Raw genomic sequence first — 70626 nt, forward strand, 5'->3', positions numbered from 1 at the left:
GCCTATTAGAACCCTGCCTCCCATGTTGATCCTTCCTTCCCATCCCCCTCCTCAGAGCCCACTCCAGTGATCTTCAAATAGTATCCCCTGTAAATACTTCAAATGCCTCAAATACTCGGCATGCATAATTTTTTTGTGCCAAGCAACAGAAAATTTTAAATCCAGAGATTTTAATCACTAGATACATTAGGAGCTGGGCAAGGGACTGGTGTTGTGGCATAGAGGGTTAAGCCACAGCCTGGGACTCCCACATCCCACACCAAAGTGCCTAGTTCAAGTCCCAAATACTCCACCCTTCTGATCCAGCTTTCTAATAATGTACACCCGGGGAGACAGTTGGCAATGGCCCAAGTACTTGGGTTCCTGCCATCCATGTGGGAGATCCTGATAAAGTTCCTGACTCCTGACTCCACCCACAGCAAGCGCTAATGCCGAGACCTATGACCCCAGCCAGACCTCAGCTTCCAGAGCCAAAAAAAGAGATAAGCCTGCAGGAAAAGTTGTAGTGGGGAGATATTTTGGGAGATAGGAAATATTTCAACACATTTTTCATACCTGTGTGCCTTGGCTTTTTTTTTTTTTTTTTTTTTTTTTTTTTTTGACAGGCAGAGTGGACAGTGAGAGAGAGAGAGAGAGAAAGGTCTTCCTTTGCTGTTGGTTCACCCTCCAATGGCCGCTGCAACCAGCGTACTGCTGCCGATCCGAAGCCAGGAGCCAGGTGCTTCTCCTGGTCTCCCATGCGGGTGCAGGGCCCAAACACTTGGGCCATCCTCCACTGCACTCCCTGGCCACAGCAGAGAGCTGGCCTGGAAGAGGGGCAACCGGGACAGAATCCGGTGCCCCAACTGGGACTAGAACCCGGTGTGCCGGCGCCACAGGCAGAGGATTAGCCTATTGAGCCACGGCGCTGGCCACCTTGGCTTTTCTTGTTGGATGTCTTGATGAGAGTTAGAGGGAAGCTAAGGAGCCCACTCCATGAAACTCAATGATCTACTGTGGTCAGGGAGCCATGGGAAATGAATGAAGTGGGTCAGTTATGGGAAACATAGGGAATGGTGGTATTGGGTAGTAGATTGGAAGCCACCAGAATCCAGCTCCACCCAAGCATGGTCATGAGGTAGCATGGATCTCTATAGTTAGTTCTTTTTTTTTTTTTTTCTCCCAGAACCAAAGTAGCCAGAATTTAAATGAACTCTCTGATTTTTACATTTGTGTTATTGGTTTGCTAATTTGAGCTCCCTGGCATGGTGACTGAGAGTACTGGACAAGGTATCATACTCATCACATGTCGCATGTGTGTCTCTCCAAGTAGCCCATAGCTTTTTTTTTTTTTAAAGATATATTTATTCATTTGAGGTAGAGTTAGAGAGAGAGAGAGAGGTCTTCCATCTACTGGCTCATGCCCCAGATGGCCACAACAGCCAGACTCAAAGCCAGGAGCCAGGAACGTCTTCCAGGTCTCCCAAGCACTTGGGTCATCTTCCACTGCCTTCCCAGGTTATTAGCACAGAGCTAGATCATAAGTAGAGCACCTGGGACTCAAACTGGCGCCCATATAGGATGCCAGCACCACAGGTGGAGGTTTAATCTACTACACCATAGTGCCAGCCCTGTAGTCTGTGGTTTTTGAAAATGAAATTTGGTCTCTGTGCTTTCCAGAAAAGTCCAATTAGGTATGCTTGAAGTTGTAAGTGCTGGTGAAGATGTGGAGGCACTGGAGCTTGTACACGGCTCGTGGGTGTGTTGATTGGTACGATCACTTTGGGGACCTGTTTGGCAATAACTATTAAGGCTGAACATACATGTGCCATAGCACTAGAACCCCAACATAATGCCAAGGTTTGGAGAGGATCCAGCATTGTGGTGCAATGAGTTAGTCTCTTGAGGTGCTGACATCCATATCAAAGCATCAGTGTGAGTCTTCAACTGCTCAGCTTCCAATCCAGCTCTCTAAGCACATGGGAAGGCAGTGGATGATGGTCCAAGTGCTTGGACCCCTGCCATCCATGTGGGAGACCTAGATGGAGTTCTAGGTCCCTGCCTGGCCTGGACGAGCCCCAGCTATTGCAGCCATTTGGAGAGTGAACCACTGGATGGAAGGTATCTCTGTCTCTCCCTGTCACTCTATCTGTTCAGTAACTAATAAATAAATCTTTTTAAAAAGGGAGATTGGTGGGGCTGGCGCTATGGCTAAGCCTCCGCCTGTGGCTTGGCATCCCATATGGGTGCTAGTTCTAGCCCCAGCTGCTTCTCTTCCAATCCAGCTCTCTGCTACAGCCTGGGAGAGCAGTAGAGGATGGCCCAACTCCTTGGGCCCCTGCACCCATGTGAGAGACCTGGAAGAAGCTCCTGGCTCCTGGCTTCGGATCAGCCCAGCTCCACCATTGCAGCCATTTGAGGAGTGAACCAGCAAATGAAATATCTTTCTCTCTGTCTCTCTCTCTCTCTCTGTAACTCTACTTCTCAAGTAAATAAATAAAATCTTTATTAACAAAAGGGGGGAGGAGGCTGGCGAATGTACACCTGCTACACAAATGCAATTATATATTCATCAGAAGACATGTGTTAGAATGTTCATAGAAGCACCATTAGTAATAGTCAAATACATCAACCAAATGCTGGCTGTTCACAGTGGAATGGATAAAGAAAGCATCAGTTACTGGAATATTACATGGCAATGTGAAACTTGACAGTGCAAGAACTTAGATAAAACTCACGAATGGGTCAGCGTTGTGGTGCAGCGAGTTAAGCCACCATTTCTGACACCAGCATCCCGTATCAGAGTGTCAGTGCAAGCTCTAAGTGTTCCACTTCTGATCCAGCTCCCTGATAATGTGCTTGAGAAAGCAACAGATAACGACCTAAGTCCTTGGGCCCCTGCCGCCCACATGGGAGACCCAGATGGGGTTCCAGGCTCCTAGCTTCAGCCTGGTTCAGCCCCAGTCATTGTGGCTATTTGGAAGTAAACCAGTGGAAGGATGATCTCTGTCTCTCTCTCTCTCCCTTTCAAATAAATAAATCATTTAAAGATCCTTTATTTTTTCTTTATTTGAGAAGCAGAGTTACACAGGGGGTGGGGTGGAGAGAAAGATTTCCATCCACTGGTTCACCTCCCAAGTGGCCACAATGGCCAGGGCTGGGCCAGGCTGAAGCCAGGAGCCAGGAACTTCATCTGGGTCTCCCACATGGGTGCAGGGACCCAAGGACTTGGACAATCTTCCACTGCTTTCCCAGATGCATTAACAGGGATCAGAAGTAGAGCAGCAGGGACTTGAAGCAGTGCCCATATGGGATGCCGACATCCCAGACAGCAGCATAACCCGCTATGCCACAATGCCAGCCCCTAAATACATTTTTTTTAAAAAGTACAAACTGCTGAGTGAAAATCAGACATAGAATAATTCATATAGAATATATAAAAAGTTCATGGAAAATGGAATTAAAAGATGATTATTTTGGTGCAAAGATTTTTGAAATTCATGCATCCAAAGATTCTTCAAAATCTCATGAAAATGTATATCATGCAAGAACTATGTCTGGATCTCATTTTTTTGCAGCAAAATAAGCTTAACTTTAATTCCATTTTCCATGAACTCTTTCAAGTCCCCTCATACCGTGTGTGAGAAGTCTGGTTGTCCCACATCATCACTAGCATTTGGAAAATAAAATTCAAAATACACAAAACCAACCTGTGGTTTAAGCATGAGGGTGATTACCCTTGACAAGGGAGGGGGACTGGGGAGGGGACAACTGGCCTTCTGGTGCAATAAGCCCATTCTGGGTCTTGTTTGCATTGCTTACATGGCTGTGTTCACTTTATGAAAAGCCAGTGAATTGTACACACATTTGATCTGTGCGCTTTTCTTCCTTTTGTTGTATTTCAATAGAACATTTTCAAGAGGCAGTGGGCATTTGGCACAGCAGTTAAGACACTGATTGAGACACCCACATCCATATCAGAGTGCCTGGGGTCAAGTCCTGATTCACCTCCTACTAATGTGCACCCTGGGAGACAGCAGGTGATGGCTCAGGTAGTTGGGCCCCTGCCACTCATGTGGGAGACAAGACTGAGTGCCCAGCTCCTAGATTACAGGTATTTGGGGAATGAACCAGAAAATGGGAGCTCTTCCTGCCGCTCAAGTGAATTAGTAAAATAAAAGTAAATAAATAAATAAAAGCAATGGGGTGACTTCTTGTTTAAACAAAGCAAAGTTGGAAAAATGTAGCACTCGCTCATCCAGCTTGGGGCCTGCAGTGCTGACAACAGCAACCTGGAGCAAGCCTCTAGCTTGCCTGGGATGAATAGGAAACACCAGCACCAGGAGAACTCAGTGTTGTTTTCTGAAGTCACCAGAAAACAATGGCTGAGCCTGCAGGTTGTCGCCTCCTCCCCTCCCTCTCAGTCTGCTCTCAACCCCCTGCAGCCTAACAAGAAGTTGCATTTCCCAGACTTAACACTTGGCCAATGAGTAGTAGCCAGAAAGGCATGGTACCAAGGTGTACCTGGGGCATCTCCACCTTACCAGAACCCACCCATAGACTTTTGCTTTTACCCCTTCTCAGGTTCCTGAGTGTGGAGATGACAAGGACCCGTCTTTGAACATGCAGACAAGAACAGCATCCCAGGGGGGTGGCAGAGCCACAAAATGCAAAGAATCCAGGTCTCTGAGTGACCCCTGTTACTGTGACTCAGAATTAGCCTTACATCCTGGCTACATTGACACCAGGAGGGACTGTCTTCTTGCTTATTTAAGCGGCTAGATCTGGAGGCTGTTTGTTCCAACAGACAATGTCTGGTCTTTTCCAAGCATTTCAGGATGCAGCTTCTGCCATATACCCTCAAGAAGCAGGGTCTGGGGGATTGCCCAGCGGGCCAAGGTTGGGCTGGCTCACCTCGTAGTCTGGAGCCTCAGCAGCCATAACTGTGAAGTTCCATTCCAGATTGATCTTGTCAGGTTACCCAGTGCTTCTCAAAGTGTGGTCCCAGAGCAGCAGCAGTAAAGGAGATCTTTGGAAATGAACTGGAGACCCCAGGTGTGAGGTGCAGCCATTCGCATGAACAAGCTCTCCAGGGGCTTCTGATGCACTCTCAAGCTTGAGAACCACTGGCTCAGAGGAATCTGCAAACCTGCCCTGTAAAGGGCCATGTAGCAAACATTTCAGACTTTGCAGGTCGCACGGTCTCCTTGGCAACTACTCAGTTGTATCATTGTGGTGCAAAAGAAGCCAGAGATCATAGGTGAATAGACGGGCACAGCCAGATCTGGCCTACGGTGGGCCTTAGAGACGGAGGCAAGGGCTTAGAGTGTAAGGTAAATGCCAGGCAAAACAAATTTCTTATTTTTGAGAAATAGAACATCCCTTGAGTCTCCCTCTCTCCTTCTATCACTCCTTTGAAAAAAAGATTTATTTTATTTATTTGAAAGACACACGCACAGAGAGAGAGAGAGAGAGAGAGAGAGAGAGAGAGAGAGAGAGGAGAGAGAGAGAGAGAAAAAAAAAAAAAAAAAGGAGAGCTCTTCCATCCATTGGTTTACTCCCCAAATACCTGAGATAACCAGGGCTGGACCAGGCCAAGCCAATAGGCTGGAACTCCATCTGTGTCTCCTAGTGAGTAGTAGGGAACCAAGCACTTGCACCATGGGCTTGCTGCCTCCCAGGATGCCCTAGCAGGAAGCAGAGGAGCCAGGACTCAACTCAGGCCCTCTAATATAAAATGAGGGCATTCCCAAGTGGTGGCCTCGCCCACTGTGCCACAACACTTGTCCCATCCCTTTTTTAAAGTCTCCTCTGGACACCTGGGGGCCCCCAGTTCTTAATCTGTCTTCTGTGGCTGAGCCTCTTCCTCCAAGGTTCTTACCTCACACACACCCCTTATAAAATCTGCTCTCTGTGAAATTCTGTAACAAATATACTCTCTGGGGGCTGGCGCTGTGGCACAGTAACTTAACGCCCTCGCCTGCAGTGCCAGCATCCCATATGGGTGCCAGTTCGAGACCCAGCTGCTCTACTTCAATCCAGCTCTCTGCTATGGCCTGGGAAAACAGTAGAAGATGGCCCACGTCCTTGGGCCCCTGCACCCATGTAGGAGATGCAGAGGAAGCTCCTTGCTCCCGGCTTCAGATCGGTGCAGCTCCGGCCATTGCGGCCAATTGGGGAATAAACCATCAGATGGAAGACCTCTCTCTCTCTCTCTCTCTCTCTCTCTCTCTCTTTCTCTGTGTGTGTGTGTGTGTAACTCTGACTTTCAAATAAATAAATAAATAAATATTTTTTAAAAATACTCTCTTTAGGCATTAAAGCCAGACAGCAGCTAGCAGTGCCACTTGGAGCAGCACCGGGTTGGGGCAGCACATTGTGTCCCAACACTGGTGTGAGTCAATTGGTAAACGGGCCCCTGTGGAACAGGGGAAGGTGTCTAGTTTCCAGGAAGTCGCCTTCCATGTAAATCCTGACCTGTGTATTTGGGGATCAGATTTTTCTAAAAGAAAAGCAGGGATCTGCTGCCTTTCCATCTTGCCTGTTTCCGCTGCAGTTTGTTCTGTTCCTGCTCCAGAGTTCCTGAGGGGAGTGCCAGCTCCTTCTTCCCCAAGCCTGACCCCATGAGCGGGGAGGTGCCTGGGCCTCAGGGCTCAGAGCAGCCCCTGTGGGTTTTCCGTCCTCTGTAAGCAGAGATCAATTCCCGCCATGCCCCTCCACATGCACCTGCTTTGTCACAGAGCCAAGGCAGGAAAATGTCTCTCTCCTACACACATACACACACATGAGGGAGACCTGGGGGAGCGCCCCTTTCTCTCTCCCATCTTGTAGCCATTAGGAATCTTAGTCACAACTCACATTGGGTTTCAACTAAATAGGGAATTTCCTGGCTTCATTAACTAAAAACTCCAGGGATGATTCTGGCTTGAAACACAGTTTGCTGCGGAGACTCAAACACTGGCACAGGGCTGAGTTTCTCACTTGGCATCAAGCCCCCCTCTCTGTTGGTTCCATTATTCAGGCAGGCTGGCAGGATGGAGGCTCACAGCGAGAAGGGTCACTGGCTTCTCTCCCAACAAAAGCCTCGAGCTATCTCATTGGCTCTGCATGGACCACATGCTACCCCTGAGCCACTCCCTACGACCTGTGAAAGATCGGTGCTGATTGACTAGGTCTGCTGCACGTGTTCTATCCTGGAGCTGGGAGGAAGTTACTATGGAAACATATAGCAGGCGAGTGTTTCAAGGAAATAAAAACCCAGATGCTGTTACTCCTGAGAGGCTGGGACTGGCTGTGTCTCAATATGAGATTCCCCCAGAATCTGACCCTGAGTTAAGTATAGTCCTGCATCACCTAACAATGGGAATATACTCTGAGCAATGTTTCATGAGGCAAACCTCGGCGACTCAGCTCCCTGCACAGCTAGACTATGTGATATATGTGTGTATATATATGTGTATACACACACACACACACACATATATATATATATATCACTGGATATATTGCATATATAAAATATAGCACTCCCAGGGCCATGATGAGCAAAACATGAGATTAAATGGGGCACAAAGAGAAAATGATTCAGTCAAGAGAGAAAGAGAGATGGCAAGCATAAGATGTAGGAGGTTATTACTGTGTAATACGCCACACTTTTTTTTTTTAAGATTTATTTATTTGAAAGTCAGAGTTACACAGAGAGAGAAGGAGAGAAGAGAGAGAGAGGTCTGTCTTCCATCTGCTGGTTCACTCCCCAGTTAGCCGCAACCGCTGGAGCTATACCGATCCGAAGCCAGGAGCCAGGAGCTTTTTCCGGGTCTCCCACAAGGGTGCATGGGCCCAAGCACTTGGGCCATCTTCTACTGCTTTCCCAGGCCATAGCAGAGAGCTGGATGGGAAGTGGAGCAGCAGGGACTCGAATCAGCACCCATATGGGACACCGGTGCTGCAGACTGGGGCTTTAACCCGCTGTGGCACAGCGCTGGCCCCTACATGCCACACTTTTAAGGTTAACTTACTTTTTATAGGTAGAAGGTATGCACTCTAAAATAATGATAAGATACAGTCAATACATAAACCAGTAGCCATTACCATTTTCAAGTATCATGGACTGCTTAAGTCTCACATAACTGGCAGTGCAGTAGGTTTGTTTACACCAGGATCATCCAAATCCGTGACTAATGTATGGGCTATGATGTTACAAAGCTGTGACACCACTGGGTGACAGGAATGTCTCAGCTCCTTTATAATCCTCAGGGGCCAGCACTGCAGACTCTGGGTGTTGCTGTCTGGGACATTGTAATGCGGTGCATAACTGCATTCAAATAGAAGGAGCTCATTTCAAAGATGATCTCAAGGGAGAAAGGAAGCAAAATAAGAAAGAGAGGTGAGGCAATAAATAAAGGCTAAGCAAGCTTCCTCTGGGGGCCCCTGGAGCCCAATCGCACTGGGCAAGCCTGGGAGACAGGAAGAGGCTTCCGAGATATCCCTTCAGAGGCTTGGGGAAGCCAGAGTTTTCCACCAACTCCTCCTCTATCATTCATGGGGAGCTGCTTCTAGGGACATTCGTTAATTATCCAGAACTTTCAGCTTATCCCATTTTCCAGCCAAATTTGCTCTCATGCCCTGCCCCAAACCAAAAACCAAACACACACAAAAAGACTCCCCAGGCAGAGGACCTGGAGGCATTGGAGGTGAAAGCTGAGTGAGTGGATGTGTGCGTCTGCCACAGGGTACCCTCCCCATGCCGTGCATCAGGAGAATATGAAGCCCATAAACACAGAAATAAAATAGTAGCACGAGCTCCCCTGAGCATTAAACAAACCCTAATTCACAGGCACTGCCCCTGGGAAAGTGAGACAGGTTTTGCAGGTGCTGAATCCCAGACCGCAGGCTCTAAAGCTCTGGGAACGACATGGTTGACTTACTTGGCAGGAACATGTAAGCTGGGTTAGAGGCAACACCATTGGGACAGCGCTGGGAAGGGGCAGTTGTCCAAACAGAACTTGGAACAGTTACTGGAAGTGGAGTGGTTGGGAGCTGCATCACCAAAAATCCCCACAGTTGTTGGCTGCAATGGTAACTCTTTTACTTATTTAAATGTTATATATTTGAAAGAAGGGAGATAGGAAGAGAGAGAACTCCCACCTGCTGATTCACTACCCACAGTAGCCGGAGCTGGGCCAAGGTTGAAGCCAGGAGCCAAGAACTCAATCCAGATCTCCCACGTGGATAACAGGAGTCCGATCACTTGAGCCATCACAGCTGGCTCCCAGGGTCTGCATTACTAGAAAGCTTGAGTCAGGAGCCTGAGTCGGGTGTAGAACTCCAATGTGGGACAGGGGCATCTTTGCCACTGGGCTAAACACCCACTCCCCTTGTCTACATGTTGATGTACTAAACATGGGCAATGGTTACCAGTTTCCCAACATGAATACGTCACTCAAGCAACTTCCTTTACTTCTTCCCTCTCTTTCTCCTAGTATTTTGTTCTTATATTCTTATTTATTCATTATCTTTGTAGCTTTAAAAAGAAGACATTCTTTGTTTTCTTAATTCATTAGCTGTAACTTTTTAAAGCATTTAAAAAATACTTATTTATTTATTTTTTTTGAAAGGCAAAGTTACAGAGAGGGAGAGATAGAGAGAGAGGTCTTTTGTCTACTGATTTACTCCAAAAATGGCCGCAATGGCTGGAGCTGCACCAATCCGAAGCCAGGAGCCAGGAGCTTCTTCCGGGTCTCCCACGTAGGTGCAGGGGCCCAAGCACTTTAGCCCCTCTACCGCTTTCCCAGGCCGTAGCAGAGTGCTGGCTCAGAAGTGGAGCAGCTGGGACTCGAGCCAGTGCCTATATGGGATACTGGTACCGCTGGAGGATGCTTAACCAACTACGCCACAGCGCCAGCCCCAGCATCTCATTTTTTTAAAATATTTTATGGGGGGCCGGCGCTGTGGCGTAAGCGGGTAAAGCCGCTACCTACAGTGCTGGCATTCCATATGGGCGTTGGTTCGAGTCCCTGATGCTCCTCTTCCAATCCACCTCTCTGCTATGGCCTGGGAAAGCAGTAGAGGATGACCCAAGTCCTTGGGCCCCTGCACCCACGTGGAAGACCCAGAGGAGGCTCCTGGCTCCTGGCTTCGGATCGGCATAGCTCCGGCCATTGCGGCCATCTGGGGAGTGAACCAGCAGATGGAATACCTCTCTCTCTCTCTCTCTGCCTCTCCTCTCTGTGTAACTCTTTCAGATAAATAAATAATTCTTTTTTAAAAATTAATATTTTATGATCTGCTTTGCCTTAGTGTCTGGCTCTTCTGATTTTTTCTCTCAGAAAATGTTTTTCAAAAGCTTTTCATTCTTATGCAGAGGGAAAGATATATATTACACAGGAATTAGTTGATCTTTAAGTTAGACACTTCAGGCCGGCGCTGTGGCTTAACAGGCTAATCCTCTGCCTTGCGGTGCCGGCACGCCGGGTTCTAGTCCTGGTTGGGGTGCCGGATTCTATCCCGGTGGCCCCTCTTCCAGGCCAGCTCTCTGCTATGGCCCGGGAAGGCAGTGGAGGATGGCCCAAGTGCTTGGGCCCTGCACCTGCATGGGAGACCAGGAGAAGCACCTGGCTCCTGGCTTCGGATCAGCGCGATGCACCGGCCTCAGCGGCCAGTGGAGGGTGAACAACAGCAAAAAGGAAAACCTTTTTCTTTGTCTCTCTCTCTCACTATCTACTCTGCCTGTCAAAAAAAAAAAAAAAAAAAAAAAAAAAAAGTTAGACACTTCAAGGATTTCATTGGTAAACTGATCTGAAGTCATTCTGCTTTTTTAAAAAAATACATATATTTGTTTGAAAGGCAAAGTGACCAGGTGTCGGGGGGGAGATCTATCTGTCTGCTGGTTCACTCCCCAAATGGCTACAACAGTCAGGGCTGGGTCAGGCTGAAGCCATGAGTCTGGAATTCCATCCAGATCTCCCACATGGGTGACAGGGTTTGAAAATACTTGGAGGGCTGGTGCCATGGTGCAGCAGGTTAATGCCCTGGCCTGTAGTGCCAGCCTCCCATATGGGGTCAAGACACAACTGCTCTACTTCCGATCCAGCTCTCTGCTGTGACCTGGGAAAGCAGTAGAAGATGGCCCAAGACCTTGGGCCCCTGCACCGACATGGGAGATCCAGAGGAAGCTCCTGGCTCCTGGCTTTGGATCAGCACAGCTCCAGCCATTGCGGCCAATTGGGGAGTGAACCATTGGATAGAAGACCTCTCTTTCTCTCTCTCTCTCTCTCTCTCTCTCTCTCTCTCTGCCTCTCCTCTCTCTGTGTAACTCTGACTTTCAAATAAGTAAATAAATCTTAAAAAAAAAAAAGAAAAGAAAAGAAAAGAAAATACTTGGGCCATCTTCTGCTCTCCCAGGTGCACCAGCAGGGTGCTGGATCAGAAGCAGAATAGCCAGGACTGGAGCAGGTGTTCTTTCCAATATGGGATGCCGACATCGTGGGTGTTGACTTAACCCACTGCGCCATATTGCTGACCTCCCTAAACCAGTCATTTTTAAAAATTTTCTCTTTGGCATCTGTTTTATTTATTTAATTATTTTTAAAGATTTATTTCTTTCTTTGAAAGGCAGAGTGCCAGAGAGACGGATAGATCGTCTGTCCGCTGGCTCACTCCTGGGATGTCCAGGTGGGCAGGATATATTCACGAGGGAACCTAAAAGTGGAAGAGGGAGGCAGAAGAGGAGGTCAGAGTGAGTTGCAGCTTTCTGCTGCCGGCTTTGATGATGGTGGAGGAGCCTGAGCCAAGGAGAGTGGGCAGCCCCCAGCCGCTGGGCAAGGCAAGGGATCTGTCTTCCCTGGCAAAGGGACTCGGGCTGCCAGCACCTGGCTTTAGCCTGATGAGACCTGTGACAGCCTACTGACCTCCAGACCTGCGAGACAGCACGTTTAAGTTGATTTATGCCACTACGTTTGTGGAAATTTTGGTACAGCAGGGTGGAAAACTAATACAGCTCATATTTGGGATACCTTCTGCATAAGGAAGCTGTCTTTTCTCATTTATTTCTTCTGGTATTTAGGAAAGCTTGGCTTTATTCTGGTTAAAATATATAACCTGGGGCAGGCGCTGTGGCTTGGCAGATAAAGCCACTGCCTGCAGTGCCGGCATCCCATATGGGCGCTAGTTTGAGTTCCTGCTGTCTCACTTTGATCCAGCTCCCTGCTAATGTGCCTGAGAAAGTAGTGGAAGATAATTCAAGTGTTTAGGCTCCTGCCATCCATGTGGGAGACTAGGATGAAGCTCTTGGCTCTTGGCTTCAGCCTGACCCAGCCCTGGCTGTTGCTGCCATTTGGAAAGTGAACCAGCAGATGGGAGATTCTCTCTCTCTCTCTCTCTCTCTCTCTCTCTCTCTCTTTCTTTTTCTTTCTCTCTTTCTGCCTTCGGCTCTCCCTCTTGGTACCCCTGCCTTTCAAATAAATAAAAAAGTCTTTTTTTACGGCCGGCGCCGTGGCTTAACAGGCTAATCCTCCGCCTTGCGGCGCCGGCACCCCGGGTTCTAGTCCCGGTCAGGGTGCCGGATTCTATCCCGGTTGCCCCTCTTCCAGGCCAGCTCTCTGCTATGGCCCGGGAAGGCAGTGGAGGATGGCCCAAGTCCTTGGGGCCTGCACCCGCATGGGAGACCGGGAGAAGCGCCTGGCTCCTGGCTTCAGATCAGCGTGATGTGCTGGCCGCAGCGGCCATTGGAGGGTGAACCAACGGCAAAGAGGAAGACCTTTCTCTCTGTCTCTCTCTCTCACTATCCACTCTGCCTGTCAAAAAATAGGAAAAAATAAATAGATAAATAAAATAAACATACAAATATCTTTCTGTGCAAGCCCCTGTCCTCTTTAAAAAAAAAAAGTCTTTTTTTTAAAAATTATGGGAGCCGGCATTGTGGCGTAGTGGGTAAAGCTGCTGCCTGCAGTGTCGGCATCTTGTATGGGCACCGGTTCGACTCCTAGCTGCTCGACTTCTGATCCAGCTCTCTGCTATGGCCTGGGAAAGCTGTGGAAGATGACCCAAGTCCTTGGACCCCTGCACCCACATGGGAGACCTGGAAGAAGCTCCTAGCTCTTGGCTTCAGATTGGTGCAGCCCTGGCCATTGCGGCCATCTAGAGAGTGAACCAGTGGATGGAAGACCTCTCTCTCTCTCTCTCTGCCTCTGCCTCTCTGTAACTCTGCCTTTCAAATAAAATAAATAAATCTTTAAAAAAAGATGAAAACATAGCATGTAAAAATTATGTAAATTTACACAACATACTTAGGCTCAATTCTTTATTCCTTTGGACATTAGATGTTACTTTCTTCCTAGGAACAAAGATGAAGTTGCTATGCTTTTCTTCCTGTCCTTTAATGTGTAATGTGAGTCTATAGAATTATCTTTCCTAATTATGATTTCACACTATAAAATGTGCCATGTTGGCTTCAACTTATGCACCTTCCCTAATCAACTCGGCCGTGTGTTCCCAGGCCCATTCTTAAGAGCCACAGCCAGTGGTTCTAGAATGTCCTAGCCTTCACCTGTGTAGTAGATTATTGGGACAGCAGCTGTCCTGAGTCAATAGAAGCCCCAGGCCTCACCATCAGGCCAGGCTTCCATCAGAGTGCGTGAAAGCCTCGCTGCTCTGGCCCCTCCCCTTGTAATGGACTCAGTTGAAACAGAGCTTGCTGGGAAGCTCCAGATGGAAGTTTTGCAGTCTAAGCTAACTAAATGATAATGTCAAGGACTTATTATTATTATTATTTGAAAGGCAGAGTGACAGAGAGAGCAAGAACAAGAGCGAGAGAGGGAGAGATCTGCTGGTTTACTCCCCAAATACCCACAACAGCCCTGGGCTGGGCCAGGCTTGACGCTAGGAGTGAAAAACTCTATCTTGGTTTCCCACATGAGACCAGGGTGTGTATTAGCAAGAAGCTGTATCAGAAGCAGAGCTGGGATTGGCATTGGCACTCTGAATAGGATGGGGTTGTCCCATGTGGTTTCTCAACCAGCTGTATCACACCCAATGCAATAGCTTTTGACAATGAACTGTTTTGAAAACCTGAAACACCAGAGGCTGAACCACATATGGACTCCCAAATGAGTTCTCTACGCTGAAGGAAAAAATAGTATGGGCAAAGAGCTGTTAGACCAGAAAGTAAGATGAGGTTATATTAAGCCATCGTGGATCACATGATGGATGAGAAAGACATCCAAGTATTTATAGGTGATTTTAGTTGTTTTTATTTTTAAAGCTTTATATATTTGTTCTTTGAAAAAGAGAAAGAGAGAGAGAGAAACTGCAACAGTCAGGGCTGCACCAGGCCCAAGCCAGGAGCCAGAAACTGCTTCCAGGTCTCCCTTGTGGGTAGCAGGGACTCAAGCCCTTGAGTCATCCTCTTACTGTTGCCAGGAACATTAGCAGGCAGCTGGCATGGAAGTGGAGGAGCCAGGATTTGAACCAGCACTCTGACATGGAATGCAGGTCGGCTTAACCTGCTGCGCCAGTTGCCCACCCCGGTTTGGGTTCCTTATAATTTTCTCCATTATATAATTATCATTGCTTAGATCTCATGAGCAATGGTAGGAATTGTTCTGTTTCTAAACCCTTTTGTATGGAATCATTGGATACCACTCAATAGGGATTTTTTCTTGTGCTTTGTTCTACTTTATTTTTTGTTTGCTTCTTTTTAGAGAGAATAAGGAAATAAGGCACTGGGTTTTGACTGACCTGTGTCACCACTGACAGTCGGTAAAAAACAAAATTTAAATAACTATGCTCAAAGCCTTTGGAAAGCGGCAGAAGCGCTTAGCACGAGAGGGAGCAGGGAAACACAGAAAGTGGGTGGACATCCTGAAGAAATCATTTCCCTGAAGCCATTGTTTTATTGGGAACCCAGGATGATTGGCTGAGACTTGGAGCCTGCATGGACACAGGCCCTCTGCTAGGGATCAGAGCAGAACTTCAATCCTCCGGATACCCAGATTCTGATAAAAACAAAGGTGTAGAGGGTTGAGCCTGACACATGGCCAGTTTTTCCCTCAAAACTTTCTCCAAATTACAGTATTGTTTGGGGATGAAAGAACGAGTAGATTCTGGCCAAGCTTCCAGCAAAGAGGAGACAAAGTACAAGGCTTGCCAGAGAGTAGGGCTTAACAAATACACTAGGCTTATAGTTGAGAGCAGTGGAGGATTGTGGTTTTGAAACAGAGATTAAACCAAGGGTGATGTGTGGGAGACCAGGAAGAAGCACCTGGCTCCTGGCTTAGGACCGGCGTAGTTCTGGCCGCAGCGGCCAGAACTTGGGGGTGAACTAATGGAAGGAAGACCTTTCTCTCTGTCTCTCTCCCTCACTGTGTAACTCTTATCTGTCAAATAAATAAATTTTAAAAATTAAAAAAAAAACAAGAGTGAATTTGGGTGGGCGTTGTGGTACAGAGGGCTAAGCTATCTCTGCGATGTGGGCATCCCCTATTAGAGTGCCCTACTGAGTCCCAGCTACTTCAGTTCTGATCCAGCGTCCTGCTAATGCAACCTGGGAGGTAGCAGATAATGGCTCAAATGCTTGGGTCTCTGACTACCATGTGGAAGACCCGGATGGAATTCCAGACTCCTTCTTTAAGCCTGGCTCAGCCTAGCTGTTGCGAAAACTTGGAGAGTGAACCACAATGGGAATTAAGTTTCAACATGAATTTTGGAGAGGCCATTGCCGTCTTGTTCTGCCCTTCATTCTATTACAGAATTATCTTTTTGTTGTTGTTGTTAAGATTTATTTATTTTACTTGAAAGTCAGAGTTACACAGAGAGAGAAGGAGAGGCAGAGAGAGAGAGAGAGAGGTCTTCCATCTACTGGTTCACTCCACAACTGGCCACAACAGCCAGAGCTGTGCTGATCCAAAGCCAGGAGACAGGAGCTTCTTCCGGGTCTCCCATGTGGGTGCAGGGGCCCAAAGACTTGGGCCATCTTTTCCTGCTTTCCCAAGCCATAGCAGAGAGCTGGATCAGAAGTGGGGCAGCCAGGGCTTGAACCGGCGCCCATATGGGATGCCAACCCTGCAGGTGGCAGCTTTACCCATTATACCACAGCACTGCCCCGAGAATTATCTTTATGTTACAGACTTGACCAGCTACCCTCTAGCTCAGTTTTTGCTGCCATCTATAGAATCAAGTTTGAATTCTTCAAACTCTTACCTCACCTACCTTTCCAGCTGTTACTTCCTGTCCCCTCATTGTCTCTGCAGCTGTCAGAGATGACTGCTCATCCTCCAAATATTTGTGCTGCCCATTCTTTAGTATGGAATTGTCTCCTGATGTGGCTTTCCATCCAGGCATGCCATTTCCTAGCCCTCCTTGTATCTACGTGTGGCCAGATGACTAATTCTACACAATGGACTGAAACAAAGAATAAGAAGTTGCCTGGGTTCCTGAGTCACTAACATGAAATAAAATTTCTTTGCTGGCTTCTGAGTTGGCTTCATGTTCAGCAATGTGTTTGTTTGTATGTTTGTTGTCCATGCAAAAAAAAAAAATATATATTGAGGGGCCAGCACTGTGGCACAGCGGGTTAATGCCTTGGCCTGAAGTGCCAGCATCCCATATGGGCACGAGTTCGAGACCCAATTGCTCTACTTCCAATCCAGCTCTCTGCTATGGTCTGGGAAAGCAGTAGAAGATGGCCCAAGTCCTTGGGCCCCAGCACCCACATGGGAGACCCAGAGAAAGCTCCTGGCTCCTGGCTTTGGATTGGCATAGCTCTGGCCGTTGCAGCCAATTGGGAAGTGAACCATCGGATGGAAGACCTCTCTCTCTCTCTCTCTGTATATATATAGACAGTGTGTGTGTGTGTATATATATATATATATATATATAGAGAGAGAGAGAGAGAGGGGCAGACCCAGCCTTACCTATACCAGATTATTAACTCCAGCAGAAAGAGAACTCCCATTCACAATTACTGCTAGCAAAAATCATGGGTTCGACTTTCCCTGAGATACCTTGGGCCACATGATAATCCCTGAGCCCATCACCATGTCTGAGGTTCTTTGGCCCAGCTCTACACTTTATGTTGTCACTTGCCTCATGTAGTTACAGTCAGATGGTGCCAGAGGTGTGGGTCATCTTCCCTAACAGGCCCTAGACAAGGTGTGACTGGAGCAGCTAGAGCTGATCAGGAATATATGTTATGTATGTATGTTTGTAGGTAGGTAGGTAGGTAGGTATCTATCTATCCATCCATCTATTTCTCATCTGCCTACCTATCATCTACCTAGCTATCATCTCTCATTTATCTATCTCATCTATTATCTCTCATATATCTCCATCATACATTCTCTTTCAGGAGCTGGTGCTGTGGCGTAGTGGGCTAAGCCTCCTCCTGTGGCACCGGCATCCCATATGGGCACCAATTTGTGTCCCAGCTGCTCCTCTTCTGATCCAGCTCTCTGCTTATGGCCTGGGAAAAGCATTGGAAAATGGCTTCTGCACCCACGTGGGAGACCTGGAAGAAGCTCTTGGCTTCGGATCGGCCCAGCTCCGGCCATTGCAGCCAGCTGGAGGGTGAACCAGTGAATGAAAGACTTATCTCTCTCTGCCTCTGCCTCTCTCTGTGTGTCAAACTCTGATTTTTAAATAAATAAATAAATCTTAAAAAAAAAAAAAAGATACTTCCTTGCCTCTCACTCTGCAAAGGAATTAACAACTATTCCCTCTGACCAACAACACTCAGCTCACCCTTTTGTCATGGCACTGGGGGCAGTCATTTAGCCTAGGGGTTAAGATGCCTGGTGTTGTGGTGTGGTGGGAAAAGCTACCGCCTGAGATGCTGGCATCCCACATGGGCACCAGTTTAGTCCCGACTGCTCCACTTCCCATCCAGCTCCCTGCTAATTCGTCTGGAAAGTCAGCAGAAGATAACTTAAGTAATTGGGCCCCTGCCACCCATATGGGAGACTTGGATGGAGTTTCTGGCTCCTGGCTTCAGCCAGGCCCAGCCCTGGCTGTTGCTGCCATCTCGGAAGCAAACCATTGGATGGAAGATATCTCTCTCTGTGTGTGTGTCTCTGTCTCTCTCTTTGTAGCTCTGATTTTCAAATAAATAAATAAATAATTCTTTTTTTTTTTTTTTAAATGCCTGTGTCCTCTGTCAGGGTATCTTGTCTTCAGTTCCCTGCTCCAGCTCCTGACTCCCAGCTTCCTGCTAATGTGAACCCTCAGAGGCAGCACTGATGACCCAAATAATTATCTTTCTCTCTCCCCAGGGCCCTGTTGTCAGCCCTCAATTCCCGTTTGCTTGTTCTCAAACTGCTCCTGGCTGCCTCTCCATCGCTCTCACAGACACTCGCCCACTACATTTCTTGCACATTTAATGCCTTCATTCTGTTTTTCATTTTATTCTCAAGAATAAACTTATTTGGAGCTGGCGCTATGGTGTCATGGGTAAAGTTGCTGTCTGCAACACTGGTATCCCATGTTTGCAGAGGTTCAAGTCCTGACTGCTCCACTTCCCATCCAACTCTGCTAATGAGCCTTTCTCTCTCTCTCTCTGCCTTTCTTTTCTTTATTTTTTTTTAAGATTTATTTATTTATTTGCAAATCAGAGTCACACAGAAAGAGGAGAGGCAGAGAGAGAGAGAGAGTGAGAGAGAGTGAGCGAGAGAGAGTCTTCCATCACAATTGGCCACAATGGCCAGAGCTGTGCCAATCCAAAGCCAGGAGCCAGGAGCTTCCTCTGGGTCTCCCATGTGGGTGCAGGGGCCCAAGGACTTGGGCCATCTTCTACTGCTTTCCCAGGCCATAGCAGAGAGCTGGATGGGAAATGGAACAGCCAGGTCTCGAACTGGTGCCCATATGGGTTGCCGGCGCTTCAGGCCAGGGTGTTAACCCGCTGCACCACAGCGCTGACCCCTCTCTCTGCCTTTCAAATAAATAATTATTTAGAGAGAGAGAGAGAGAGAGAAGTAATAAACATATCTCTTAATTCCCACTTTTGGCAAGCTTCCTTCCATCCTTTTTTGTTTCTTTGAAAGACAGAGTGATGGGATGGGGAAGGGAGAGAGAATCTTCCGTCTGCTGGTTTACTCCCCAAATGGCCGTAAAGGCTATGACTGGGCCAGGCCAAAGCCAGAAACCCGGAGTACTCTCTGGACCTCCTGCTTGGTTGGTAGAGGCTCATGAACTTGGGCCATTTTCCACTGCTTTCCCAGGGGCAGAAGCAGGAAGCCAGATTAGAAGTAGAGCGTGGGGCCGGTGCTGTGGCCGTGCCGGCATCCCATACGGGTGCCACTTTGAGTCCTGGCTGCTCCACTTCCCATCCAGCTCTCTGCTATGGTCTTGGAAAGCAGTGGAAGATGGCCCAAGTGCTTGGGCCCCTGCACCCAGATGGGAGACCCAGAAGAAACTCCTGGTTCCTGGCTCCTGGCTCCTGGCTTCGGAGCAGCATGGCTTCAGCCAATGTGGCCAACTGGGGAGAGAACCACCAGATGGAAGACCTCTCTCTCTCTCTCTGCCTCTCCTTTTCTCTGTGTATCTCTGACTTTCAAGTAAGTAAAATAAATATTTTTAAAAAGATTTATTTAAAAAAATATCTTTTAAAAAATATTTATTTATATTTTATTCGAAAGGCAGAGTTACAGAGAGAGAGAGAGAGAGAGAGATGGAGAGGAAGATCTGCCACCCTTTAATTGGTCTACTCCTCACATGTCGTGGATAGTCAGGGCTGAGCCAGGCTGAGGCCAGGAGCCTGAAACTCCATCCGGGTCTCTCATGTGGGTGACAGAGGTCCGAAAATTTGGGCATCTTCTGGTGCCTTCCCAGCCACATTAGCAGAGCACTGGATGGGGAACAGAGCAGCAGAGACTGAAACCAATGCTCATAAGGGATCTCAAGTCACAGGCATCAGCTTAACCCGTGTGCCACAGCGCCAGCCCTAGAGCAAGGTCTTTTGAAGGCACCTCTCTGGCAGCCTTTAAAGAAAGCAAGAGTCACAAGTGCTGAAGACAGGTGTGGACAGGGGACTGGAGAGAGTGCAGGGAGGTTGCCCTGTACTGGGGGAGGGCTGGGGAGAGGGACAGAGGCTCAGGATCTGGAGAGAAGTGAGGAATTCATGCTTTTCCCTGGGGACTGGATAGAGGGAATGGGGAGAGGGTAGATGCTATAGGACAGGCCCCCTAGGAGGGCTGGGATCTGGGAGTCACTTAAATAAAACCTTAGTGTTGCTCTCTGCACATCTGTGTTTGTGGGTCTGGATTGAAGCACATGTATAAGCATCCTGTGCCTATTAAATCAGTCATTATTTTTATAAATTATTTAAAAAATATTTTTATTTATTTATTTATTTGAGAGGTAGAGTTACAGACAGTGAGAGGGAGAGACAGAGAGAAAGGTCTTCCTTCTGTTGACTCACTCCCCAGATGGCAGCAATGGCCAGAGCTATGCCAATCCCAAGACAGCAGCCAGGAGCTTCCTCCGGGTCTCCCACGCGGGTGCAGGGGCCCAAGCGCTTGGGCCATCTTATACTGCTTTCCCAGGCCACAGCAGAGAGCTGAATCGGAAGAGGAGCAGCCAGGACTAGAACCTGTGCCCATATGGGATGCTGGCACTGCAGCCAGAGGATTAACCTACTGTGCCATGGTGCTGGCCCCTAAATCAGTCATTCTTAAGGTGATTGTCAACTCCCTCAGAAGCTACCCACCCATTTACGTTTGTATTTTTATGGCACTCCAAATGGTAGAGATTTGTCGTTCCACACATGTACACTTCTTGCACAGAACCTTACCCTCTGTCTCTCAAGATTAAGCCAAAAAGGTACCATGGCCAGATGGCCTTGGAGAACCAGCTCAGAGTTCACTGGGAAAGGATACACTTTCCATGAGTCACTGGGAGAGCAAGGGTCATTTTAATAGACATGCAGTAGAAATTCTTGGTGTCAAGTGAGAAAGTACAACTCCAAGTGGATTAAGCAAGGGAGGAGAGAAGGCGAGGGAGAGGGGTGGACGCAGCTTCAGGCAGGGCTGGATCCAGCACTGTCTTGAGGACCTAGTGTTACCCCCTCCATCTCCTAGCTTTGCTTTCCTCTATTAGAAATCATTCTTAGCAGCTGCTGGTAGCCAAAGTGGCTGCCTGCCCCAGACTGGTACCTCTGCCCTCCAGGGGCAGGGGAGTGGTGACAGTAGCTCATCTACATAGCTGGTTCTGTTTGGGTCTCACATCTGCCCATGAAGCAATCGCTGTGGCCAGGTTAGTCAAAGGTGCTAATTAGCTAGGTTAAATGCCCACCTCTCCCAGGGCTGTGGAGACAGCCTGTCTAGAACTGCTCGGACTGAGAGGGGAGCTAAGGAAGAATCAGTTTCCCCAGAAAATGAGAATGCAGTAACTGAGTGATGGGGGGATGATGACGTCAGGTGTCTTCCTCAGGCAGACTCCTCCCCACCCCCCTTCTCCACACACAGGTGCACCCAGGAGCAGGCAGAGCACCTGGAGGAGACGCTGAGACCTTGTTCTTGGACATCTAGTGTGTCTGCTGCCCGAGTAAATCCCGGGCCAGTGTGTGGCGCGTCTCAGGCAGACAGGGGGCTCTGATGGACTGGCTGCGAGTTCCTTCTGAGCTCAGCACACAGTGCTGGTGTTTTGGTGCCTCCTACGTGAGGGGTTCTCGACACCAAGCCCCCCTCCCTTCACTTCCTTTTGTTTCTGAAAAATCTCCCCTCCACACCTACCCCTTCCTCATAGTCTTTGACTCTTCCTGCAGATCATTTTAAAAAAAGACTTATTTATTTATTTGAAAGTCAAAATTACAGAGAGAAAGAAATCTTCCATCTGTTGTTACTCTCCAAATGGCTGCAAGGGCCAGAGATGTGCCGGTCTGAAGCCAGGAGCCAGGAGTTTCTTCTGGGTCTCCTTTGTGGGTGCAGGGAACCAAGGACTTGGGTCATCTTTGGATGCTTTCCCAGGTGCATTAGCAGGGAGCTGGATGGAAGTAGAGCAGCCAGGACTTGAACTGGCACCCACATGGGATTCCAGCACCTCAGGTGGCAGCTTTACCCACTATGCCACAGCACCAGCCCCCTTCAGATCAATTTTACAACATGCTTTCAGGTCCCACAAGAAACACCTTTTCCTCAAATATTTTTAACAATTACATTAAATCTGCACATAAATTTGTGGATTTGGTGACCTGTTATGGATGCATTTTCCAATTCATTAGCAAGGTAAATCTTTCCTTTCATAAATGTCTTCTTTACTGCTTTTCGATAAAGCATTTTATCCACAAAAATCTTGCACAGTTTTTTATCTTTTAAAAAGATGTATTAATGGGGGCTGACTGGCTTTGTGGCACAGCGGGTTAAGCTATTGCCTCTAATGTCAGCATCCCATGTCAGAGGACTGACTGGGGCCCCAGCTGCTCCCTGCTAATGCACCTGTAAAAGCAGCAGAAGATGGCCCAAGTACCTGAACCCTTGCCATCCACGTGGGAGACCCAGAAGGAGTTCCAGGCTCCTGACTTTTATCTGGCTCAGCCTTGGCCATTGCAGCTATTTGGGGAGTAGACCAGCAGATGGAAGATCTCTCTCTCTCTCTCTCTCTCTCTCTCTCTCTCTGTTTCTCTCCCCCCTGTGACTCTGCCTTTCAGTAAAATAAATCTTTTTATAATTAATAAATTATTTAATTAGTTATTTGAAAGAGCGACACAGAGAGAGAGAAAAACAGAATATCTTCCATTTGCTGGTTCACTCCCCAAATGCCTGCAACAGTCAGTTGTAGGCCAAGCTGAAGCCAGGAGCCAGAAATTCCATCCAAGTCTCCCACATGGGTGGCAGGAGCCAAAGTCCTTGGATCATCTTCCTCTGCTTTCCTAGGCATATTAGCAGGAAGCTAGATTGGAAGTGGAACAATCAAGACTTGAACTGGCACTCCAATATGGGATGCTGATGTCACAAGTGGTGGCTTAACCCAGTGTACCACAATACCAGCCCCATATCTAAAAACAAAACAAAACAAAACAAACAAACAAAAACTTCAAATAGGGAAAAACCAGCAAACAAAAGGAAAAAATTTTAATAAATTAAAAATATATTTCAAGATCCTTTTTCCTTATTGCTGCTGTCATTTTGTTTATTTGACTTTTTCTGACTTGTTGGCAAAATGAAATGTAATTGACACACATCCCCACTCACGCACAGATTTTCTGTACAGTAACTTTGTCTACTTGTCTTATTCTTTTTAAAAATTATTTATTTGAAAGGCAGAATTACAGAAGGGGGGGGGGGCAGGGGGAGAAAGAGAGTGAGAGAGGACAAAGATCCATCTGCCATCTGCTGGTTCACTTCCCAAATAGTTGCAATGACCAGGACTGGACCAAGCCAGGAGCCTGGGCCTCCATCAGGGTCTCCCATGTGGGTTGCAAGGGTCTAAGCACTTGGGCCATCTTCTGCTGCCTTCCCAGTTGTGTTAGCAATGAGCTAAGTCAGAAGTGTAGCAACCAGGCTCAAATGGGTGCTCATGTGAGATGCCAGCATTGTAGGTGGTGGCTTATTGATCCTAATAATTTGTAGATTCTTTGATATTTTCTACATAGACAATCATACTGACTACAAATAATACTAGTTTTGCTTTATTTCCCTTTATAATCCTTTTATCTTTATTTCTTCTTTTTTTGTCTTATTGCACCTGCAAGGAGTCTGACAGGCAGCCTCCTGTTGTTGAGTTTGTAAAAATATACCAAGCTGTGTACTACTGATTTGTCCTTCAGTACTGTTGTCTACTTCAATTAAAATTTTAAAAGCTGTTTGAAAGACTTATTTTTTAAGACAGAGTGGTAGAGAGAGAAAAAGATCTTCCATCCACTGGTTCTCTCTTCAGATGGCTACAACAGCAAAGGCTGGGTCAGGTCAAAGCCAGGGGGCTGGAACTCCATCCGAGTCTCCCATGTGGGTGGCAGGAACTCAAACACTTGGGCCATCTTCCACTACTTTCCTAGGTGCATTAGCAGGGAGCTGGTGCAGAAACAAAGCAGCCAAGACTCAATCCGGAGCTCTAATGGGCGAGGTCGGCATCGCAGGAAGTAGCTTAGCTCATTGCCACAATGCCTGTCCCTAAATAAATGTTTTTAGGAATATTTTTCCAGCCCCCTAACCTTTCCTTATACCTGGATGCTCTAAGGATGTCACAGAGCAGGTTTGTACCTATCTGCTTGCAACCTGACTGTCTATTACGGGAGAAAAGACGTCTGGCGTTGGAACACAGCTGGCTGTTTTCAGGATTTTAAATACATCTCTTGGGGGAGGGGAGCAGGGATGGTCTCAGCATCCCCCCCAGAACAGGATGCAAGCTCAGTGACACAGATTTCCACAGAGCAGAAGGAAAAGCTTCCAACAATTCTATTGTCTAAATAAAGAACAGGTTACTTCTTAAGAGAGTGAGCTTTGTAGCACTGGGCATATTCAGGCTGGATCTGCACCCACCCAGGATTCTATACATGCCCCTCACACCAGCATTGGGTGGGATGGAAACCATATCACGTCTCTTGTCTCTTCCAGCTGCAAGCTTGAGATTTTGAAGAATTGGGTTCATTTTTTTTTTTAATTATTTATTTATTTGAAATGCAGAGTTACAGAAAGAGATGGAGAGAGAAAGAGAGACAAAGAATATCTCCCACCCGCTGGTTCACTCCCCAAATGGCTGTATAATGACTGGCATTGGGCCAGGCCTGGAACTTCATCTGGGTCTCCCACATGGGTAGCAGGGGCCCATGCACTTGGGCCATCTTCTGCTGCTTTTCCCCAGGCCATTAGCAAGGAGCTGAATGGGAAGTGGAGAAGCTGAGGCAGGCACCTGTGCCCTGTGGGCTCCTGGCATTTCAGGCAGCTGCTTAACCCACTGTGCCATAACCCCAGCCGCTGAGTTCATTCCTTAGCCTGCTTTGCAAGATGTTCTATCAACCCCTCTCACAGTACTTAGAAAACGTTAGAGAAAGCTTGGCCAAGACAAAAGCTGGTTCTTTGTGTATGTTAATAATAATTAACCCCTATCAAGTCTGATCAAGAGAAAACAAAAAGAGACAGAAAGAAAACACACTAGAATTGCTGTTTCCCGTAGAAACACCTAGCAAATGTCCTAACTCTGTGCACCCAACAATCCCACAGCAAGGTGTAGTTGTGTACTGTCAATCTCTAATTTCTAAAGGGTGCATTGGTTTTTGAGGTTTCTGGCTGGGAACCCCAGCATCTGTAATCTTTTCAGTAACAAATAGACAAAGTGGCCTAGACACTCATTGATTTGAAATACAGTAAAAGGGGTGGGGGGGAGCTTTACCAATGGGATCGATTCTCCTTTTCGTAAAATAAGGACTCTTGAATGAAGCGCTGAGATTTTTTTTTTTAGCGACGGGGGATAATTCTGTAATTTCACAGTTTTTCTTTATTTTTACTCTTTCACTCAACCGAGCTACTGCTTGCTGCCTGTTAAAAATTCAAACGCGGAGCTCCCAGGAGCTGCGCCATCAGCCTCACAGATAAGAAAGCGGCCGCGGTTTCTAGAGCCGCTACAGAAATGTCTTCCCTCTCCGCTGGCTCACCGGGATCAAAGTCTTGTGCATTCCTGGTCGGTTTTACTCAGTCGGGACAGGGTGGGTTACTCCCTGTGGGCAGCCTCGGAGACAAGGTGCGCCGGTCCCCTCCGCAGCCTGGGAGAGCGGCGCCCCCTCGGCCGCGCGGCCACAGCAAGCAGCCAAGCCCACAAATCCGCTACCAGGCCGCCGTGTCCCCAAGGGCCATTCCTGGGCGGAAGAGGCCCGGGAAAACCGCTGTGCGGACTCCCGGGGCCATGTGGGCTGGGCGCGCAGCGGGTCAAGTTACCGACAGGTGAGGCTGGCGCGGGGGTGACCCGCGGCCGCCCGCAGTAGGCGCTCGAGTGACTGCCCCCGGGAAGGCTCTGCGAGTCGTGCTGGGCGCACGGGCGTCGTGCGTGGAGAGGGGCGGCGCGCTCCCCAACGTGGGCATGGCCGGCCTCGGAAACTTAGCATCTTTCTTTTCCCAACTCCCCTTCCTTCTCTCCCAACCCCCATCCCGGTATGAAGGTAGATCGGGAAAGCAAACAAACACATAAATACAAAGTTCTCCAGCGGGGCGGTGAAACGGTGTAGCCTATCTTTTCCTCGCCGGTTTCCTGGAAACGCGTTTGCTAGCCTCAGAATTGGGGGATAAGGCGAGAGCGGAGTGGGCGAGGGTCGGAGCCCGGCTTTGAAGCCGCATTTGCACAACCCGCCGCTGGCTTCTCTCCATTGTGTGTTAATTTGGGGTTGGGGGGGGTGGCCTGGGGGCGCAAGCTGCTTTGGCCGCAGGCTTTGTTTTTCCCGATTCTATAGCACAGATCGGTAAAATAACAGGTTCTAAAGATGCTGAGTTCCAGAATTTATTATTCCTGTGTGTGGCGGTGGAGGATGGGGCGCTCGAGCCCCCAGTGTGAGTCGGAGGAGGCTCCATGCCGCCTCCCCGCTTCCAACCTCCCCGGGGACCGGCCACAGGGTCCAGGGGACTGTAGCCACTTTGCGGCTGGCTCGGGGGAGACACGTCCACTCGGGGGGGGGGGGCGGCAGCTCGTGGGAGGGGGCCGTGGGCAGTGGATCCGGGGGACTACTTCGAAGAGTTCGCCCCGAGGTGCGAGTGATGATGGGCGAATGGGGCGGGGGCTTGATGGGAAAAAAAAAAAAAGTGCTTCCTTTTTTTTAAAAGGGGAGGGGGAAGAATCAGACGTTAAATTCTTTTGCAAACATTCATGCCTAAGGAAGGGCTGGAACAGGCAGCCCCGGCCGCCGGAACCGGTCGGACAGGTAGCGAGCTTGTTGACACCGTTATGTTGCAGGGCGCATGCTCACTCCCAAGTTTCCTGGTGCCTTTTCTATTCCACCTTATGAAACTTTTTCCCCGGCGTGGTCTCACCCGCGATTTCAGGCATAGGTGTCGCCGAGCCGGGCGGCTGGGAGTCGCCGGGCGTGCGGGGGCGAGGCCTGGGCCGCGCCGCCGCGGGGCTGGAGAGGGCGGGCGAGGCGGGAAGGTGGGCTCCGGGGACCGCGCCGCCGCTGCCCCTAGCGGGGAGCAGCCGGGAGGGGAGACCCCACCATGCCCAAAGTCTTCTTGGTGAAGAGGAGAAGCCCGGGGGTCTCGGTGCGCAGCTGGGATGAGCTCCCGGATGAGGAAAGAGCAGACACCTACATCCCAGGTGAGCGCCGCGCGGGGGGCCGGGCCTGAGCGCGGGGCTCCCGGGGTGGGTGGGGGAAGGGTCTGCTTGTGGCTGGGGCTCCACTCCCATCTCCTCCCCGTCCTCCCGAGGGTGGGGACGCGTGGGTCTCTCGGGCGGAGGGAGGCTGGGAAGCTTGGGACGCCCCGCGGTCCCTTCCCCCTAGCTGGAGCCTCTAATTGCCCGGCGGCGGGACCGTTGGCTGCAGCGCGGGCCACGGTGGCCCGGGAAGGGGCTTGGAAGGCAGCCGGGGCTCCCCTTAACCCCAAGTCCTACTGGGAGTGCACAGAGGTCCTCCTCCCTCTGGGGACTGGGAGGGGAGCGGGCTGGCCCGCCCGAGCTCCCTTCCCTGCCCAAGAGGGAACTTGGCGCGCGGGGTCCTCCGCGGCGTACGGCCCTGCCTGTTCGCGGGCGCCGCGGCTGGGGCGGGGGATCGACCCCCCAGCACCCAGAGCCCGATGGAGGAGGGGCGTCGGGGGCTCGCTCGCCCGCCCACCCACCCCTGCGACGTCGCCCACTTGGCGGGGTGCCCAGGTCCGGGGCGGGGCGGGCGGCGGCGGCACCGCCCGCAGGTCAAACTGCTGCGGGCGCCGGGGCCTGACGCCGCGTGTGTCGGGGCGCGGCCCCTCCCTCCGCAGTGGGCCTGGGCCGCCTACTCTGCGACCCCCCCGAGGACTGCCGTAGCGACGGCGGCAGCAGCAGCAGCGGCAGCGGCGGCGGGAGTAGCAGCGCCGGGGAGCCCGGAGGCGCCGAGAGCAGCTCGTCCCCGCGCGCCCCCGAGCCCGGCGACGCCGAGGGCCCCGATGGACACCTGGCGGCGAAGCAGCTCCCGGTTGCCAGGTCGAAAATCAAGGTAGGGTGTCGACTCTGCCCCCGCCGCCACCTGCACCACGCCCTGGCGTCGGGCTGCTGGGGCCGGCGCCCCTCCCTGCCGCGCCCGCCCGCCCGCGCACCCCGGCACCCGCGCCCCGAGCGCGCCCGCCTCGCGGTTCCTGCACCTGCCCCTGGGCGGCAGCCAGGGCGCCTCGCGCGTCCTGCCGCCAGCTGGGTTTCCTCCCGCTCCCGCGCCCGCGCCCGCTTTGCTCAGGCCACCCCGGCGGCCCCGCCTGACACCGACGGTGGCCGCTGGATCTGGCAGAAACGACTGGGCTAAGCCCGCTCCGTTGGGCAGCCCTATCCGGTGCTCCGAGCCTGATGTATGACGGGGCCGTCTGGGTGCCCGGGGTCGGAAAGAAAGGATCCCACCCTCTGGGACGCACGCAGGTCCTTGCTCCCCGTGAGTCTGAGAGTTTCATAGCCTCTTGTGTCCTGCAGACAGCAGCGGTAGTTTCTGGGCACACAGTGGGCGTCTCACAACAGCAGTTTATCCCAGCCCCAGTTTTGGGGTGCCCGTTAGACTGCGGCCGGTGCTGTGCACTTTAGATTTCGCTCACATCTGCTTGCATTACGTTGGTGGCCAAGCAGGGAGGGTTTCAGTTGCTGACTTCTGTGGCGGTCCTACCTCCTCTGGACTGGAGTGCCTGGTCTCCTCTGTTGTGCTTCGGACTTTCGAGTGTTCCAGAATTGTAGAAAACATCGGGAACACTCCTCTGCGCTTTGCAGGGTAGAACCTGCGTGATCACCTGCGCAGAAGTATCAGCTCCCTCCCAAGATTACAGAAATCCCATTGCACTGGAGCTGGGGGTGGTGATAGTGTTTTATAAGTGGCGTGACCCCAGATCCTAACCTGCTGGTCCACAGAGCTGCCTGTACCCAGAGCAATAAATTAAGGGTTCTCCCGCTGGCTGGGAGCTTGAGTGCCGTGGGGAGGGAGGGAGAAGTGGGCGGTTGTGGTGTGGTGGATTGACAATGCCCGTTACTTTCCTGGGAGAAGCCTTCTCTCCCGGTCCCAGGCAGGTGGGCTGGGGCGTATTTGGTTATGATAGAGTCCAAAGGCGAGACCTCTGTAAAAGGTGCTGGCTGGAGGGTCTGTGTGGGCATCCACGTAGCCAACCAGAGCGCTGCAGAGATTCAAAGCCAACTGGCCCCAGGCGGTTCTGGGCCAGGTGGGGTTAAGTGGGAGGGAACAAGTTGCCTGGGGCTGATAGCTGTAGACCTCGGGAAATTCTGTGAGGTGTCCCACTTGCATATTTATCACCAGGCTGGAAGGACAATTGCAACGTTGTTTAGGGAGTGACAGTAGCCAGCTTGCCCCCCATTGCTCAGATTCCGCTGCTGAGAAAGTGGCAGAGGAGAACCATCCCATCCCCTAACCGACATTGTGGGGCATCTCTCTCTCCTGCCCCAGGCAAACAGAACTCTGCCTTAAGGGAATATACCAGCCCACCTTATTCCCCAAAGCAATTGCCTCTGGGCAGGGGAGGGGACTAAGCAGCTTTGCTCTTTCACTGTTATCCTGGAGCTAGTTTCCCCAGGAGTTTTTAAACATTTTTGTTATTATTATTATTATTATTAATTTTTACTGAGGATGTTTCAACTCCTTCTGCCTGTCTCTCTGGAAAAAGGAGCTGTCTGGGTGTCACTGTGCTCCAGGCCTCCAGAATTAACAGTCATGGTATCTGCAGTTTTCAAATGACTGAATGCCCTGTGACTTAGCACACTGTGGAGCTCATATTTGTTGCATGGTGTGCTCAATTCAGAATTTGCCTAAGAATTCAGTTTTTAAGTGGTAGAGGAAGAAAGCCACGCAAGGATGAGGCCCATACATGATGGTTTTTTTTAAAGGATTTACTTATTTATTTATTTGAAAGGCAGAGTGACAGAGAAGGGAGAGACAGAGAAAGATCTTCCATCCTCTGGTTCACTCCCCAAATGCCCCCCAAACAGCCAGGGTTGGGTGAGGTTGAAGCCCAAAGCTGGAACTCCATCCAAGTCTCCCATGTGGGTGACAGGAACCAAAGTATTAGGGCCATCTGCCACTTCCCAGGTGCAATAGCAGGAAGCTGGCTAGGAAGATCAGAGTAGCTGGAACTCCAACCAGCACCCTGATATGGGATGTGGGTACCAAGCGGTGTCACAACGCCCGCCCCATCATGGTTCCAATAACTTGAAGACCCAGTGGACTCTTGGGACCACAGAAAGAACAGGTTTGTGCCAGTGTCCTGCACAGAGAGATGGCACCCTGTCTAAAGTTATGGGAAGGTTGCTGGGAGATTAAAAAGGTACCCCTTTGGCATTCCTTATAGAATTGTCTGGCAATAGTGATTAAGCACCTGAGCTCTGGCCTTGTGGCTTGTTAGCTGTGTGACAGTGAGCAATTTGCTCGTGTAAAATGGGGACAATGATGATACATGCCTCAGAGTTGTGAAGATAAATGATTTACTGGTAGAACATGGAGGGTGGCCAAGAACTAGGTTTATGTGTGCTGTGGGAAGACGCAAATATTAACTCTGTTACAGGAAAGTGAGTGCTAAGCCAGAAGCACAAGCAAAACTCTTAGTGGGGATTTCACTTTTTAACTTTTTTTTTTTTGTTTTTATATATTTTATTTAAGAAGCAGAGAGAAAGAACCAGGGAGCTCCCATCTGCTGGTTCGCTCTCCAGATGCCCACACAAATCTGAGCTGGGCCGGAGCCAAAGCCGGGAACCAGGAACATAATCTAGGTCTCCCGTGTGTGTACATGGCAAGGGATCCAAGTAACTTGAGTCATCGTTGTTGCCCTCTAGGGTCTGCAATAGCAGGAAGCTAGAGTTAGGAGCCTGAGCCAGGAATCAAACCCAGATACTCCAATATAGGACACAAGCATTTCAACCTGTGTCTCAACCACCAAGCCCAGTGCCCACCCTGGGAAGTTTTCTTGCTGAGGATCTGAAGGCTGGGGAGAAGGGAGAGGGATAGACTGTAGGATGATGTGGGTGAGTCCCACTGTTAAGTAAGAAAGAGACTCAGCTGGGGGACAGGAAAGGGGTCCACGAGATCAGGGAGAGGGTTGGAGGCCAGGAGCTGCACATGCAGCGGGAACAGGGTGAAAAGATAAAGGGGCCAAGATCGAGAAGTGTGAATGCTGCATGGGCAGACGGGAAGCCCGAGATGGCTTTTGAGAAGGAATAGCTCAGTTGGCCATGGGTACGTTATCTCCCTGCAAGCCTCAGTCCCCTGGTCTGTAAAATGGGGAAATAAGAGAATTGACCCCTCAGAAGCATCGGGTAGGTTGAGTGAGGCCTTGGGTGTATAAACCACCCTACAGGGAGTCAGCTGACAGTGATTACAGCAAGCTTTCTCAGGGTCCAACATCTGGTTTCCTTCAGCAGGAACATGGGATTCACCACCCCAGTATTGGCCAGTGGCTCTGGAAAGGAGTCCCGGATTAGAGAATGTGGCCTTTGCCAGCCTTGCATACCTCCCTGCAGGCTGAGTGACCAGCTCTTCACTACTGAGATTCTGTAATGTACAAAGTAGATGGGGCTGGGGAGAGCACATGCCGGTCCCTTGAGTCTGTTTTGTGCCATACCCCCATTGCAGGTCTCCAGCTCTGGGACAGAGAAACACAGGAAGTAGGATCATTCTTCAGACTGGGATCCTCCTCAGTGCACGTCAGAATCTGCAGATGCCCAGGTTCCTTATTTGAATGGTGGAGCATTTGTGTATCACTGCTGTGCTCCCTCCCCTGTGCTTTAACTCATCTCTGGATTACTACTACAACGGACATGCTCAGTGACCCATGGTTAGACAATGTGGTTTAGGAAAGATGACGAGAAAAAAGTCTGCACATTCAGTACAGATGCAAATTTTCTGTTCTTTAAACTATTTTTTTTAAGGTTTATTGATTTATTTGAAAGTCAGAGTTACACAGAGAGAGGAGAGGCAGAGAGAGGTCTTCCATCCTCTGGTTCTCTCCCCAGATGGCTGCAATGGCTGGAGCTGCGCCAATCTGAAGCCAGGAGTCAGGAGCTTCCTCCAAGTCTCCCACACAGGTGCAGGGACCCAAGGACTTTTGCCGTCTTCTACTGCTTTTCCAGGTCACTGCAGAGAGCTGGATTGAAAGTGGAGCAGCCAGGACTCGAACCAGTGCCCATATGGGATGCTGACACTGCAGGCAGCAGCCTCACTGCTATGCCACAGCGCCGGCCCCTAAACTATTTTTGATTGGAGAATGTGGAACCCAAGGGTGTAGAAGACTGTATGGATCCCTATTGTCATTTGGGGATTTTTCCCCTAAGATTTATTTATTTGAGAGGCAGAGAGAGAGAGAGATCTTCCATCCATTGGTTCACTCCCCAAAATGGCCTCAACGGCCAGAGCTGGGCCGATCCGAAGCCAGGAGCCTGGAGTTTCTTCTGCATCTCCCACGTGGATGCAGGGGCCCAAGGACTCGGGCCATCCTCTACTGTTTTCCCAGGCCATAGCAGAGAGCTGGATCAGAAGTGGAACAGCCAGGAGTCGAACCAGATGCCAGCAAATGCAGACGGCGGCTTTACCCGCTATGCCACAGCGCCAGCCCCTGGGAGGTTTATCAGAGACAAAGTCCCTCTGTTATAGCTCAACTGGTGTTCGCTCAGCTGGTCACTCCGTGTGGCTGCTGGCTCCCAGGTACAAGCACAAACTAGCAAGTGAATTTGTCCTATTCTGTTTTCTTCCTTGGGCTCCTCTAGGAATTCTTTAAAAGAAACAGTTGGACTCCTTTAACAGTGTTCTCACCCTTTTACTTGAGTCTCTCAGTGATAACAAATGTGAGAGTGTGAAGTCTTTTTAGCCTATCACTGTTTGTACCAGAGAGTTCCAAAGGCAGAGCAGTATGTATCAGTCACCCACTCCCGGTAACCGTCACCCATGGCCCTGCCTGCCAATTCACACCCCATTCCTCCTCCCAGACATATGCTTTTGAAGTAAATCTCAGACATATTATTTCAACCATAAATAATTTAGGATGTGCCCCTAGGGCCTGGCGCTGTGGTATAGTAGGCTAACCTCTGCCTATGGCGCCAGCAACCTATGTAGGTGCTGGTTCGTGTCCTGACTGCTCCACTTCTGATCCATCTCTGCTAATGGCCTGGGAAAGCAGGATGGTCCAAGTGCTTGGAACCCTGTACCTGTGTGGGAGACCCAGAAAAACTCCTAGCAACTGGCTTTGGATTGGCTCAGCTCTGGCCATTGCGGCCATTTGGGGAGTGAACCTGCAGAACTCTGTCTCTCCCTGTCTCCGTCTGTAATTCTACCTCAAATAAATAAATAAAATCTATAAACAAAGCCAAACAAAAACCCAACCATTTAATATTTGGAAGGGAATAGAAGCTCTGTCCTAAGGCAGAATTGAATGCCCTTCATTCCAACCCCCAGAGTAGCTTAGTGATCATCTTTCTGGTTGCACTTTTGGCCAGACCCCTCTTTCCAATTCTGAACCCATCAGGGCCAGGGAACACTTCTTCCCGGCCTTGTGTCCCCTGCACCCAGTGCATCCGAGCCTGACTCTTAGGACACAGTCAGCAAGCAGTCAAGAACAGTCCCTAATTGTGAGTGACACAGCATTTGAAGCCACCGTCGCCATGGGGCTTTGATGCTTGACAGTCTGACATTAAAGAATCTGAAGCTGGGGTCAGCACTGTGGTTCAGCAGATTAAATCCCTGGCCTGCAGCGCTGACATCCCATATGGGTGCTGGTTCAAGTCCCGGCTGCTCCACTTCTGATCCAGCTCCCTGTTAATGCACCTGTGAAAGCAACAGAAGGTGGCCCAAGTCCTTGGGCCCCTGCACCCATGTGGGGGACCTTGAAGAAGCTACTAGCTCCTGGTTTAGGCCTGGCCCAGTCCAGGTTGTTGTGGCCATTTGGGGAGTGAACCAGTGGATGCAAGACCTCTCTCTCTATCTTTCTGTAATTCTGTCTTTCAAATAAATAAAGTAAATCTTTAAAAAAAAAAAAAAAAGAATCTGAAGCTATGTCTTCTCTATGGTATGAGACAGACGACAAAGTTCACTCTCCCTGCTCCCCTACATCATGCGCCCAGACCCAGAGACCTACCCTGAGAGAACGGTAGGTTTATAGACAACAGACCACATTCCCAGTGTGAATGTGGGCACCTGTAAGTAGTGTGGCCACAGGCGGCTTCCATCTCTTTGAGCCTCGCTTTCTGCTTAGGGGTTGTAAAAGTATATACTCTTCCTGTTCTGTTCTGCCATAGGGGAGATGTTAAGCCTAAGGAAATGGTACATAGGATCAGGAGGGGAATCTGAATCCCAGGGAAACTGAGGAGATGCGCTTAACATTTTTAAAAAGATTTCTTGATTTATTTGAGAGATAAGAGTTATAGACAGTTTTGTGTCCACTGAGGATCCTCTGAATCTTGGTACATCCAGATCAGGCAGAGTGCGTAAAATGACAGAAAAAGCCAGGGTTAGCCATCTCATGGGATGGAATTATTAACAGTTAATAAATTTAGAATAATTTTAAAAATTCAATGGCCTTCTACTGCAGGGAATCTACCAGGAAATCTACAAAGCAAGTTGTGTGGGGACTTCTGCTTCCTTTCACATTGGTGCTTTTCCACTATGCCAGTATATATTTGTTTCAAGACTTTTAATCTCCACACTTCATTTGTTCAAACAAGCCTTACTCATTAGGCCTTAAATTAAAGGAAATTCTTCCCACGTACACATACATGCACATGCCCGTGTCTGCACGTGCACATGGGTGTGCATGCACACACACACACACCACAGACACACTACAGATTTACTACATTAAAGGAGCATTCAGCTTCTTAAGAGTAGCATGATGTTTTTATCTCAATGGAATATCCCTCTCTTTGCTTTTATATCACAGAAGTATAGCACCTTCTTACAGAGTTTTATATAGTTTGTTTTTGCCATTTTGATTCCTATACCCAGTAATAATAACTTTTGCACAATACACCAATCCTAAAGGCAGCTATTAAATGTTTACAGTTTCTATATTGTAAAAAAAAAAAAAAAAAAAAAAAAAAAAAAAAGTTATAGACAGTGAGAGGGAGAGGCAGAGAGAAAGGTCTTCCATCCTCTGGTTCACTCCCCAAATGGCCACAATGGCCAGAGCTGAGCCAATCCAAAGCCACTTGCCAGGAGCTTCTTCCAGGTCTCCCACACGGGTGCAGGAACCCAAGTACTTGGGGCCATCCTCTACTGCTTTCCCAGCCATCAGCAGAGAACTGGATTGGAAGAGGAGCAGCTGGGACTTGAACCGGCACCCACATGGGATGCCAGCTCTGCAGGTGGAGGCTTAACTTCTATGCCACAGCACTGGCCCCATCCTAACATGTTTTTAAGCATTCAAGCGTATCAAATGGGTCAATGGAAATCTTGTCCAAATGGCCACCAGAAGGTAGCATTGACCCAAGAGAACAGGAAATGGGACTATTGATTTATTATTTTTGTTTGTTTGAAAAGCAGAGAGACAAGGATATCCCTTTCACTGGTTCATTCCCCCCCACATGCCTGCACCCACTGGGGCTGGGCCAGGCTGAAGCCAGGAGAGAGGAGCTCAATTCTGGTCTCCACATAGTTGCCATGGACCCAACTACTTGAGCCATTACCTGGTGCCTCCCAGGGTGCACATTAGCGGGGAGCAGGGTTCAGGAGTGGAGCAGGGACTTGAACCCAGGCCCTCCAATGTGGATTGCTGGCCTCCCCAGCTGGCCCCGAGGTTTGATAATTGGATGAAGTTGGCTGGTGGCAGCATCAACAGAGAATGAAGGGTTGTTCTGTGTTTCTTTGCAAGTCGCACAGGTAGATGATCACAGCCTGCTCTGTGATCCTCTCTGGTCAAAGAGCCAGCCGAGGTCCCCGCCTCCCCAGGTCTTGCCGAAGTTCTCAGCAGCCCTGATACAATGACCGGTTTGTTTGTGCTGCAGAGGCCTGTTTCTTAGCACTTCAGAGTGATTTTGCATGTTTTTAAAAATGAAAGCTGAGACCCTACAGAAAGCAGGGCAGTGAGCAGAAAAGCATCGAGTTGGGGGCTTGAAGACCCACTTCCCGCCCTGAAATCATTCCAGACGGGCGTCACTTACCACCCACTCTGGTAGTTTCCCTACTTCACGGAAAGCATTTTTGCAGATGTGTTCATGTGGGATTAAGAAGGGTGAGACTTTTAAGCTTTCTCAGGAGGTAGCCTGGTGTAAATGCCACCAGGCAGGTCTGGAGCAGTCTCCCATCATTAAATCCATTAATGTTTTCTGTATGAAAACACATGGGTGGTGACACTAAATGAGATAAAGCCGGTGCATATTTTCACATCAGCCCAGGTCAGATTCCACAGCCAAGGAAGAGAGGAGAGGATGTTGGCTTCCAGAGCTTTTTTTTTTTGGGTGGTAGGGTTATGGATGAAGGTCTGGGGAGGGGAGCCTGTGACCCACCCTGAACATTAGTTCCCTTTTTCTTCCATCAGAGCAAAACTTTTGACCAATTTTTATTTAGAATTACAAATTTTTGGAGCTGGTCTCACTGTAATAGATCTTACTAAGCACCAGGTTCTTTTTAAGTAATTTTCTCCTTTAATTCCTTAATGTATTTTCAGGAGGCAGATATCATTTTTGTCTACTTTTTTAAAAAGATTTATTTATTTACTTGAAAGTCAGAGTTATACAGAGAGAAAAGGAGAGGCAGAGAGAGAGAGGTCTTCCATCCGCTGGTTCATTCTCCAGTTGGCCGCAATGGCAAGAGCTGTGCTGATCCGAAGCCAGGAGCTTCTCCCGGGTCTCCCATGCAGGTACAGGGGCCTAAGGACTTGGGCCATCTTCTACTGCTATCCCAGGCCATATCAGAGAGCTGGATTGGAAGTGGAGCAGCTGGGGCTTGAACCGGTGCCCATATGGGATGCTGGCACTGCAGGCGGTGGCTTTACCTGCTAAGCCACAGAGCCGACCCCTTGTCTACATTTTAAGGTGATGAAATTAAGGCTTGGAGTAATTTGGTAACTCATCTACATCCCACAGACTCTGCTCTTAGATTTTTGAACTGCTGAAGAAATAGATCACGAATACAGTTTTATTCTTTTTTTACATGTGAGGACGCACACATCACATGACCAGCTAGGTCTAGGTTTTCATTCAATCCTTGAGCATTTCTTGTCTCTCCATTCCATAGTCATTCTTTAACTGACATGCCTAAGATGTAACTATTAGCAGCAGGTGTGAAGTTGCTACTTGGGATGCCCACATCCCACATCAGAGGGCCTCAATGGAGTCCCAGCTACTGAACTTTTGTCCCAGCTTCCTGCTAATGCACACCTGGGAGGCAGCAGATGAAGGCTCAAGTTGGATCTCTGCCACCATGTGGGAGACCCAGATGGAGTTCCAGCCAGGCTCCTAGGTTTGGCCCAGCCTTGGCTAATGCGGACATTTGGAGAATGGACAGGCAGATAGAAGACCTGTCTTGCTGCATCTTTCTGCCTTCCAAATACAAATGGAAATCAAATAAATAAATGAAAGAAAGAACATGTAATTATGAGAACACTTGAAAACAGTTCATGGAAAATGGAATTCAAAGATGAGTTTATTTTAGTACAAAGAAACTTTTTAAAAATATTTATTTATTTGAAAGGCAGAGTTACAGAGAGGCAGAGAGAGAAAGAGAGATCTTCCATCCGCTGGTTCACTCCCTAGATGGCCGCAATGGCTGGAGCTGTGCCGATCCGAAGCCAGGAGCCAGGAGCTTCTTCCTGGTCTCCCATGTGGGTACAGAGGCCCAAGGACTTGGGTCATCTTCTACTGCTTTCCCAGGCCATAGCAGAGAGCTGGATCAGAAGTGGAGCAGCCAGGACTCGAAGCAGGGGCCATGTGGGATGCCTGCACTGCAGGCAGTGGCTTGACCTGCCTACACTATAGCACTGACCCTCAAATATTTTTTGAAATCCAGGCATAAAAGAATTCTTCAGAAAGTTCATGCAAAATGCATATTATGAAAAAACTATGCATGGATTTCAGGATTTTTTTTAGCACCAAAATAAACTTACCCTTGAATTCCATTTCTCCTGGAATATTTGAGGTACCCTTGTTGGTTTGGTCTAGTGTTTGTGGGGTGAAGTACAAGGTTAAGAGAGGTTCACGCTGCTTTGAGCTTTTAGGAGGCAGAGGATTAGATGCAAACCTGTGTGAACATAATGTTAAGTGGCCCGGGGAGCAGACATGTGGAGACTGAGGAGGGAGAACAGGTCCCCTGGCCCATGGGATGTCATTCCAGAACCAGCTGTGTTGTCTGGATCATGCAGACCCTGTTGGGAGAGGACTCTTAGAAGTGTGGCAGAGCTGGTGTCCTGGAGAGAGTGGACCATGACCCTTATTGTTCCAGTTCTTCTGATCTTAGTAGCTGGATCCCATCTTCTACTCCCGTGGGATGGCTGAGTTCCGACCCTTGCCTGGGATGGACATCCGCGAGGACCCACCCGCCTGGCTGCCAGTTGGTCCCTGGACTGTTCCTGGCTCTTACCTTTATCTGGCTGTTTTGATTGTATGAAGGAACTCCACAAAGTTCATGGGAAATTATATTAAAAGATAACTTTGTTTTGATGCATAAAACATGGAAATCCATGTAGTTTTTTCATAATATGCATTTTGCATGAAATTTTTGAAGACCGCTGCTATGGTTATACCATTCTTTAACAAGACTTACTGACAGACATATAGTTAGCTTTCAGTCTTGCTATTAAAGACTAAATTTCTTTTTTCTTTTTTAAAGATTTATTCAGTTGAAAGATGGAGTGACAGACAGGGGGAAAGAGAAAGATCTTCCATCTTCTGGTTCACTCCCCAAATGGCCACAATAGTGAGGCTGCACCAAAGACCACATTTCAAAGCACAGGCCATGTGAAATAAAGTTTCTGGCATAAATTTCATGTTCATCCTACAAATACTCCTCCCTTTCCAAGAAGGAAAATAGTCTGGCAGAAGCTGGCTTTCTCAGTTGTGATCTTTCTCGCATCGACTTCCAACTAGGCTTTTTTTTTTTTTTTTTTTTTTGACAGGCAGAGTGGACAGTGAGAGAGAGAGACAGAAAGGTCTTCCTTTTTGCCGTTGGTTCACCCTCCAATGGCCGCTGCGGCCAGCGCATCATGCCGATCCGAAGCCAGGAGCCAGGTGCTTCTCCTGGTCTCCCATGCGGGTGCAGGGCCCAAGCACTTGGGCCATCCTCCACTGCACTCCCGGGCCATAGCAGAGAGCTGGCCTGGAAGAGGGGCAACCGGGATAGAATCCGGCGCCCCAACCGGGACTAGAACCCGGTGTGTCGGCGCCGCAAAGTGGAGGATTAGCCTATTAAGCCACGGCGCCGGCCCTAGGCTGTCTTGAGGCTTGGGGGTGCTAACTTGCTCACCTCTGGCGCCTGGACGGGTGGCAGCACCTCTGGGTGTGTTCCCTCGGTGAGCCGCTTTGTGGTCACTCAGTTTTCCGTGCTGTGAAATGGAGATGCATGTGAAGATGGGAAAGGGAAAAACTGCCTTCGCTGAGGGGTATTTGGAGAGTTTCTATTTTTGCTCCAAGAAAACCAGAGGAAGGTCCCTTACCCCTTGGAAATGAGGCCCCCTCCATCTCCAGCCCCTTCCCCCTACTCCCAGTTCCCCCTGGTTTAAAAAGCTTTCTCTGTCTCAGTCTGGTGATTTGCTGGCCTCTCCTGCGCACTCATCTCGCTTCCCTGTGTCTTTCAAGGTTTCGCTCCTTTCACTCTGGACTGTAGTAGTTTTCCCATATTACAGGAAGAGCATTTTAAACAGAAATTTACCAAAAAGATGAAATGAAGTGAGAGTTCAGGTTGGAGTTGTGACTGGCAAGACTTTCCAAAGACAGTTCTAGCTTTCCACACATTTTCCACTATTTATTTATTTATATGAAAGAATGACACAGGAGAAAAGAGACAGAGATCCTCCATCTGCTGGTTCACTCCCCAAATGGCTGCAACAGTCAGAGCGGGGCCAGGCTGAACCAAGAGTGTCAAACTCCATCCAGGTCCCTCACGTGGGTGGCCACGGCCCAAGCATGTGGGCCATCTTCTGCTGCTTTCCCAGGTGCATTAGCAGGGAGCTGGATTGGAAGTGGAGCAGTAGAAGTCAAACCCCATCTCTGATACAGGATGCAGGCGTCTTAGGAATTGAATTAACCCCATCCCCACACATTTTGAATAGGAATGGCCAGGGTTGACTGTGCTCTATTTCATTAGTCCCTCACAACCTCTCAGATGACCTTTGCCTTGTGTAGACGTGACCTTGAGAAGCTCAGAGTTCCCAGTGAGCCAGAAGTGGTCTTCTCGCTTTCCAAGGGAGGCGATGTACAGAGTGAGGACTGCACGTCCAGGAGGAGACCATGACCTGTGCTGGTGACAGGAAAGCCCTGGGTACCACTGGGCCTTCTTTTCTGCCCCTTGAGACAGCAGTAGTTGTGGGATGTGAGGAGTTGAGGTCCTGGATGGCCACTCGATTGGGTCATCAAACTCAACTCCGATGTCTGTCCTCTTTGGACTTCCAGGGACTCCTTTCGTCCTCTGGATGTATCCCAGCTCCAATGGGGTCCATGGTGGACCCCTGGGGGAACCCTGCCCTTTTCTGCTATCACTGTTTGCTCCATCAACTGCTCTCCCGGGCTAGGCCAGGCACCCTAAACCACACACAGTTCCCATCATCCCCTCTGGAATTGTCTGGGGGTTGGTGCCACTCCAAGATGTCCATTGTGTCCCAGCCTTGTCCGATGTCATTGACCCATAGGCCTGCCTGCCTACTTGACTGGCAGCCTTTTGGGGATGAGCTGTCTCAGTGACTATCTGCAGCTCTGAGCCCAGGGCTTGTGACCAGTCAGGCCCTGGTTAGCGTTAGCTGGGACAGATCGAGCCCCCAGCAGATGCGAGTGAACTAGAGGAGAAAGACGACTGGAAAGCCCTGGTCCACGGTCTGAGGCCTCCCATCAGTCTCCTTGTATCCTGCCACCTGCTCCCCGTGGCCTGCCAACACTTCCTGACTGTGCACCAGCCTTGGGCTAGGCTTGGGGCAGAGACGAGGGGCAGCAGGAATGTGAGTGAGCACTTGCTAACTGTCCTGAAGACACGGAGATGAGAATACCAGATGCACTCTGAAAAAGTGTGTGAGCACTAAAAACCCTCTGGAATGAGATGGAATGAGGAACACTCAGCCTTACAGAGCTGCAGGTTCTGCATTTGAGAATCCAACTAACCACCCATCAAAAGAATCAGGGAGAAAAAGTATATCTGTACCAAATGCATACAAAGTTGTGGGTTTTTTTCTAAGATTTATTGTATTTATTGAAAGACAGAGTTACGGGGAGGAGGGGAGACGGACAGAGGTCTTCCATCTGCTGATTCACTCCCCAAATGGCTGTAACAGCTGGGGGTGGGCCAGGCTGAGGCCAAGAGCCAGGAGCTTCATCTGGGTTTCCCATGTGAGTGGCAGGGGTCCAAGCACTTGGGCCATCTTCTACTGCTTTCCCAGGCGCATTATCAGGGAGCTGGATGGGAAATGGAGCAGCCGGGACTCGATCCGGCATCCATTTGGGATGCTGGTGCTGCAGGAGGCGGCTTAAGCTGCTACGCCACAACACGGGCCCCAGCATGCAAAGTTTTATCTTGTCATTACAAGTGTACAGTCTTTCAACTACTTGCATCTCATTAACATTGTATTGGGTTTTGTAAGTAATCTGGAGATGATGTAAAGTACACGGGAAGTTTTTTTTTTTTTTTAAAGATTTATTTACTTATTTGAGAGGCAGAGTTACAGACACACAGAGAGAGACAGACAGAAAGGTCTTCCATTCTCAGGCTCACTCCCCAAATGGCAACAACAGCCGAAGCTGAGCCTATCTGAAGTCAGGAGCCAGGAGCTTCACCCGGGTCTCCCACACGGGTGCAGGGGCCCAAGCACTTGGGCCGTCTTCCACTGCTTTCCCACGCCATGAGCAGAGAGCTGGATGGGAAGTGAAACAGCCAGAACATGAACTGGCGCCCATATGGGATGCTGGTGCCACAGGCATAGGCTTAACCTACTATGCCACAGTGCCAGCCTCTGTGGGAGGATTTGTGTAGACTTTATGCACATTATATCCTGTTTTATATTAGGGACTTGAGCATCCCTGTGAAATTCGGCATCCTTGGGGAGAGGGGAGTGATCCTTGACCCAGTCCTCCACGGTTACCATGGGGGAACTGTATGGAACTCTGGGAGGGTTAGCGTTCTGGCCTCTCTTCAGTGTGGTGCACAGCAACACCTGGGCACTGGTTATAAATGTAGCACCTCGGACCCCACCAGACCTCCTGAATCAGAGCGTGTATTTTAGCGAGACCTCCCCTGCAGAATGCAAGGGCTCCTGGAGCCTGGGAGGCGCTGGCCCACGGTGGACAGTGAGCAGCCTGGGCATGGGCTGCAGTGTGCAGGGAAGGCTGCCTCGGGGAGGGAGCAAAAGAGCAGGGTCATGGGGCTCGGGTTGGGCTAGACTCTCGGGAGGTGCTGGGACCCCGGTGCTTCTCCACGTGGCCTGTGGCTCTGGCTGTCTTAGACTTCCTCACAGCATGGTGGCCCCCGGACTTCTTACACAGCAGCCGCTGATTATAAGAGGGAGGAAGTGGAAGCCACCTGGAACTGGCACAGCATGGCTGCACCCCATTGGTCCACGCGGCTGTAGCTCAGATGCAAGGGGAGGAGAATTAGTCTCCATCTCTTGATGGGTGGAGAGGCGTGCAGGTACCGGGGGAAGGAATGGACTGGGCTCTCTTTTGGGAACATCTACAGAAGGCTGCAGGAGCTCACGAGGACCTCATGACGACCCAGACTCCTTCTTTCTGCCCCTCCATCCTCAACCCTTGCTTCCTGCCACCTCCTGGTCTAAGGTGGCTTTTGGGGCTCTAGCCAGTAGGAACTAGAGGCAGGCAGCCTCATGGCCATGCTCCTTGTAAAGCTGCTCAGTAAGGCAGCGTCCAGGCTAGAAGTCAGAGGTCTGTTCTCAAGAAGGGAGAATGCATATGGTGGCACCTGCCAGTCATTCTTTCCCCTTCCCCAAAGGCAAAACCTGCTTTGGGATTTTAAGGGAGCAGAAACCACAGTCAGGCCAAAGGTGGAGAACACGGGGAGGTGGACCCCTGAGGAAGCCCCCCTGGGACGTGCGCACCTGCTTGGCGCCCCTCACAGCCTCTCTGCTCCCAGTTCACCACAGGCACGTGCGATGACTCGGTGGTCCACAGCTGTGACTTGTGCGGCAAGAGCTTCCGCCTGCAGCGCATGCTCAACCGCCACCTCAAGTGCCACAACCAGGTGAAGCGGCACCTGTGCACCTTCTGCGGCAAGGGCTTCAATGACACCTTCGACCTGAAGCGGCACGTGCGCACACACACAGGTGAGGCAGACAGGCACCAAATGGGGAACGTGGAGCTGAGTCGTTTCTCTGGACAGATCATGGGCTGGGGCACTTGGGCTGAGCTGTGTCAGCTGGGGCCAGGCAAGGCGCCTCTCCTAGCCTCGGTTGGCCCCGGTTAAAATGGGGATAATGGAGTAAGTGCTGGTGATGTGCAAAGTCAATCACTGGAGGATTAGAACGTGTGACACAAGTGCTGGGGTGGGGGTGGGGGTGGGATGGGCAGGTTGCAGCGCTGCCTTCGTCTCCTGGCTGCTGGAGTGTGGCCCCAGTGCCCGGAGCTCACGTTCCTTCCTGGGAAGTAAGCCTGCTCAGTAACCTCATGTTTCTAGGGAAGGCAATGCACCCCAGGCCCCCAGAGCTCCCCTGGCCTTCTCCTTGAACCTGCAGGCTACCATCTTCCTCCTCTCCCGCCTTCCTCAGTTTGCCCCAGGCAGCTCTGTGTCCCTGTCCCAGGCAGCTCTGGGGGTGCCCTTCTGGCCTCTCCCAACCCATGATTGCATCCGCAGCCTCATCAGTTTGGTCTCGGAAACTTTCAGTGTCCAGGGGTGTACCCCTCTGCGGAGTGGTCCCTTGGGGAGCATCCTAAGGGTGCCATTTCCTGCCCAAATCCCCAGCTCTGTGCAGAACAAAATCCTGGGTCCCATCTTCAAATCCGCACTGCACCCCTCCAATCATTCCAGCCCGTCTTAACCCTTTCAGTGCCAGTCTTCCTCGAGGCAGCCTCGTAGAATTTTGGGGAGCCCCTCACAACCCCTACAGCCCTTTCAGGGGGTTTCCCTGGTATTTGGGTGGGAAACAGCTCCCTCCTCATCACCCCCAACCCTTGGCCCTTTTTAGACCCTCGGGATTTCTCTGTCTTTTCTTTTCTTTTCTTTTTTTAAGATTTATCTATTTATTTGAAAGAGAGAGAGAGAGAGAAAGAGGTCTTTCATCCACTGGTTCACTCCCCAATTGGCTGCAAAGGCCAGAGCTGCGCCGATCCGAAGCCAGGAGCCAGGTTCTTCTGGGTCTCCCATGAGGGTGCAGGGGCCCAAGGACTTGGACTATTCTCCACTGCTATCCCAGACCATAGCAGAGAGCCAGATTGGAAGTGGAGCAGCTGGGACTAGAACTGGCGCCCATATGGGATGCCAGCGCTTCAGGGCGTTAACCCACTGTGCCATAGCGCCAGCCCCCTTCACTGTCTTTTCTGGTTCTTATCCTGCTCCCTTATTCTTAGAGCCCCTGCTGCTAGCTGCCCCTGACCTGGGAGGACTGTCCCTCACCTTACAGAGTGGACACGTGTGCTGCAAGGTGGCTGTGCTTTCCATTTAAATGTAGCACACATCCAGGAAAGGGCACATGTCATTAAGTGCCACCATCAAGGAATTTTGGAATTTTTACAAAGCAAACCCAGGCAGCTCACATGCACACCAAGAATCAGGGCATTCCCAGCCTGCAGAGGTCACTATTTCCTACTCCCCACGGGGAACCACTGTCCTGACCTCTTAGAGCACAAATTAGTGTTGGCTGTTTTTGAACTTGATAGAAATGGAGTGCTATGGTATGTCCTCTACTGGATCTCACCAAGACTTCTCTTTTCCTTTAAGTTTTATTTATTTATTCTGTTTGAAAGACTAGAGACAGATGGAGAGAAGATGGGTTCTCTCCCCAATGCCTGCAACAGCCGGGAGCCAGGAACTCTGTCTGCGCCTCCCCCATGGGTGGTGGGAACCCAAGTAGTGGAGCCATCATCTGCTGCCTGCCGTGGTGTGCCTTAGCAGGGAGCTGTGTCAGAAGCAGAGCAGGACCTGATCCCAGGCAGTCTGATATGGGATATGGGCGTCCCAAGCAGCAGCTTAGCCCACTGCACCACAGTGCCCACCCAAAGGCTGCTCTTTTGAATCTTTGTACTGGTTGACCAGTAGAAGTTTAATCTCTGGGAGGCCAGGCTGACCATTAGCTTGGGGTAGGAAGGATGCTTAGGGAGTGGTGGTAATGGGGTATCCCCAGGGCAGTAGATGGTCCCATAGGTGGTAGTAGGGGTCTGGTAGGGTAGTGGGGTATCTTTCAGCTTGTGCAGGGATCCCAGGCTGTTGATACTGATAGACCTACAGACAACTGACCCTAGGCGTGGGGGTAACCAGGGGCCACTCAGTAAGTCATTTGTCTTTGGTTGCCTTGTGAGGTTTTCTCTGCTCTAGCTATGTCTGGGGATACACTTGAGGCAATGGCCTGGCTGGGTGGATGCTGGGATCATGACTCTGACCTTGGCCTCAAGGACACTGTGAAGGGAGATCAGAGGCTTAGCTGCCAGGTTTGCCTCCTCCACACTGACCTGATGCCCCATTGACCACTAGGGCCTCCTGATCCTTGGAAGAGTTTGCAAGTTAACTCAGTCACTTGATCATAGCGACTGAGTTAGTTGCCTGCAAGACTTTGATTAGTTTTTTGTCTTAAATTTTTTTTTTCTTTTTTAAAGGTTTATTTATTTATTTGAAAGGCAGAGTAATAACTGAGAGAGAAAGAATGAGAGAGAGGTCTTCCATCTGCTGGTTCACTCCAAAATGGCCTTAATGGCCCAAGCTGGGTCAGTCTTAAAGCCAGGAGCCAGGAGCTTCTTCCTGGTCTCCCATACGAATGCAGGGGCCCAAGCACTTGGATCATCTTCCTCTGCTTTCCCAGGCCATTAGCAGAGAGTTGAATCAGAAGTGGAGTAGCTGGGACTCGAACTGGTGCCCCTATGGGATGCCAGCACTGCAGGCGTGTCAAATCCTGTTTTATGTTAAGGACTCGAGCATCCCTGCAGAGTTTGGCATCCTCAGTGGGGAGATCCTAGAACCAATCCTAAATGGGTACCGAGGGAGAACTGTACCAAACTGTGAGGAGGCTGGCGCTCTGGCCTCACTTCTCCAGCATGGTGCACGGCACCTCCTGGGCACCACAGTGCCAGCCCCATAATTTTGATTCATAAAGTGATTAATAGATCAAATTATGGAAACGTCTTGGGCATATTTTCCATGCCCTGACTTATTTTCTGGTGGAAATGTGCCAGAAGGAAGAGACCAGGGCTTACAGACAATTAGCAGGTGGCAAACAGCAGGTGCTGGGAGCTAGAGGAACTGGCCAGTGCCGTCATCTCCTGAGCTTTGAACAAACAGGGACAAAGAGCAGAAATCAGGGGTTCTCAGACCTTTAGTTCACGGAACCAGCATCAACCAAAAGACCTCAGCAGAGTATGATGGGAACTTGGTGTTTTGCCTTTGAGGAGCTGAGTAGGTTGCAGGTTTGCTGTTGGCTCTTCTAAGTTGGTGTGGTAGTTATGTCAAAAACAACAATCTAGACACTTACTTTAACTCTAACAGAGCACATAGCAGTGGTGGGGTGTGAGTGCTTTCGGTCCAATTGGAACAGGCCTTGGCCAGTGTTAGAGACCCACCTGGGATGGCAGTGCCCTGCTCGGAGGATTGTAGCTGCAGTACTGAGGACAGTGGCACAGACGGCAGGCTTAATCTGCCTCCCTGTCATATCTCTTCCTACCCCTGTGTCTACTGAAGAGACAAGGTCTCTAAGCACAAGGAAACCAGAACCTGAAACTGTCTTCCATCAGCACCCAAATGGATGAAAGGAAAACATTGGGATTTCTTCCTTTGGACATAACTTCATCAAAACAGAATAAATCAGAGCTCTCTGTGTGTGTGTGTGTGTGTGTGAGAGAGAGAGAGAGAGAGAGAGAGAGAAAGAGGTGGTCTGTTGATGTTCTATTGAAGATTGGAAGAGAGGAATCAACCAGTGCACACACACACACACAAATCCTAACATTTTGTGAGCACTCATCAGCAAACAAGTGGCTGTTTTCAGTCCAAGTTGATTGAGGGCTCCTAGGAGAAACCCATAAGGGAGTGAGGGAAGCCAGCAGAGGAGTGGTCTCTGGGCCTCATCCTGGGACACTTGGGAGTGTGACCGGCACCCAGAGTTGTCCTGTGGACTTCCAGGCCAATGGGGTCCTTTCCCTGCCCGTTTGAGCCAGACACTGGCTGAGGGCCATGGCTTCCCTGGGCTAGGACAGGCCTGCTCACCTGGGCATGCCGGAAGTCAGGCTTGGTGCCCATTTGTTGAAGGAGACAGCTAGGAGCCGTTGGCTGGCAGCACGTTTGACGACGAGGGACCGGGGTGTGTGTGTGTGGGTGTGTGTGTGGGTGTGTGGTCTGGGTGGGAAACCAGCGGCATCCACGACACTCATTATGGAGGGTGTTGCCCTGTCTCAGTGGGCAGGACACTGAGGTCAGAACCATGGCTGTTGGGTTCAGTTCACAGCTTCGCAGCTCGTGGAAACATCATGAGCCCGTTTATAGACTGTGCTTTGGGGTTTATTTCTGTATGTTGGGTTAAACCAGCTGGGATGCTTCCTAAGAACGGCTGTGTGTTATGGAGATGGGTTGGGGGTAGTGGCAGCGGCAGCTTTGGCAGGGATATCGGAATTATAGTAACCCCTTGCTTGCCTGCACTGGACCTTGCAGTGAGCGTCCCCACACCTCGACACCGGCTCTCCGAGGTGTGGGCTGCAGGCCGGGAGCTCACCTCCAGGGAGCCTGACTCTGGGCTTGCTCATTCTGTGAGTACTGCATTTCCGGAAGTGCCTCTTTCATTCATAAAATGACTGCTTACTCTGTAAACTGTGGAAAAAGCTATGGAGAAGAACGTGTAAGCCATGGGGAGGGGGGGCCGGGTTCGCAGGCAGTGTGGCCCGAGGAGATAGGAAACTCAGTGGAGGGGGAAGCCCTGTCCTGTTCCCAGGTCACTGGGGTGTGGCGGGTCACTGTGGTGCTGGCCCCTCCCCCTTGCCTTATCTACCATCAAGGCTGCATGGAGAGGGATGAGAAGGCAAACAAATCCCATCTAGATTAAAAAAAGAAGCGACAATGGTGTCTTTGTTTGAGCCGTAGGGGAAGGATGACTGGATTGGGAAAAATGCAGGTTGTGAGAAGTTTGGAGTGGAGCAGATGCAGCCTAGAGAAAGAAGTGACCCCTGCGTGGTAGAGTGCTGTCTTGCGAAATTGCCCTGGCCAGTTATCAAGCTGTCTCTCCCCTGCTGGTTTATGTTTTATTTTTGAAATGAAGGCAGAGTGACAAAGAGAGAGAGAGAGAATTTTGCACCCACCTATTCACTCCCCAATTGACCACAAAGCCAAGGGCTGGGCCAGGGACCCAAATACTTGGGTTGTCTTCTGCCGCCTTCCCAGGAGCATTAGCAGGGAGCTGGCTTGGAAGCAGAGCAGCCAGGACTCAAAACAGCGCCCCCAGTATGGATGACTGCTGCACCACAAGCTAAAAAAAAAAAAAAATGTGCATATGGGGGGAAATGGTAGAGGGGGGAAAAAAACAAACTAGCTCTCCATCCACCTGCCAAGCCCCAACTCCACTCCTGAAAGTGAACTACCACTTAGGTTTTTTTCTAGAAATTTTTAGTGCACTTAACTCTTTTGGTGTCCTATGTCTCTTAGAGCTTGTAACAGCTGTCAGAGTATTTCTTTACAAAATCATGACACCGTGTCCAACATGAAGGCGCCATCCTTTTCCTGATCCCAAGTGATGACACTAGTTTGCATTTTCAGGGCTTCTGTCTCTTTTTTTTTAATGTCGAACAATACTGCCATGGATATTCTAGTATTGCCAGGAGCTCCGGTGACCTCCACATATCCTCTGCATACCTGTAGAACGATTTCCCAAAGGTGGAATTGCTAGAACAAACACAGGAACAATGTGAATTTTTTTTAATGGGTGTCACTAAACTACATTTCCAGCAAGTTGCTGGAAATGTCCATTCCCTCGAGGAGGCCCTGTAAAAACTGCCCTCCGAAATTCACGTTCAGATAAAGCCCAATAAAGGAGCCTTGAATTAAGGCAAGGGAAGCAGGCAGAAAGTTCCAATGATAAAGAATTGGAAGCTATGTGATAAGCAGCTCGATTTGGTATTTAGGAAAAGAGCATTTGAAAAGGAGAAATCTGGGGCCGGCACTGTGGTGTGGGAGGTTAAGCATCCACCTGTGGCACCGGCATTCCAAATACGCGCCGGTTCAAGTCCCAGCTGCTCCTCTTCTGATCCGGCTCTCTGCTGTGGCCTGGGAAAGCAGTAGAAGATGGCCCAAGTCCTTGGGCCCCTGTACCTGCGTGGGAGACCCGGAAGAAGCTCCTGGCTTCAGATCGATCCAGCTCTGGCTGTTGCTGTCATTCATGGAGTGAAACAGCGGATGGAAGACTTTTCTCTCTGTAACTCTGCCTCTCAATTATATAAATCAATGTTGAAAAAGAAGAGAAGAGAAGAGAAAAGAAGAAATCTTTTCTAATAACTGAACAAGCAATGTTATTTGGGCCAGGGAACACAGGTGTGTGGTGCAGCAGCCAAAAGGGCAGGCACTGGAGCAGGAAGTCCCGCCTCTTCAACCTGCACTCAGTGACCACATTTTAAAGCATTATCTTTTTTATACTTACAAACGTGCATGCAGATACAAAAGCATACATACGGGGACGATTTAAAGACAAATATGGGGCGGCTGCTGTTGTATCAGAGCACCAAGTCGAGTCTCTGCTGCTCCGCTTCCTATCCAGCTCTCTGCTAATGCACCTGGGAAGGCAGCAGAAGATGGTCCAAGTGCTTGGGCCCCTGCCATCCACGTGGGAGAGCTGGATGGAGCTCCTGGCTCCTAGCTTTGGCTGTTGCATTTGGGAGATGGACTAGCAGATGGAGGATCTCTCTCTCTCTTGCTCTCTTTCTCTCTCCTTCTGTTGCTCTGCCTTTAAATAAGTAAATAAATCTTTAAATGTTAAAAAAAAAATACAAATAAGAAATGCCCACCAGGTGGCTTTTGCATAGGGCATATTTACATTATGTTGAGCTGCATCTCATTGCTGGGTCCTTTTATTTTTTTTAATATTTATTTATTTAATTTGAAAAGCAGAGTTACAGAGAGAGAGAGAGGTCTTCCATCCAATGGTCTCCCCCATCACCCCTCCCAATGGCTGTAACAACTGGAGCTGGGCTGATCTGAAGCCAGGAACTTCTTCCTGGTCTCCCACATGCAGGGGCTCAAGCACTTGGGCCATTCTCTGCTGCTTTCCCAGGTAGGTTAGCAGGGAGCTGGATCAGAAGTGGAGCAGCCGGGTCTTGAACCAACACTCATATGGAATACCAGCGTTGCAGGTGAAGGCTTTACCCTCAGTGCCACAGCACCGGCCCCTGCTGGGTCCTTTGGAGGTGAAGTCTTGGTTAATCCTCACTGCAGCCCTATGAGGGAGGCTGGAGATAATCCCCATTTCCCAGATGGGGATACTGGGGAGGAACTGAGCAATCTGACCATGGACTCAGTTAATGAGTAGCCGATTGCAGTGTCTGGCTTTTCCGTGGCCTTGGACTCCAGTGCTTAAGTCATTGTCAGTAGGTTAATGACGTCTGGCGTGTAGGTTGCAATTTTCAGCTCCCACATCGCACTGTAGACAGGGACAAGATTGGCCTTTGCTCTGAGCACTAAATTGATTGAAGCCCAAATGTTGGGGTGCGGCCGGAGTGAGGGGTGAGTGCAGAGGGGAAGCAGAAATCAGAAATGCCCTGACCGCCCCTTTCCGTGGCTGTGCCTGCAAGTCCTCCAGCTGGGTGGGGTTCTACTTCTCTCTGTAACTCTGTCTTTCCAGCCAGGCAGGAACCCCAGCCACCCCCGGGGAAAGCCTTGTAGCAGTCATGCCCACTCTCCATCATCCTCATGACGCAGGGCGCCGAAATCGCCTAGCCTTGGCTGTCTAGGCCTTGTTGGGTGCTGGCCCATGAGGGAGGGTGTGTTGAATACAGACAGGAAGGCGATGTGAGCTCATGCACACTGGGCGTAGCGCGGCACAGCCAACCTCTCCCCAGGGGCAGATCATTGATCACCTGGTGGGGGGAGGGGGGGTTGCTCCGGGAACAGGTTGGGAGCACCCGTTTGCCACATTCAGGTCAGAGGCTGGTGTCCACATGCTGACTTCCACCTAAACTAGCAGGTGGTTTCCAACAACTTGAATGGAGCAACTGGTGGTCTCTGGGTGCATTTCTGTTTGGATGAACCCTCGGCTTCAAATCGGTTTTGCTGTCTGGGATGGTGGGAGCCACCTACCGGCTGCCATATCAGCCCCCAAGGACCCAGTGAAACACAAGGGCCTAAGCACTTGAGCCATCTTCCGCTGCCTTCCCAGGCACATGAGCGGGGAGCTGGATCGGAAGTGGAGCAGCCAGGACTTAACCTGCTGTGCACCGACACGGAGGATTCTGAAGGAGTTCCTTTGGCTCTGGCACTTGTTCTAGGCTGAGTGGAATGTCCGTAGGCCTGCATTGTGCTTGGTTAGGCTGTGGCAGCATGTCTCCAAGACTGTGATCCTACACAGTTTTACTCCAGTGAGTGTTGTGGGATATTGTGTCTGTCTCTGGACGTGGACTAGAAGGAGAATGAAAAAGATTTGATTTATTGAGGTGGTGGGATGAGGGCGGGAGAGGGTTTTTCCTTCTCTATTTTTGACTTTTGTAATCTGTGCAGTTAAACAGGAAACTCATGCGCACTAGTGGCCATCTTGGAATGGGGCCTTTAACCTTGAAGAGCCGTGGGGCATGGCCGCCCTGAGATAGCTAAGGGGCTGTCCCGGAGGCTGAACTTACACAGCGGTGGCCTCTGGCACTCAGGGGCTGGTCCTGACAGCAGCACGCTCAGCGTCACTTGAGAACTTAGAACTAGAAGTTCCCAGCTCCACCCCAGAAGTCGGAGCACCAGGGCTGGCGCCCAGGGGCCTGTGTTTTGCAAGCCTTGCCGCTGATTCATGCTCAAGCCTGAGAACCTCCGTTCTCACATCTGCATTCAGTAGGCGGCCTGGGCTTCTGCACTCCAGCGTGCTCCAGGCGTGGTGGTCGCCGCTGGTCACGAACCACACACAAGTCAACCCACTGTACGAAACACCGTAATGGGACCTGAGCTGTGGTTCCTCAGCCTCCACGGCTCTTTTACAAATTATGTATTTGTTTAATATGAAAGGCAGAGAGACAGAGAGCTCCCATCTGCTTTCATTCCTCAAATGTACACCACAGCCAAGGCTGGGCCAGGCTGGAGCTAGGAGCCCAGAACTCAATCTGGGTCTCCCAGACGGGTGGCAGGGACCCATGTACTAGAGGCGTCGCCTGCCGGCTCCCAGGGTGCGCCTTGGTCAGAAGCTGGAATGGAGAGTGGAGCTCGGAACTGGTATGAGATGCGGGATTCCTTTTTTTTTTTGACAGGCAGAGTGGATAGTGAGAGAGACAGAGAGAAAGGTCTTCCTTTTCCGTTGACTCACCCCCCAATGGCCGCTGCGGCCGGCGCACCGCACTGATCCGAAACCAGGAGCCAGGTGCTTCTCCTGGTCTCCCATGCGGGTGCAGGACCCAAGGACTTGGGCCATCCGCCACTGCACTCCTGGGCCACAGCAGAGAGCTGGACTGGAAGAGGAGCAACCAGGACTAGAACCCGGGGTTCCAGCGCCGCAGGCGGAGAATTAGACTAGTGAGCCGTGGCGCCAGCCGAGATGCGGGATTCCTAAGCAGTGGCTCCACTGCTGCACCAAATGCCGCCTCGCCAAGGCCTTTAAAGTAAGGGATCTGGGTATGGCTGCACAGCAGAACACCAGAGTGCTGTTACAAGGAAGGAAATTGAACTGTAAGCACCAACAAGGAAAATTCCCCAGAAGTACCCTGAAGGACAAAAGGAAACTGAAAATCTCTTTTGATAAATTTGCTTCCATTAGAGCTAGGGATCGTAGAATCATGATAAATTCTGGCTTGGGTATTAATAAAATATTTGTTCATTTTAAGATGTGAGTTTAATACACTAGCTTTTTTTTTTTTTTTTAATTTTAAGATTTATTTATTTATTTGAAAGGCAGAGCTATAGAGAGGCAGAGACAGAGAGAGGTCTTCCATCCGCTGGTCCACTCCCCAGATGGCCGCAACGGCCAGAGCTGAGCTTATCTGAAGCCAAGAGCCAGGAGCTTCTTCCGGGTCTCCCATGTGGGTACAGGGTACAGGGGCCCAAACATTTGGGCCATCCTCTACTGCTTTCCCAGGCCATAGCAGAGAGCTGATTAGAATAGGAGCAGCCAGGACCTGTGCCCATATGGGGTGCCGGCACTGCTGGTGGAGGTTTTACCTGCTACGCCACAGCGCCAGCCCCAATAAATACACTTTAAAATTAAATTCACAAGAACATCTACAGAGGATGCGCATCTTCCCTTCACTGCCAGCCCCAGTGTGGCTTGACATGGCAGTCAGGGCCTATCTTCATGTGAATTTTTTTTTTCATGTGAAATTTTGATAACTTGTTCATCATATATTTTTAGTATTAATTTTTATTTTAAAAATACTAAGTATTGTTGAAGCTCATTAGTGACTCTTTTGTTCCCTAAGTGCCTTGCTCAGCTCACCCTAATGCCAGCCCTAGCATGGTCTAAAGAACAAGGGTCGGAGTTTGTAATCCCACTGCCCAGGGAGCCACAGTAATATGAACATTACTACAGCTTGAGCAGCTCTAACATGAAATCCAAAATCTGAAATGTTGCAGAATTCGGAACTTTTTTGAGTGCCAACGTCACACCAAGTGGAAAATTCCACGGGATCTGCTGTCATGTAACAGGTAGCAGTCAAAATGCAGGTACACTGACAATACTGTCAAAAATCTCCTTTGGGCCATGTGTGGCTGAGCAAATATTCCAAAGTCCAGAAAAATCCAAAATCAGAAACACTTTTGGTTCCCAGCACTTTAGACTAGGGATGCTCGAGCTGCGCTGTGAACGCTGGCTGTGGTTTGAGATGACAAATAGCATGGGTAGGGATTCAGTGGCAGGCTGTAGGCTTACCCCAGAGTCAATCTCTTCAGGAAAAGCTTTGTGTTTTGTTTGTTTTTTATTATCTTATTTACTTAATTGAGAGGCAGTTAGAGAGAGAGAGAGGGAGAGACAAAGAGAAAGGTCTTCCATCTGCTGGTTCACTCCCCAAATGGCCACAGTGGCCAGAGCTGGGCCAATCCAGAGCCGGGAGCCAGGAGCTTCTTCTGGGTCTCCTACGTGGGTGCAGGGGCCCAAGCACTTGGACCATCTTCCACTGCTTTCCCAGGAGCATTAGCAGAGAGCTAGATCGGAAGAGGAGCAGCAGGCACTCAGACCAGCCCCCATATGGGATGCCGGCCTGCAGAGGGAGGCTTAACCTACTATAAGCTCCAGCGCCAGCCCCAGCTTCGTGTTTCTGTCTCAGGAAACTATCCACGCAGGGGCCCATGTCAATGTGCATTTCTTGAGAATATGAGAATGCTTCTTTGCTGCCCAGGGTAGCATCTCCTGGGGAAGGTTTTAAGCATCCTCCCGCTTGGGCCACACCCAGAGCAAGTGAATAGGTTTCTAAATCCGTTTGCCTGTAGATAATTTGTAGACAACATGAAGAAATCACAAGGAACCGCTGACAAGTTGAGACTAGGGGAAGAGAAAGATACGCGGGATAAAAGAGCAATCTTTTAGTTTTGTATTTTCTAGTTTAATGTTGTTTTGTTCACCTTAAGCCTGGGGATATATGACTTAGATTTAAAGAATGACTTGCTTTTTTAAAAACAGAGATGAGCATGCAGCTCCCTGGCTGCAGCCCGGATGCCTGGGATCCCTGCAGCGGGTGGAGGGATGTGAGGGGCTTTGGGATTCCTCTTGGAGGCCCTGCTGCCGTGAGGCTCAGACATGATCTGGTGGCCCCTGCCGTGGGCCCCCCTGCTCTATACCCGCCCCCCCAAGTGCGATCTTCACCTTTTCCCAGGATTCCAGGCTGTATTAAGTCAGACCTCCCAATGGGTGGTTCATCATTTGGTTTATTTCCTGTACTGTTTAGGACAGCGTTCTGCTCACAGCAGATGCTCCACACATGTGTCTGATGTGCTCAGCCGGAACCTTTTGACGCCTGCCCGCATGGTTGCCTCTGTCACAGGTCACCTTGGCCTCCTCCTTCGATGTGCAGCCCCTTGACAGGCTGTGGGCCTGAGGGGAAGCCTTAGCCGGCAGCTGGCTCTGAGCTGGCCGTGGTCTGAGGTCTCTGTCCTGCCACTAACATACATCCCTGACTCAGGCCCGGCCCGATCAGACTCACCTCAGTCAGGGACTCCCAAAAGCCAGCTCCAACACTAGACTGCCCAGGGCCATTTGCTGCAGGTGTGCCTTCTGGCTCCCTCCCTCCCGCTGGATCTGTCAGGAGAAATGAGGCTGTTCGTGAGCTTTGCATCTCTGCAGCTGAATACGCACCTGGCACCGCTACAAATGCGGGAAAGGGTTATTTAGGCTCAGGACTTTGGAGGGCCATGGTTCAAGACTGGGCAGCCCATTGGTGGGTGTGCGAGGAGGACAGAAGATGGTGGAGCAGGTGTAGAGGAATCACGTGGTGAGGCGGGAAGCAGAGAGGCAGGGTCTGGGCTGCCACCGCACACCCGCTCAAGCCTCCGCTGTTAATCTATAACCATTGGCATCAATCCATTAACCACTCACCTCAGACTTTTGGGCCCAGGCCTTTAACACACGGGCTTTGGGGAGGGCGGTTACCCAAACCACAACAGCGAGTTAGGATTTTTAAAGACCATCTAGGTGATGCTGAGGCTCTGGAAAGCACCTAAAACCCTGGGCGGGGTCATTTAGCCAGTGTGTTACATAAACTCACACTGCGTGTAACCGACCCCGGGAAGCGGAGCGACTGTGCCTTGACCGGGCTGAGTTCCTGGTGTATCCTGTGCACGTGAACTCTCGTGCAGAAGGCGAACCCCACTAATGCCAGCCTTCAGCCAGTGACAGATGGAGTGGTGGACAAAAGGCCCGGTCCCTTAAGGGCAGGGCAGCTTGGAGGTGTATCCTCCCTCGTCTCCCAGGTTGGCCCTTGGGAGGGGACCCTGTCTTGGTAACTCACCTGTAACTCATTTGTCTCACTTCTTCACATTTCCTCTCTCTGGATCTCTTTCTTGGAAAACTCAAACTAAATAACAATAAAGACCCAGCTGGCTTGGCCCACTATAAAATGAGAAACGTAAAGCAGTGGATGGGGCCGGCACTGGCATCCCCTATAGGTGCCAGTTCAAGTCCTAGCTGCTCCATGTCTGATGCAGCTCTCTGCTGTGGCCTGGGAGAGCAGTAGAAGATGGCCCAAGTCTTTGGGCCCCTGCACTTACATGGGAGACTCAGAGGAAGCTCCTTCGGATTGGCGCAGCTCCGGCCATTGCAGCCATTTGGGGAGTGAACCAGCAGATGGAAGACTCTCTCTCTCTCTCTTTCTCTCTCTTTCTGCCTCTCTGTAATTCTGCCTTTCAAATAAATAAATAATTTTTTTAAAGTAGCTAAGTGGGAAGAACAGAATTCCTGCTCAGGGGCAGGTGGAGTGTTTCTGTTGTGCCGTTTGCTCCCTCCCTTGCCACCAATCCTTGGTCACACCGATGCTTCCTAGCTGCTTCATCGGTGAGAGCCTCAACTCAGCCGTGACCAGCGGGTGACGTCTCTGTCCCTTGTCCTTGCAGGCATCCGTCCCTACAAATGCGACATCTGCAACAAGGCTTTCACCCAGCGCTGCTCCCTGGAGTCCCACCTGAAGAAGATCCACGGGGTGCAGCAGCAGTACGCCTACAAGCAGCGCCGCGACAAGCTCTACGTGTGTGAGGACTGTGGCTACACGGGGCCCACCCAGGAGGACCTGTACCTGCACGTGAACAGTGCCCACCCGGGCAGTGCATTCCTCAAAAAGACATCCAAAAAACTGGCGGCCCTTCTGCAGAGCAAGCTGACAGCCACACACCAGGAGAGCATCCATCTGAGCGAGGAGGAGGAGAGGAAGTGAGGAGGAAGGCGAGGGGAGCCAAGACTGTGGCACTGCTAGACTTTGGGTTCTGCGGGGCCCCGCCGCACTGGCTCTCTTCAGTGCCAGGCGTTCAGCTCACCTATCTATCCTCTGGGGGAGGAGAGCATCAGGATCCGTCCCAAGGCTGGGAGTTAGCATAGTGACACCAGGCCCCACGGCACAAGTTCTGTTGAACACAGCTGTGGGCAGCTGAGTCTGATGTCTGTATTCCTGCTGGCCGAGGCCACCACGCGGGATTTTTATTGTGTGTGGGTTTTTTTGTTTTTTGTTTTTTTTTTAAAGACTCTCACACATGGATGGAGAGGCATTCCTAGAGAGACGATTACTTTATGGTGCCTTGAAATAAAAGTGCTTCCACTTGATGTGCTACTCAAGCAAGGAAATGCATTTTATTATGCTGAGTTTACAGAAATTATTTTAATAAATGAAATGTTCTTGTGAAACTTCTCTTTAAGCACACACTGGTTGTTTATTAGCAATAGCTGTCTATTTGGGGTATTTGACCTCAGGGTATTTGGGGGGCGGTTGGGTATTTTGTATAAGGGAGGTGGGTTTGAGGAAGCAATTTTTTAAAAAAGATTTATTTATTTATTTGAAAGGCAGAGTTACAGAGACAGAGGGAGAGACAGATAGAGATTTTCCATCCGCTGGTTCACTCCCCAATTGGCCACAACAGCCACAGCTGGGCCAGTCCCAAGCCAGGAGCTCCATCCCAGTCTCCCACGTGTGTGAGGGGTCCAAACACCTGGGCCATCTTCCACTGCTTTCTCAGGTGCATTAGCAGGGAGCTGGATCAGAAGTGGAGCAGAGACTCAAACCAGTGCCATATGGGGATGCTGGCATTGCAGGTGGCAGCTTAACCCTGCAGCACCACAGCACTGGCCCTGAGGAAGCAAATCTTGGCTGTGGGTAGCAGAATATACAAGGACTTCAGAAAGCTCATAACAAATGGAAGTGAAAGATTCGTTGTGGTACGAATTGTCTGAAATCCATGCATACATGGGGCCTTCAAAAAGTTCATAGAAAATGTGTATTGTGAAAAAGCTGTGGGGCTGGTGTTGTGGTGTAGCAGATTAAGCCTTAGCCTGTGATGCCAGTCTGATCCAGCTCCCTGCTATGGCCTGGGAAAGCAGTAGAAGATGGTCCAAGTGCTTGGGCCCCTGCACCCACGTGGGAGACCTGGAAGAAGCTCCTGGCTCCTGGCTCCTGACTCCTGGTTTCTGTCTGGCCCAGCCCTGGCGCATGCAGCCATCTGGGGAGTGAACCAGTAAATGGAAGATTCTCTCTCTCTCTTTCTCTCTCTCTATAACTCTACCTTTCAAAGAATTAAAAAATAAGAAAAAAAAAAAGCTGCATGGGTTTCCCTGGTGGGAAGAAATAGCACTGAGCCGCAGGCTGGTGGGCAGAGGCAGAGCAGGGAGCTCGCAGCCCCGACCTCTTTGGTGACCCCCGGCTTCCTGCGAGCTGTCTGAGGCCAGGACTTGCTCAGGGCTCTGTGCCGGCTCTGGAGTTGGATTCCGGCACTGGGTGAGGCATGCGGCAAAGCCTGGAGCGGGAGGAGCTCTCGCCAGAGCACAGAGTGCACTTGCAGGAGCCACAGCCACAGCCCTCAGGAGTTTCCCTCGGGGCGGTGGCTGCTGAGTGCGGTGACCCTTGGCCAGGTCCCCTCCGCTCACCTGTGGGACCTGCCCCAGAGACAAGGAAGGGTAACAGGCAGCCCCACCCCAAGACAAGATAGGGCAAATAGGAGGCAGCGGCCATGGGACAGGGACGGGGACAGTGACGTGGTTTCCCTGGTTCTCGCATGGCTGGAGGGGCAGCAGGAAGGGCCCAGAATGCTTGGAGGCCGAGTGATGCTGCCCTGGTTGGGTCCGGGAGCTGATGCTGCGTGACTTGTACAGGACATACGGGCGGAGGGCCTCTCTCTGGCCCAGGGAGACAGTGCCAGTTCCCTTCCTTCCTCCGCCTGCCCTCGCGCCTCCAGCCTTCCCCTCCACCGTCCTCTGGCCTTACCTCTCCTCTCCTGCACGGTGAACCAGTTCTTAGGCCAAGATGTGGACGGACATCTTAGGGGACGTGCTACAGCTTGAGCTGGTCTTTCTCTTCCCAATCAGTGCTTTTCTTTCAGAAGGAAGGGAACAAACCCAGGCACCGAGCTGGCCGTCTCTCCCTAACCATTCTCTGGACCAATCCACGGAGGGATTGGTCCCCCTGGGCACACGAGGTGACCCGGAAATGGCTGGCTGGAGTCCAGGGGAAGAGGCCAGGAATCCGGGGTCAGACTCCAAGTCCTTTTCCTCTCTCTCTTTACCCTGCCTTCAGATTAGGAAGGCTAAGGTCTCAGGGTCAAGTGACCACATTGAGACAGGGATGGGGCTGGGGCCGCCTTTGGGGGTCCTCACCCTGGGCTCCTGTGACGGTCGAGGCTCAGAGCCATGGGCCAGCCTGCAGGCCTGGCGGGCTCTGCTCTGCGGCTCGGGCTGGGGTGTAAGCCTACAGCACCACGCAGTGTATACAACCGTGCGCGGGCACGAGCCGCGGCGTCGGCTGCAGCTGCGGCAAGGGTTGAACTTGGAGCTCCAGTGCACTGGGACAGAGCCAGCGCTGAGGGAGCTGGCTTCGGAGGACACATCATTGCTGTGCTTGCATCTGTCACAGAGGGGGGAGGCGAGGCAGCCACTGATTTGCTTCCTCCTCAGGTATCTGGGTGCCGCAGCCACAACAAAAAGGAGCTTTCCTGGAACGGAGTGTGGGTGGTGCTGGCTGCAGGGAACTGCCCACGGGGGAGCGTTCGCTTTCAGGTCAGATTGCTACTAAACACAGCTTTACTGCTTGCAAGCGACAGAAGCCCAGCGTCACAGGGCTTTAGCTGAGAAGGGGATATGCTGGCTGGGAAGTCTAGGGTTGTTCCCATTTCAAGGGTGGCAGGTCTAATGCTTGAAAACATGTCACCACCCGGGGGCGAGCGTTGTGGCACAGTGGGTTAAGCCACTGTCTGCAGTGCTGACATCCCATACGAGCATGGGTTTGAGTCCCGGCTGCTCCATGTCTGGTCCAGCTCCCTGCTAATGCACCTGGGGAAAGCAGCAGAAGATGACCCAAGTTCTTGGGCCCTTGCATCGCGTGGGAGACCCAGAAGAAGCTCTTGGCCCCTGGCTTTGGCCTGCCCCAGCCCTGCCCACTGCAGCCATTTAGTGGGTGAACCAGCAGATGGAAGATCTCTCTCTCTATCTCTCTCTGTAACTCTACCTTCCAAATAAATAAAATAAGTCCTAAAAAAATCATCATCTCCTACCTATCTTTCCTCCTTTCAGCTCTGTATCTCCACACAGGCGTCTTGCTCAGGCAAGCTCCAGTGGAGCTGGGATGGCCTCCCACGGCCCTAGACTCGCGTCCCACAGTGCAGGAGCCCCACAGAAGGGCTGTCTGAGCCCATCCCGAACCATGGCCGAGCCCTGGGAGACCTTCTCAGCCCATACTGGAGCCATGGGCTCCTACCTCCCTTGTATTGGGTGCAGTGAGTTGTCCAGCTACCCTCTGTCTTCTGCTGTGACCAGGAGGACACAGATAGGACCCTGGTATAGACAATGCAAAGCTGTGGCACCAAGAAGCCCAACAAACTGTGGCTTGAGAAGAGAGGTGGTTGTCTCGCATGTTGGGTTCAGAGTTGGGTGCTTCCTCCTTACCACCACTCAGGGACCCGGATTTCTGCCCTGCCCTAGGAGATGGTCAACCTGTGCTTGGCTGAAGTGTGGTTTCTGTGGGTCTCGATGGGCAGGGGAGTTGTCTGGGTTTGGTCCCTCATGAAGCCAGCGTGGACGCAAGGACTAAGGTTCCGGTAGATTGTTCAGGACACGTGGGTAGTGATAGGGGAAGGAGGGAGGGGATGGGAAGGAAAGAGCCAGCAAAGGGAAGAGGGTTTAGGGAGCTCCTACTGAGGGAGTCTGGAGCTTAACTCCCCCACCTCCTGGACCTCGGGGAGGCGACATAGACTGTGCCTCAGTTTCCTGCTGACGGGCGCAGGACACGATCCTCTGATGCCCCATCTATCCTTGCTTTGAGAGCTAACGACATTGAGGGGGTGTCCGTCTCTGGGCCTCACCACCTTGTCCGGTGCACCAGCCTCACATGCTTCCTGTACCCAGACAAAACCAGGGATCAACGCTCAGCACATGGGGCCCTGAAATTCATGGATCCCAGCGGGGTGGTGAGCATGGATGGTACAGGTGTGGAAGGGTCCCAGTTGCACCTGAGGCTGCTGCCCAAGCTCCACCGGAGGCTTCAGTCACTCTAAGTAAGTTGTGGTGGGCTGAGGTGGGGGGGATACAGCCCTTTCAGCCACAACATTTTGGCATGACCGGCTAGGGCAATGGATTATGGAGGTAGCTCCCAGTCTCCACCATGGCAGACAGAGCCAACAGACACTCATGCCTAACCTTGACCTTCCCAGCCTCCCAACCCTGCTTGCCTGTCCTGATCTTTGCCAGTCGCCAGGAAACAGCTAAGTGCCCAGGGTCACTGGTACTTGGGCTGGTGACCTTGAAACCTTGGGTCTGTTGATGGTCTTGGAAATGAAGATCCATGAGCTACTGAAAACCATGTATTTACCTGTATTAAGTCCACCCAGCTATTGACCATGAGGTCAGCACAGAATGGAAACGCTGCCATCCAATGTGCTGGGCAGAAGTATCCATTACCACAAAAGTGTCTCCGTTCTGGAGAGAGGGCTCTGCTACCCATCAGTGGGGCTCCTCCTGCTGATGTCATAGGTTGGGGCCTGGAAACAGAGCCTGCGGCATGGATTCTGGATCAGTGATTTAATAAGGGAGGCTCCAGGCAACCCGAAAGGAGGAGCAGTAAGGAAGCTACAGCAGAGGAAGAAGCCAGGCAGAGCTGAGGGCTGCCGAAGCCTGGCCGTGGTGAAGGGCACCCACTTTGAGGCAAGGGGCCAGTCGCCAGCTGCCGTGGGAGGTGGGGTTTCAGGGACAGCAGCCCAGGCTCTAAGTAGCTGGGGGCTGGCTCCCCCAGGAGGGCTACCAGGTGGGAGAGAGAAACCACAGGCAGAGATTCTTAGGGTGAAAAAGATTGGGGTCCACATGACTGGTGCCTTGGCTCACTTTAGTCCTCCGCCTGCCCCGCCAGCATCCCATATGGGCGCCGGGTTCTAGTCTCAGCTGCTCCTCTTCCAGTCCAGCCCTCTGCTGTGGCTCGGGAGGGCAGTGGAGGATGGCCCAAGGGCTTGGGCCCCTGCACCCATATGGGAGACCACGAGGAAGCACCTGGCTCTTGGCTTCGGATTGGCGCAGTGCTGGCCGTTGTGGCCATTTGGGGAGTAAGCCAATGGAAAGAAGACCTTTCTCTCTGTCTCTCTCTCATTGTCTAACTCTGCCTGTCCAAAAAAAAAAAAAAAAAAAAAAAAAAAAAGATTGGGGTCCACACACTGGCTACGGCTCCTGGGCAATTTGGCATTTTGGCCAAGGATCTGCTTTTGGAGTGAAAGCTGAAAGAAGGAATCCCTTTTTTGCAAATTGTGCTGTGTTTTCTGAAGAAACAAACAAACAAAAAAATGGATGAAAATTCATGCAGTGAAAAGTCTTCCCCTTAAAGCAGTGCCTCACCTGCCAAGTCTCTCTGCTGTTATTAGCTTCTCCTGTAACTTTCCTGAGCCCTTTGCTCTGTATTTATATAAGCAAGTATGAATATATGTGCTCTGGCTCCCTACTGGTTCTTTTTTCTCATTTTAATTAACAAATAGCATACCATGCACACAGTCTGGCATCTCGCAAATTTTTTTTTTAATAACACCTTTGTATTTTCTCCAAAATGGTACCAAAGAAGCACTTGCATCCATCTAGTATTGTGTTGTACAGCTCTTCCTTAACACAGGTTATCAGTCTCCTACTGATGGATGCTCTGTGATTTCCCAAATTTTTCCACTATGGTGAATGCTACCATAACTGTATACATATGTCATTGTGAAATGTATCATATGTGCAAACCCATCTACGTGATAAATTCCTAGAAATGCAATCGTCCAGGCTAACAATTTCATATGATTTTGGGCCACTTGCAGTTCCTTTTTCTATGAACTGTTTGAATGCCCGTTTATTTATTTTTTTATTTCATTTTGTTTGAACAGCAGAGAAACAGGGAGATTTTGCCTCTGCTGGCTCACTCTCCCAATGCCTGCAACAGGCAGGGCTGGACCACGCCAAAGCCAGAAGCTCAAAATTCCATTCAGATCACCTGTGTGTGTGGCAGACACCCAAGACTTGAGCCATCATTTGCTGCCTCCCAGAGTGTGTAGTAGCAGGAAGCCAGATTGGAAGTGGAGGAACCAGGATTGGAACCCAGACACCCTATGGGATGCAGGCATCCCAAGCAGCAAGTTAACTGCTGAAGCCAAAAATACCTGTTCCTCAATGCCTATTTTTCCCCTGGCTTGTTGGTCTTTTTTTTCCTGCCTAGCTTGTAAGATTTTTTTTTTTTTTTTAATGTATCAGGAAGTTTGTCCTTTTGCAATGTAAGTTGCTGGGGTTTGTCATGCTGATAAACAGGGCCCAATTACCCCGTGTAGAGATCGTGCCAATTTGCAGTATGTGAGAATGCCCATGTCCTCGTCCCGGTGCCAGCGTTATATTACTGTGAGTTTGGAGTCTGGCCAATCTGATGGTGGAGGTTTTTTTTTTTTCCCCAGTGTCATTGGATGTGACATTGCTCTGATGTTGAGAGAAGGGGATTGGGTGTCAGTTTCATGTGACAGAGGTGGGGTATTTGTAGCTGCCTGTTCTGTGTCCTGCCGGAACGCCCACCTTTCTGCTGAGTTCCCGCCAGACTCCTTGGAGAACTGCACCATTTTTGTTTCCTTATTTTACTATCTGAGGAAGGTTAGCCCTTTGTGCCTGAGGTTGCTGTTGTCATTGATCTTTGGATTCTGCTCATGCTAGGGTTTTTGTTGTTGTTGTTTTGTTTTGTGTTGCATTGTGTTTGTTTCTTTGGCTGACCAGAAGTTTTTTGATTTTTGTGTGGCCTTTATGACCCCTGGAGGCTTCCTCATGAAATGGTGAGAAAGGTCTTCCCACGCCAAGGTTCCGTCGGAATTCTGCCCTGCCTTCTCCAGTGGCTTGTATCACATAGAAATCTTTGATCCGCTTGGACTATTTCCTGGTGTATAGTGGGAGGTATGGATCCAACTTTATCATTTTCCAGATGGCTGACAAGAGATTTTTTTTTTTTTTTTAAACAGGGAGCTGGTCCAAAACACACCAGAGTTTGCTTTGCTCAGGAAAAGGTCGCATGCCTTAGCAGAAGGTGCTGCGAATTATAGTAAGGAGCGGTTTTCTTTAATTAACCAAGATGCATGCTTTCAACAGATACCCACGGTGTCCCAGGTCCCTTTATGGATACTAAGACTGGAGAAAAACCAGCCCAAGTCCCTGCCTTCAAAGAGCTCACACTCTCTTGGGGGTGGGGTGGAGACAGACGGTTTAAGAGTTCACCCCAAGCTCTGCAGGCGCTGGATGTCTCTGAAGTGAAAGGGTTTAGCGGCTGTCCCAGGTGCTGGCCAAGCAAGGACCAGGTCCGGGGACAGCTGGGAAGATGCCAGCTAGACCTAGGGCTAGGAGTATTTTTATTATGAAGATGTGGGCAAAGGAAAGCCTAGGGGTTTACACGGAGCAGATGTCAGGGAGGGAAGATGCTGGGTGAGAGAGGACCTTGGGACAGGAAGACAGTCCCTGAGGGCACAGCTTGTTGCTTCTGGATTGGTTGGGGTTAAGAGTCCAGAAAGTTGATATGTGAACAGGATGCCCTGGTGGCCGGACAGGCAGGAATGCAATAGCCTTTTGTTGCTTCTCCTGGACGCTGTTCACTGATTAACTTCCTTTATCTTTCCCCTCCTCCATCCTCGGCTCCTTGTAATTAAATTCAAAAGAAAAGCCCGTTTTCTTTGATCATTAGCTACTCTGGGGAATGAGGTGTTCCAGGTATGATGCTTCTGCATCTAATGAGGCCAAGGCCTGCAGGAACGTGGACAGGGCATGGCACAGGCATAGGGACAGCTTTCCTCTACTTCCACACTGTCTGGGGCCCCAGCTGGGACATGTGAGGGCTGGGGTGTGGAATCGTGCCTCTGGTGGCTAATGCCTGCTGGTCTCTCCATGTGGGCTGGTCTGGGCTGTGACAATGCGGCAGGTTCCACGGAAGGGCGGGGAGAGACAGATGAAGCCACATCGCAGACTAACAGCAAGCCCCAAAAGGAGGCCTGCGGCTCCCTCCTGCCATGGTTTACTTGTTAGAAGCATGTTAGGAGCCAGCGCCGTAGCTCACTTGGTTAATCTTCTGCCTGTGGCACCGGCACCCCGGGTTCTAGTCCCAGTTGGGGCACCGGGTACTAGTCCCGGTTGCTCCTCTTCCAGTCCAGCTCTCTGCTGTGGCCCAGCAGGGCAGTGGAGGATGGCCCAAGTGCTTGGGCCCTGCACCTGCGTGGGAGACCGGGAAGAAGTACCCAGCTCTTGGCTTTGGATCAGCATAGCGCACCGGCCGTAGTGGCCATTAGGGGAGTGAACCAATGGAAGGAAGACCTTTCTCTCTGTCTCTCTCACTAACTCTGCCTGTCAAAAAATTAAAAAAAAAAAAAAAAAGAAGAAGAAGAAGAAGCGTGTTACCAAAGCTGATCCATATTCAGGAGGAGGAAAATTGGAGCAGGTGTTGTGGTGCAGCAGCTAAGCTGTCGCTTGGGATGCCAGCATCTCTATCAGAGTGCCTGGGTTCGAGTCCTGACTCTGCTTCCAACCCAGTTTCCTGCTAATTTACACCACGGGAGGTGGTACATGATGGTACAACTATTCGGGTTCTGGCCTCTCACATGGGAGGGCTGGATGGACTTCCAGGCTCCTGGTTTCAGCTTTGCCCAGCATTGGCTATTGCCAACATTCGAGGAGTGAATCAGAGAATAGAAGTTTTTTTTCTGCCTCTTTCTCTCTTTTTCTGTCATTCTGCCTTAAAAATAAATAAATCTTTCAAATAAATGGATAAAACAACAACAACAAAAAGGAAGATAGGCTAGGATGAGCATATGGATCTGTATTTGTTGCTAAGGCCAATGGCAGTAAATACAGTTTGCCACATTAGGCAAGGAGGGCTGGGACCCAATACAGAGGATGCTGGGGGGATGGGTTGCTTTATAGGGAAGGTTGGGACAGGTGACCTTGTTCCAGGCTGTGCAGAGGCCAGGAAGGAGGGGGTGTGCTTGACTTCTCTGGAGAGCGTGTGGACTGGAGTAGCTCACATGGGATGAGAGGAGACGGGACTGTGGCGACAGACAGGCCCCAGAGCTGTGGGCAGCAGATGGCCATGTGGCCGTGGTGTAGATTTTGGCTTCCTTGTGAATGGATTGGAGACCAAGGAGAACTTTGAGCAGGGGAGTAATGTGATCTCAGTGATGTGTTTATGGGCTTGCTCTAGCTCAGTGAGAACAGATTTGGGGGTGGGAGGCAAGGGTGGAAATAGGGAGACCAATTAGGAGATGATTATAAAAATAAAGGCAGGACACAATGAATGCTTGGAGCAGAATAGCTGCGGAGGAGGTAGTGAGAAACGGCCGGAGGCTGGACAAGTTTTCAATGTGGGTCAGTGAGCGGATGGTACACCCCGGATTATCTGGGCTGCTTCTGGATTGTGTAATGAAGGTCACGGCTATGCCGGTTATTGAGGAGGAGTCCAAAGGTTTTGCTCTGAGTTACTAGAAGAATGGAGGCGCCATTTATGGCCCATGATGGGAATGACCACGGGGTGGGGGTGGGGAGACAGGGGTGAGTAGAGACCAGGAGTCCAGGTTGAGAAATTTTCAAGTTGCTTATGAGAGTCCAAGGGCCTCAGAAGCACCAGGGACCTGCCAAGGGGGTGGTTGAAGTTCAAGGAGAAGGTCTGAGGTGCAGCTGGGAATTTGAACTTTTCTGGGACTTGGGAAGCCTGAGCTGGGAGGCTGGATGCTCTCATATTCCAGCCAAGAGAAGGCCCTGGGCAATCCCACGTAGAAGTTGGAGAGCTGGGGCTGGTGTTGTGATGCAATGAGTTAAACCACAGCCTGTGATACCAGCATCCTGTATGGGTGCCGGTTTGAGTCCTGGCTGCTCCACTTCTGATCCAGCTCCCTGCTAATGCGCCTGGGAACACAGCAGAAGATGACCCAAGTGCTTGGACCCCTGCACTCATATTCTCTGGATGGAGTTCTAGATTCCTGGTTTTGGCTTGGCCCAGCCAGGGTCTGCTGCAACCATTTGAGGAGTGAGCCAGTAGATGGAAGACCTCTCTGTCTGTCACTCAGCTTTTCAAATGCATACCTAAATCTTAAGAAAAAAAAAAAGTTTAGGGAGTTAAGGAGGTCTCAGTAAAGGAGACTAGGGAGGAGCTGCCATGGGAAAGGAGGTGAGATGGTGGGAGGCGGTGGGGCTTTGCACGTGCTCAAGTATGGGACACTAGCGGCCCAGGCAGCAGCTTAACCCTCTGCACCACACCACCAGCCCCACGTTCTGCTCTCTGGACCAGGGCCAGTGCCTGCTAACCATGTTCTTGTCGTTGTTTTGAATGAGAAATTTTCTTAGGTCTGTGCCCTTCCCTCATCCTAACCAGATCTTCTTTGAGTGCCTGATCTTTGAGTGATCGGCTGTCGTCCAGATGGCAGAGGGCCACTGAGAGCCAGAGGCTCCAGACTGCTTGCCCTGGGCCCTGCCCTTGCTGGCAACTGTCATTTTCCTTCTAAGATCCCTCCTCCTTTACTCCAGGACTTTCCAGGATACCATTGTTTGCTCCCCGGCTTATCAGGTGCATGGAATACAGATGAATGTCCTCGGTGTGACCTTTAGTCTCTGCTTGGGCTAATTTGAAAGCTTTTTTTCTTCTTCACTTTCCCTGTGTAATTGCTTACTGGAAGGCAGGTTTGTTTGTCTGAAGATTTATTTATTTGAAAGATAGACAGAGGGAGAAGGAGAGACAGAGGGATCTTCCATCCTCTGGTTCACTTCCTAAATGCCTGGAACAGCCAGGTCTGGGCCAGGCCAAAGTCAGGAACCTGGAACCTCATCCGGGTCTTCCATGTGAGTGGCAGGGCCCCAAGTCCTAGGGCCAGTATCAAGGAGCTGGTTTGGAAGTGGAAGAGCAGGAACTCACTCCTAAATGGGATGCCAGTGCCGGGAAGCGGCAGCTTAACCCTCTGTACCCTGACACAAGCCCCAGGTCCTCAAGTGACTTACTTCTGAGGCAGTTTGTCACGCCCAACAGATAAAAAAGATTCTGTTTGCTTGTCTCTCTGCTTTAGTCTTAGAATTTAGGACAGTGTAGCTGAGAATAAGCATCCAATAAATATTTGTTGGATGAATGAATATATAAACACTTAATCGTCTAATATCCAAATAGCCTTGCTTTTTAATTTTACTTTTGAAATTTATTTATTCATTTGAAAGGCAGAGTTGCAGAGAGGCAGAGGCAGAGAGAGTTCTTCCATCTGCTCGTTCTCTCCCCAGATGGCCGCAATGGCCGGAGCTGCGCTGATCCAAAGCCAGGAGCCAGGAGCTTCCTCCAGGTCGCCCACATCGGTGCAGGGGCCCAAGGACTTGGCCCATCTTCCACTGCTTTCCCAGGCCAGAGTAGAGAGCTGGATCAGAAGTGGAGCAGCCAGTATGCCACAGTGCCAGCCCTTAGCCTTGCTTTTATTTATTATTTATTTTTGGTTTGACAGGTAGAGTTATTGAAAGAGAGAAAGGTCTTCCTTCTGTTGGTTCACTCCCCAGATGGCTGCTACAGCTGGCGCTATGCCGATCCAAAGCCAGGAGCCAGGTGCTTCCTCCTGGTCTCCCATGCAGGTGCAGAGGCCCAAGTACTTGGGCCATCCTCTACTGCCCTCCCGGGCCACAGCAGAGAGCTGGACTGGAAGAGGAGCAACCGGGACCAGAACCCGGCGCCCATATGGGATGCCAGCGCCACAGGCGGAGGATTAACCAAGTGAGCCACGGCACCGGCCCCATAGCCTTGCTTTTATAATGACCCTTTTCCACTGTCGGGGAAACTCTCCAGCTTGAAAGGAAAGGCCACCACAAAACACACCAACTACCGGAGTAACGGAAAAGGTTTATTGTCAGGTGGGGAAACCCGACGGGCTGCTTCCCAGTGCAGAGTACTGGGAGAACAGATGTTACATGGCTTTGCAGAGGTAAGGAAGCGGGAGTGGCAAACCCCGATAGGGTGGGGGTGGAGCTAGCGCTTGTGATTGGGCCATTTGGTCACCTGACTTCCAGTACGCCAGGCTGGGCTTAGGAAGGTGGCACCATTTTACTAACACAGCTTTGCAGCACATGTGCTTTTCCATGAGGTGCATCCTGCAACCAACCTCAGGCATGAAAATCCACACAATTTTGTTGACCCTCTACAAGGAAGACTGATTTGAAAACCAATCCATCGACATTTAAAAATAAATAGCAGGGGCCAGCACTGTGACATGGAAGATTAAGCCTCTGCCTGCAGTGCCGGCATCCCATATGGACGCCAGTTCAAGTCCCAGATGCTCCACTTCCGATTCAGTGCCTGCTAATGGCCTGGGAAAGCACTGGAAGATGGTCCAAGTGCTTGGGCCCCTGCACCCACATGGGAGACTCAGAAGAACCTCCCAGCTTCTGGCTTTGGCCTGGCCTCCTCCCAGCCGTTGACGCCATTTGGGAAATGAACCAGAGAGGGTGGAAGATCTATCTCTCTTGCTCTGCCTCTCTCTCTCTCTCTCTCTCTCCTTCTCTGTATCTCTGTCTTTGAAATAAATAAACCATTTTTAAAAATGTAAAAGTAAACAGCAATGGTGGAGAAACCCAGTTCTCTGTCTGGGGAATCTCTTGCTCTTGGAGAGGGGGCCTGGAAGCAGTAGCTGATGTGTTTAGTGGAGGAAAGGGGCCAACAGCACTGGGGACCAAGGCAGGAGGGCCCTGGTCCAGCTGCTCCCACCGTTCCCTTGGCCTCTGCCAGCCCTGTGCCCCTGGGGCTCCAGGAGCCCTGCCTTGTATGCGAGGGGCAGTTCTGTGTCGCCGCCACGGTCCAAACGGTTGCTATTTCCGTAACGCCTCTGTTCCATCAGCCTGACATTTCCTGCACCGGTTCCAGGCCCAGCATACCATTTTAGCTGACGTGGGTGAGTGTTTCGTGGGGACAGCAGATGGATGGAATGACAAATAG

General features: G+C 50.5%; 1 protein-coding gene across 1 annotated transcript; it reads left to right on the forward strand.

The window, feature by feature from the left end:
- Positions 1-27098: 27098 nt before the first annotated feature.
- On the forward strand, positions 27099-57390 carry OVOL2 (ovo like zinc finger 2). The gene is made up of 4 exons (XM_062202264.1): positions 27099-27198; positions 27855-28069; positions 43313-43502; positions 57074-57390. Exons 1-4 carry the CDS (start codon positions 27099-27101, stop codon positions 57388-57390), a joined length of 822 nt encoding a protein of 273 aa, XP_062058248.1.
- Positions 57391-70626: the final 13236 nt, after the last annotated feature.

The sequence above is a fragment of the Lepus europaeus genome, chromosome 10, assembly GCF_033115175.1.
Source record: "Lepus europaeus isolate LE1 chromosome 10, mLepTim1.pri, whole genome shotgun sequence".
NCBI classification, from domain to species: Eukaryota; Metazoa; Chordata; class Mammalia; order Lagomorpha; family Leporidae; genus Lepus; species Lepus europaeus.

Excerpts from the sequence above, each read along its gene's own strand:
- OVOL2 (XM_062202264.1), top strand. The coding sequence starts at position 27,099 with ATGCCCAAAGTCTTCTTGGTGAAGAGGAGAAGCCCGGGGGTCTCGGTG. Across the intron at positions 28,070-43,312 it reads TTGCCAGGTCGAAAATCAAG|TTCACCACAGGCACGTGCGA; the intron begins GTAGGGTGTCGA and ends CTCTGCTCCCAG. Across the intron at positions 43,503-57,073 it reads GCACGTGCGCACACACACAG|GCATCCGTCCCTACAAATGC; the intron begins GTGAGGCAGACA and ends TTGTCCTTGCAG.